The sequence below is a fragment of the Equus caballus genome, chromosome 12, assembly GCF_041296265.1.
Source record: "Equus caballus isolate H_3958 breed thoroughbred chromosome 12, TB-T2T, whole genome shotgun sequence".
NCBI classification, from domain to species: Eukaryota; Metazoa; Chordata; class Mammalia; order Perissodactyla; family Equidae; genus Equus; species Equus caballus.
This window is the reverse complement of record NC_091695.1, coordinates 47733637-47800772: the sequence shown is the minus strand read 5'-3', so window position 1 is coordinate 47800772 and position 67136 is coordinate 47733637. Positions and strand designations below refer to the sequence as shown.

Genomic DNA, 67136 nt, shown 5'->3' with positions numbered 1-67136 from the left:
GGAGAAACTTTGTCAAAGCGCTCACCAGCTAGGCGGCACCCACAGCTGCCCCCAGCAGAGAAGTCTCAGAAGGCCTTTTTGCTGGTATTGCTTACAAGACAGGCCAGTGGTCATGCTGCCGCTGACTGGCACTGGGAGCCACTGAAAGTGCTGGAGGGAAAGTGTGACTGAGGAAACGTACTTTGGTGAAATCACTGAAGCACCAGAGTCAGAGATGTTGGTCAGGGAGGGAGAGAGGCTGGGGCAGCTGGGAGGAGCCAAGAGGCCTCCAGACACATCTCAGGGGTCCTGGCCCACCAAGAGGGGGTCTCATGGATCTTCAGCATGTGCTGCACAGACGTTGGTGTTTGTGACCCCAAATGCAGGTGGGGACCTAGAGAAGGAGAGAGACCCAGGGGCCGAAGGACCGATGCATGGCACCCAGGCAAGGTGGCAGACTGGGTGGGGGACATGAGCCCCAGCCACAGGGATCCTCGCTGTACTCAAGGTGGGCCCAGGGAGGTCACCGTCCGGGCACAGAGGAAGAGCAGACCCAGGCTGGGGGCAGACGGGCCCCCCATGGCCTGGCTGACCGTGGGGCAGGTGTGGGGGGTCCAGGTGTCTGGGGACGAGGAGGCGGGCGGCCCGAGGGGCCGAAACTGAAGGGAAGAGCTCCTCGCAGACTCCCACCAGAACCCCGGCTCCATCCTTAATCCCCCGCTTTCCTGGGTGATTACAAAGGGGGATTGAGTTTCTGTAGCCTGTTCCCTGGGACAAACACCAGCACGGCTCTAATGTCATGGTCGGGGGTGCCGGGAGGGGGGAAGCAGTAATTACTTGGCCTTGAGTCCAAGCCCCCAGACGAGCCCCAGGCAGCTTGAGCTCCGAGAGGCCCTGGTCCTGCGCGGTCAGGGCTCTCAGGTTACCGGGGGCGGGTGCAGGGCTGGCCCCGCAGAGCCTGGGGCACAAGTCCCCCTCCATCTTTGGGGGCTGCCTGGTGTATCTCAACATGTCACCTTGACGGTGTTTCTCTGCCTCTTGTGCCCCCTGACCCTTCTGATAAACATCAAAACCCCAGCATCCCCCCCGGAAGGTCATGCCCCCATGACGCCCCCACCACACTGGGACTCCCCGATGTGCTCACCCCGATCCAGAGATCCTGCCAGGCCTCGCTGCCTGCCGTTTATAAAAGAAAAACTGTGTTCTTATCCAAATGGGAAATCGCGTTGTAACGGTGGGTACGGGGAACAGGCTGGCTTCGGGGAACGTGGCCCCGCGGTGTTGCCGGGGAGGCGCTGCATTTCCCTCGTGGGGATGGGGTCCCCAGATGAGGCCAGACTGCAAGGACAGTGAAAGGAAAGGCTGACCCGCCCGGTTCCGTCGGGGGTCACATCTAAGCCAGGCCCTTTCCAGGACAACATGGTCACAGCCAGGCCGGGACCAGGAAAGGTGGTTCTTGAGAAAAAAGGTTCTTGTCCAGAATGTATAAAGAACTCTTCCATCTGACTGAGGAAAGTACAAACGCCCAAAAGGGAAAATGAGGGGAAAAGGAGAAGGGAACATCCCAGGAAGAAGTAGAAATGGCCAGGAAGCATGAGAAAGATGGCACCCGGGACCCCGAGGGGTGCAGGCTGAAACTCAGGAAGGTTCCATTTCACACCCACGACTTGAGCAAAAGTACCGAAGTCTGATCATACCCAATGTAAGTGAAGACTCGCGGAACAGACACTCTCGGGTAACGGAGGAAGGGCGTCTCCCGGGGCAGCCGCTCTGGAAGGCACGGGGCCTTCCGACCCAAAGCCTGAAGGGCGGGCACCCAAGATTTCACTGCCAGACTTGGAGTGGAATCCTGGAGTGGAAGGGCCAGGCCCACGGGAGGCCTTTTGTTTCTGTGTGTGCATGCGCGTGCATGTGAGCACGTGTGCGTTTGAAGGAGAACCTGCTGCTCGTGTAATTAAAATTAAAAGCGATGATACAGATGTGGAGAAATTGGAATCTTGTACGCTGTTGGTGGAATTTAGAAGGGTGAGCCGTGTGGAGAGCAGGGTGGCGGTCCCACAGAGAGCTAAACGTGGAGGTACCATGTGATCCAGCAATTCCACTTCTGGGTACATATCCCAAAGAACTGAACACAGAGACTCGAAAGGCTATTTGCATGCTCATGTTCACAGCAGCATAACTCACAGCAGCCAAGAGGTGGAAACAACCCAAGTGTCCATTGACTCATGAATGTGGTCCATCCATACGGTGGAATATTACTCAGTCATAAAAAGGAGGGAAATCCTGACACACACTCCCATGTGGATGGACCTTGAGGACATTGGGCTTAGTGAAATAAGCCTATCACAAATGGATAAATATTATGTGATTCTACTCATATGCTGTCCCTAGAGTTGTCAAATTCATAGTGACAGAAAGCAAAATGGTGGGTGCCAGGGGCTGGGGGAGAGAATGGGGAGTGAGTATTTAATGGGGACAGAGTTTCAGTTTGGGAAGATGGAAAAGTTCTGGAAATGGATGGTAGTGATAGTTGCCCAACAATGTGCCATTAAACCATACACATAAAATTGGTTAAGATGGTAAATTTTGTTATGTATATTTTACCACGACTTAAAAAAATAAATCATAGGGGCTGGCCCCGTGGCCGAGTGGTTAAGTTCGCGCGCTCCGCTGCAGGCGGCCCAGTGTTTCGTCGGTTCGAATCCTGGGCGCGGACATGGCACTGCTCGTCAGACCACGCTGAGGCAGCGTCCCACATGCCACAACTAGAGGAACCCACAACGAAGAATACACAACTATGTACCGGGGGGCTTTGGGGAGAAAAAGGAAAAAAATAAAATCTTTAAAAAAAAAAAAATAAATAAATAAATCATTACTTTTTAAAAACCAATAATACAGAGAGTGGTTGGGGTGAAGGATGGTTGGGAGTGGGGGAGGTAGTCGGTGAGCCACGAGGTAGCGAGGCCACATTGGGGTCACTACAGCCCTCCTGAGGGACCCGAGGAGCCTCCTGGCTTGGCAGGTGGGTGTGGGCATGTAGAGAAGGGAGAATGGGCTGTGACAGGTGGGGGTCGGCAGGACAGCACTGGGTACATGCCAGAGGGATCAAGAGTGTGGGTTCAGTGGCCGACACGGCTGTTTTGGGGACCCCAGCACCCCATCTTACCACATTGAGCCTAATTGCCCCCTGGATTTCCCTCTCTGTTCCCTCCTTTAACAGATGCATGGGGCTCACTGCACAGATGCTGGGGAGACAGGGGGGCCCCAGGAAAGCAGCCGGACAGAGAGAAGACAGGCCCAGAGGAACTCCCAGAAACCCTGCGGCGAGGGAAGCGACACCCAAAGTGCCGCCCTTCTCTCTCCCTGCTCCCCCGCACCCCGCTGACCAGCACGCTGACCACTGGCCACTCTCCCCCACCTCCCCCGACGGCCACGCTGGGGTCGGGGCAGGGCCCGCGAGTGTCTCCCGCTGGATTCAGAACTCAGCCTGGGGCTCATCCGGCAGCCTCCCTGCGGGGCCGGAGATGCTGGAGGTTTCTCACGTGTGCTGTGGGGACCCTCCCTGGGTCTCCCCCGACCAACTGTGAGACCCTCAAGGGGTGTGACCCTGTCGTTTTCAAAAGGGCACCCCGGGAAATGCTTGTTGGCTGAAGGAATAAAGAGAACGAATGAACAAAGGAAAGAACGTGCAGGTGAATGAATGTAGCCGGTCTTTCTGACTCTCACTGGGCCCTTTCCTGGGGGGCTGGGTGGGGGGCTGGATCTGCAGCCTTGGCTTTTAGTGGCTCCGTGGGACCAGGCCCTGGTGTGAAAACCGAGGCCACATGCGTCCCCCAGAAAACCTGGGCTTAGTTCTCCATCTGGCGCAGGTGGGAACCGCCACCCATGGCTGGAGGGACGAGTTTATTAAAAACAAGCTTGGGATCAAGGCGGCCAGCTTGTGTCAGCTGAGCTCATCCTGGGCCCCAAAGTCATCAAAAATAAGTAATCGCAAATAAGCCGTGTCTAAATATCACGGCGAGCCGGGTCAGCGGTGCGGAGCCTGGAAATGTCAGCGGGGGCGGGGCTCCTCCGAGCCCGGGATTAGCCGATGGCACCTGAAATGATTGTGCCGCCGTCCCCCTCCTGCCGGAGACCCGGTCGCCACCTGGGCAGAGGCTCAGAGGATTACCGAGCTGCCGGGTCTCCGGGGGGCCAGGGCTCAGCTTTCAGGCCCGCTGGTTCCCAGGGAAGGATGCCAGCTGCGGGGGAGGTCGAGGGGGGAAGCTGAGCTTAGCCTGAGTTGGGGACACATGTGTGGGTCCAGACCAGGAGCCCAGAGTGGGGGTGGCAGGCAGCCGCAGGGAGAAAGCTGCCAAGGACGACCCCAGCTGGGGGAGGCAGCCCGGTTTAGGGGACTAGCAAGGCACCCACAGCCTCCGATCCCAGGCTCCTCTCTCACGGTGTCATTGCTGGTTTCTCTCCGAGCCTCAGTTTCCCCACTTTTACACAAAGACCCTGCCCTGCGTGAGGTGTGACGCTGTTAGCTCTGAGAAACTGAGCGGGGGCATCGGGAGCCAAGCTGGCCCCCAGCAGGTCACTCCTCTGCGCCTGTTTCTCCACCTGTAGGCTGGTACTCGATCCTGGCACTGCGTCCAGCTCTGGGCTTTCAGAGCCAGAGGGAGCGGACCGTGTCCCCTGAGGACAGACGTGGGGACAATGAAGATGTTCACCCCCACGCTGTATCTGATGGTGTCACTGACTCTCCTGCAGAATCAGAGCGCTTCCCAGGACCCCTTGTTCTAGGAGGGGGCGGGAATTGTCACCCCCATCTCGTCCCCAAATTGTCAGTGTGGGGACCAAGTGGGACCTCAGAGCAGCTCCCCAGGCCTCGTTGAAACAAGAGCGCCAAGGAGGGGGTGCTGCTCAGCCCTCCCACCCCAGGGGAAAGGCGGTGAGCCCGTGTGGGAGGGAAGGACAGGATGGGAGTCAGGACGGGGGGGCCTCAGTCCCAGGCAGCTCCCTGGTCCCAGCCCGGCCGCAGGCGGAGGGTGCGGGACGCACTCTGGGCCCACGCAGGGGTGGCTGGGCTCTGCTGGGTGTTTCCAGCGAGCGGGCAGGGCCCAGGAGGCCAGGGAGGCACTGGACTCCTGGAACAACCAGGTGACACAGAGCCTGGGCCTCGAGGAACCCACACTGGCTGCCCAGATGTTCAGCTGAGAGGTGTAGCTGGTGTGGTCTGGCCGGCACCCAGCAGAGCAAGGCTGTCCTCTCCTGGGTTTTAGACACTATACCTCTGTTAATGTAGCTCAGGGCCACTTGAGGGAGATGGGCAGGTGCTGGAAGCCTGGCTTCGCTGTAGGATGGGAAGGGAGTCCTGGGGCAGTTGAGACAGGAGACAAGGAGGACCCTCACCACCAGGAGCCCAACGTGCCCAGAGCAGTGGGACCACGGCCGCTCCTGTCCACCGGGGCAGGTGACTGGGACCCAGCCCCTGACACCAGGGCTGGGGAGGGGCACTGGTCTTGCAATTAGACCTGATTGCTGTCAAAACACAGCTGCCATCGCCTGCCCGTGAGTGACTAATGAGAACTGAATGTCGCTCTTATTGCTTTTCACCCGGCTAATTTGTCAGAGGACAGAAAGAGCCAGCGGGAGGGGGCGGCGGGTGGAGGCCAGCGGTCAGGCTGAGTCACTAGAGTGGGGGCAAGGCAGGGGGGTTCTGGAGAGGGACCCCAAGGAACCAAGAGCACCCGGCAGGAACCTGGGGACTTGGGCATGATGTTGTGTGAGGGTCTGGGGGGACACGGAGCCAGGGGTCCCCATGTGTCACCTACCATGACTGGTCAGGCCTTCTAAGCCCCTACTGCATACTGCGTACACACTACTACATGCACAAGCATGCACGTGCACACACAAAGACACACTTGCACAAGCAGACACGTGCATACATTTTCACACACACTCGTACATGTGCACACGCGTTCACATGCACACAAACACACACACACTCACACATGGACACACAAAGCAACAGGCTGAGCTCCTGAACTGGGCTCCACACACGGCCAGGGCTGCTCCTGGCAATGTCAGCATCTCCACACCCCTGGACCCTCCACATCCCCGTGGGGGCCGCTGGGTGATGTGGGCCAGGCAGGTGCGGGGGAGCCGCTCCAGCCTGAGCCTCAGCTGCCTCAGCCTGATGTGAGCTTGGCACCGTGCGCCTCGCAGGCACGTGAGCAGGAAAGCGGAGGCTCAAGGTGCGGGGTGCTCTGTGGGTCGGGAGATGTCTGCGGCCTCCCCGAGGTGCCCGTCCTCCCAGGCGAACGGCTGGTCATCAGGGCCTATGGATCCCTCTTGCCAACAAGGGCCGTCTGACTCGGGCCTCTGTGACCTGCCCTCCAGCCTCGCCCCTCCTCTGTGTCTCTCCACCCTCCTCCAACTCCTCCCTGCCTTGGTCCCACAGGGCCCTGTGGCCACCTGGTCTCCCTCACTTGGAAGGAGTGGTCCCCTTGGCCTTCGCGCATCCCATGGACACTCCCTCCCTCAAGGGCGGGGTCTGGACCACACGGCCTTGGGTCCCACTCTCCCTTCCATCTTGGCATAGTAGTGCCTGGCCTGGGCTGTCCCATGCCCAGCACTGGACAGACCCCAGCTGAAAGGACCCTAGGATGGGGACCCCCGGGAAGGAGGCACCAGTGAGACCTGGTGCCCCCACTGTGTGGATGGGAAAACTGAGTCTGGGACACCGGGGGCTAAGCTGGGATCCCCCTCCCCACCCTGCCCTGCAAAGGTGGGTCTTCAGCACTGAGCCAGGAGCCCAGGCTTCTGCCAAGGGCAGGCCCCACCCAGAAGGGATGGCTCTGGTGGGAAGGGGGCTCAGCAGGAAGGCCGGAGGGGTGTCTGCCTGGAGGAGGAGGGGTGGCTCTGGGCCTGAGGCACTGGCAGGACTCGGTCAGGGGAAGGGAGAAGGAGGCGCGAGGTGGGGGTGGGGGCAGGCGCCCTTCGAGGGGGCAGGGGAGATGTGGCCAGCTCTGCTCGCCTGCGCGCGGCTCTCTCCTGCGGGTCTGACTTCCAAATGCCCAATTATCCCTAAGTGCCTCCGATCGACCGGTGGGGCGGCGGCCGGGGCCGGCTCGTCGATCTTTTCCGCCCACCTTCTCGCCCCCTGCTCGCTGCTCACTCCATCCGATGGCCTTGTTAGGGCTAATTGCTCTGACATTTCAGCTCTGACAGGCCGCTGTATCAGGGCATCGTGGGGGAAAGGTGGGCGATTCCTTCCCTGTCTGTCCCCAAACACGGGCCCACAGGAGGAGGCCCTGAAGCCCCAGGCTGGGCGAGGCTGGAGGTGGGACCCGGCCTGCGCTCTCTGCAGGGCCTCCGCAGCCGCCCCAGGTGGGAGGGGTGGGATGTAGGCCTCCTTGTTCCCAGCAGCGCCCAGGGACCACGGGGCTCAGGACGTCCCAGGGCTGTGTGATGTTCTGAGTGCGTCCTCGCAGGTGGGCGTGTGTGTCCTTGTCCCTGCAGGCTCCTCTCCCTGTGAGCAGGGACCCGGGCTCCGGCTCTGGAGGGGCCTTCTCAGGAGATGGGGTGCCCTGTGCCCCTGGGCCCCTCCTGGCTTTGGGGAGGGACGCAGGGTGGGGGTCCCTGAGGCCTCGGAACACGCCCTGCGACCGCTGAATGTTCTTGCCCTGCCCCTGCCCCTCGCCACGCGCCACCCCGAGGCCCGGGAGCAGCCACCATGTCATTACAGGCTATTAAGTGCTCTGAGGGCGGCTCTTGAGCAGAAAGGCTCCGGCTCAGCGCCTCCTAATTGCAGGCAGGCGCTGTAATTACCCAGCGGTGCTGTGAGGGGAGGGGGCCGCGCAGGGGACCGTGGCGGGCAGAGAGGGCCCAGGGTGCCGTGCAGGCAGGCGCACAGCCCAGAGCAGGTGAGGGGACAGTGGGGGCTGTCGGAGCCCTGGCCACGTGCCACGTCCTTCATCGTCTCACTTCTGTGCCCGGCCCTCCTCCCCGTGCACCCCAAAAGCCCACCCCTATCATGCTTGGCCCAGCGCCTCTCCTCCTCGGTGGACTGACCTGTGGTCCCAGGGCTCTGGGCAACAGGGACCCCACGCTCTCTCCTGGGGCCTGACCTTCCTCCGGAGAGCCCCTTCCAGCCCTCCCTGCCTCTCAGGTCTCTACCTGCCAATTAGATTTCTCCCCTTGTGGCCTGGGGCCCTGGGCCACCCCTTGCCCCTGGGGACAGACACTCCTGGGTCCTTGAAGAAGCACTGTCTTGTGAGTTGGGAAACATGAGCTTTAAGACTGGCTTTGCGACCAGAGCAGTAACTCCCCATGGGACCTCAGCCTTCCCATCTACAGAACGGTCTGTAAATGCCCCCTGTCTAAAGGCGGACACTGCAGACCACTCTCTCAGGTCTCTCTGAGGGCTCGACCTGGAGGCCCAGGGCGGAGGGGGCCCATGGTGGGAAGGAGGAGACGGAGGTGGCAAACCAGGAAAGAGGATGCTGGCGGGATGAACTTGAGGGTCCTTCTTGGGTCCCCTCTCCATCTGGGGTGGAGGAGGGGTGCAGCACAGAGTAGGGGGGATAGCTCAAGGATCAGGGAGCACTTTTGTGCTCACAGGGGGTCCCAGACCCTGGGCCCTGCATGGTCAGCTGGCCCTGGAAGGGTAGGTGTGTGGGAAAGGCTTCCCAGGATGGACACAAGCATAGACGGACACCTGGTCAGATGTGAAGCTGGAGGCCAGATTGGGCAGCACCCACCTCCAAAGGGTGTCCATTGGCTTCCCGCCCTCAGTGCTGGCCCAAGGGAAGACCCCAGAAAGCTCGGCTCCCCCACGGCTTTTGCGCAGGCACCTGTTGGCTCAGGTAGGCAAAGGAATTAAAAAGCAATACTTGGACCAGTGAAAACATTTGCTAAAAGGTGACATCCACCCCCCAGGGGAGGCTGGCGCTCTCCCGCATGGTACTCAGCGCATATGTCACCTCCCTGCCTGTACCCACCCGGAGCAAGTGGGGGACCTGGACCTGTGTCACTAAGGGGTCCCCAGCAGTGCACCCTAGCAGGGGAGAAGGAGAGTCCTTGGGGCACAGGGCATCCGGGAGCCTGTCCCGAGCTTCGGCAGGCCTGGGTGTCAGACGTGGAGGCCAGGCAGCCCCAGGACCATGGAGACTCAGCCGGGTCAGTGCAGCCTGGGTGGTGGGAGCCGACTGGGGTAGACCCAGCCCCACCCTCACAGCTGCGGTCTTTGAACAAATTCCTTAAGCACCATTGGGGCCCACAGCCCCATGGGAGTCCTCCTTGGGGCCAGGCCTGGAGGCGCAGGCCAATGGGAGATGTTCCCCAGGAGCCCAGCGTCTAGGAGACGAGGGCCCGGGCCAGGCACAAGGAGACAGCGGGGGGCCAAGTCGGTGGGGTTTCTGCCCTCAGGGAGTTTGCAGAGGAGGAGAAACAAGGCTAGAAAAGAGCAGAGGAGGGAGATTAACACCAGGAGAAAGAAAGCATAGGCATCGCAGAGTGAATGGTGACTGGGCTGGGTTTTGTGTGATACATAGGAGCTCGCCAGGAGAAGAAGGGGGTGAGGGATGGTATTTCAAAATGGGTGTCATGGAGCCCCACACCCTCCTGGAGCAGGAAGTAGGAATGGTCGGGGGTGAGAAGGGTTGAAGGGAGGGAAGCGCTTTGCTTTGTACGGAACTGAGCTCTCAGGCTGCTTCCAGAGGGCAATGAGGAGCCATCAAGGGTGGTGGAGTGAGGGAATGACGTGATCAGACCACTTCTGGGGAAGGTTCACGGGAGAGGGGTGTGGCAGCGACTTAGATGAGAAGTGGGCAGTTCCTGGGGGTCTGAGAGGCGCCGGGGAGGCGGACTGGTGTAACACAGTGGCCAGCCAGGGGCGGACCTGCGGAGGTGGGGACAAGGGAGTCCAGGGCTTCTGGCTCCTGCTGTGTCCAGTGTGTCGCCCTGGGCTGCTGGACACCAGAAAGCCCGCCTCCAGTGGCTGCCATGTCGGGCACGCTCCCCTTCTGGAAGGGAGTGACTGGGCCACAGGCCTCCCTCTGTCTCCACTGCCATCCCCTGCGTGGGCTCTGGCCCAGGCCGTCCCTGCTGCCCCCACAGTGCCCAGGGGCACAGGGAGGTGTCCCTTCTGAGAGTGTCCTTTTCTGAACGAAGAAATCTTTCTTCAAAGGGCCCGGGAGTTGCCGGGGGTCTCACAACCAGAGGGTCCGCACACCTTTGCCCAAACCATCAGGGTGGTTCAGGACTGCCGGCCACGCAGTCAGTGAATCCCCTTCCGTCCCCTGGTCTTGGGGCGCTGATGCCAGAGTGAACATCGCGAAACTCTGGGCTGGGATTGTCCTCGGCTCCCTGGGGCCCAGCTGAAGCAGGGGCAGGGGCTCTGTGGGGGGAGGGGGCGCACTCGGGGGAAGGGGAGTGGTCAGAGGGCATTTGGGGCATTGGGGGCTGGTAGTGGGCCACGAGGTGGGTGGGAGGGAGCACTGTGTGGTGGGCTGCCGTCCAGGGGAGCTGGCCATGAAGAAACGAGCAGGACAATTGTCCCCGGCATTTCAGTCTCCTCCACACTGGAGGGATGGGCCCCTCTAGAACGTTCTGGGGTCCCGCTGGATGTGCCTGGGGATCCAGTCTCTGGGGGCTGGGGCAGGGGCATCTGATGGAAACAGGCCACCGGACCCTGTTAGGAAATTTGGTGAAGTGAAGAATCTTCTAGAAAAGCAATTGCCCCCTGATGTCTGAGGTTTGAGTCTGATTTCTCCTCTTGGGAGATTCTGGGCCATCTGCCACCAGGACCCTGGGTTTTGTGTGACATACGCCCGTGGGGTGCCTGGAATAGTACCTCTCTGCGTACCCACCAGTCACCCCTCTTGGGGAGTGGGACCGAGGGGGCTGTCCTCAGCCCTGCAGAGCACGCAAAGGAGCTGATATGACTCAGAGCCAGGGCCGGCCGACCCTGCCTGGGTGCCTGCGACAGTGGATGCAATTAGATTTAATGGGACAGAGCCTTTCTCCCGCATCTGCCTCCTCCTCGCCCAGCCCACCGCCCTCGGGCGGCCGCGGGCGGGAGAAGGATGCGAAGGAGGTGGGAGGTGTGGGACCCAGAGGGGCTTTGACGTCAGCTCAGCCTATAAGAGGCCGCCCGGCGGAGGGCTGGGGAGAGGAGCCCCGACCTCGCCCGCATCATGCCCACTCCCAGCGCCGCCGCGCCGCAGGCCAAGGGCTTCCGGAGGGCCGTCTCTGAGCTGGACGCCAAGCAGGCCGAGGCCATCATGGTAAGGGGGCAGGCTGCTGCCCATGGGCAGAATGGGCCAGAAGCCCAGGGGTGTCCCTCGAAGGCTGGCGGGGAGCCCCAGGCTCAGGGTCCCATGGATGCCTCGGACCCTGGCTTGGCGTGGAGTCCTGGCCTCAAGTATCTCCTCTGCCCAGCCAGCAGGCGACCCCCTGTGCCGGGTGTTTGATCTCCATGAGTGGGTCCTACTGGCCACAGCGTGTCTGTGACAGTGTCCCAGCTCGTAGGGGAGGGTGCTGGGCAAACGGGGGTACAGGCCCCGGTTGTGTTGGGGCATGGCCAGCCAGAGCTGAAGGGCGATCTGAGCTCTGGGGCGACTCCTATCCATCATCTGTTCATCCATCCATCCATCCATCCGTCCATCGGTCCATCCATCATTCACCCACCCACCCGCCATGCATTCCGTGTCCCATGTGTGGTCTCCCGCCTGGAACCCCACCCCCCCGCCCAGCAGCCCTGGGCCTCCCTGACCACCTGGGACGGTCCTCAAGGTGTCGCCCACCACTTGGGAGCCCCTGAGTTCAAGGCGGGGCCTGTACTGGGCAGACCCACTGGGCCGGCCCCTCACGAGACTGGAGAATTGGGGGCTTTTCCGCTGGGAAGAGGGGCCTTCATTCGTCCTCACAGATGCCCGAGAACAATCAGCTCCCCATACATTTAAAATGGGCTTTTATTTTGAGACCCTGATGAAAACGTGAGTTCAGTTCTAGACATTTGATTTGCAGCACCTTCTCAGGGGACCAGCTGGGAGGTGGAGCCTGCCCCGCCAGGTTCCCAGCGAGGCGCCCTCACCTGATGGAGGCCCAGGGCCCGCCCAGCCCACAGGTTTTCCTGACCTCAGGCCGCGGCCTCGGCTTTGTCCACAGACCCCCCCCCGCAAGTTGGGAGAGGCTTCTCCTGCACCCCCTCATGTTCGGAGACCTGAGGGCCCCTCAGAAATTTCTTGGGAGTTCAGCTCCATGGGGTGGGTCCCCGACATGTGACCCCTCCTCCATCCAGGCTAGGGGTGCTCTGGGCGTGGGGTGGGGCAGACATGTTGACCTCTGCTCATGGTCTCAGGGGCAGGCTGGCGACTGGGCACCTGCCTCCAGATGGAGGACGAAGTGTGGCCACGTGTCCCTGTGCTGTGGGGAAGGGCCCGGAGGGGATCATAAGGAGGGGTCATTCAGTGGGGCCGGGCTGGGGGTCATAGGTGCCTGGCGGGTGCTCCCTCCCAGGCAGCCAGACCCATGTTCCCTGGCCCTCTGTAGGGTTCTGGCCACTGTCCATCTTCGGGGCCGTGGGGCAGCAGGTACAGCTCCTGTGTCACTCATTTCTGTCACCTAATCTGGTTAGAGCCGGGCCTGGGGACAGAGGCCACACATCTCAGGCCGTGGGCGCCCCTCCCCCTACCCCAACCCCTTGCTGCGGCTTCCGGTGTCTTCTCGGCCGACCCCCCATCGGGTAGACGCGTGATGCCAGGAGACGTGGTCTTCCGTGCCCCAGCAGGAGCAGGCGAGGCCTGGCCAGCCGGGCCCCGCAGAGTACACAGTAGGCGCTCACGGATGCCAGCTGGGCCGGCGGGTCAGAGCCGAGACTGGGGGGCAGGCCGGCCCGAGGGCCGCGGGGAGCTGGGCGCACCCTGTCCCCCGCAGTCCCCGCGGTTCATCGGGCGGCGGCAGAGCCTCATCGAGGACGCGCGCAAGGAGCGCGAGAAGGCGGAGGCGGCCGCGGCCGCGGCGGCAGCGGAGCCGGGGGAGCCCCTGGAGGCGGCGGCGGTGGTCGAGAGGGACGGGAAGGCTGTGCTGAACCTACTCTTCACCCTGAGGACCGCCAAGCCCTCCTCGCTGTCCCGCGCGGTGAAGGCCTTTGAGGTGAGGGCGGCAGGCGGGAGCGCGCACGCGCATGTGCACCGGTGGGCCTGTGTGGGCCCGGCTGTCTGGGGGGCGAGCTCTAGATAGGACCCCCAGGCCACTGAGGGCCACAAGGGGAGAGGGTTCCCCACCCTCACACGTAGGGGTGAGCAGGTGTGGCTCCCAGCAGGGCAGCCTGGAAAGTAGGGGGTCCCCCACGCCCACCTGCTTCTGATTGGGGTCTGGCTAATGTGACAACTGATGGAGATAGCGGCTCTGGCCACACAGGCCGGCGGGCGGGAGACTGGCCCCGGCCCAGGCATCCAAATGACATTACAGCCAGTCTCCTCTCATGCTCCCGCCACAGCTGTGTGGCCCGAGGGCCCGCTGAGACCCATGCGCCCTGGTTGCTGGGCGACGGGAAGTGGCCATGGAGCTGACCTTCTCACCAGCCCCGAGTACTCAGTGTCTCTCTGTGGGTATCAGAGCATCCTGACACCACAGGGGATCCAGGGCCCACCCCCAGCCCTGGGTGTGGGTGGTGGAGCCAGATGAGGCGGCCAGGGATGGCAGGACGTTCTGACCAGTGGTCGGGGACTCAGGTTCTCTGGGTGTTGCTAAGGGACACCCAGAAAGCCAGTCAAGGAGACCACTGTGACAACTCCTGTTAGACAAACTAGACAACATGATTTCCCAGCCACAAACCCTGCCCAGGTGGCGGGAGCTGACCTGAGTCTGGAAACCTGTCTTACGTGTTGCTGGCTGCAGAAGTCCAGGGCCGGGCAGGGCCGAGGGGGGCAAGCCGACCCACAGTGTTCTTTCTTCTCATCTGCCCCCTCCCTGTCTCCCTCTCCGTCTTTCTCTCTCTCTCTCCATCTCTCCCTCCCTGCTTTTGCTCCCTAAGACATTCGAAGCCCAAATTCACCACCTGGAGACCCGGCCCGCCCAGAGGCCGCAGGCAGGGGGACCCCACCTGGAGTACTTTGTGCGCTGTGAGGTGCCCAGCCCCGACCTGCCCGCCCTGCTCAGCTCCGTGCGCCGGGTGGCAGAGGACGTGCGTGGCGCTGGAGAGAACAAGGGTGAGGCCAGTTCCTCTGTCCTTGAATGCAACCACATGACCTCGGGACATTGGGGAACCTGAAGTAACTTGTGGGCAGCCTGGGGGGCTGCGTCCTTGGTGGCTCGAGCCACTCCTCCCGTTCTCTGTATCTGTATCTGGGCCTGGGGCACCTCCAGGACCACCCCCTTGGCTGTCATAGCCCCCAACCACTTCCCCCCTGGCTGTTGCTTCCGTGTGGACCACGCTCCCCCCACAGGCCTGACACTCACTCGGCTCCTTTTCCTTCTGTCTTCTGGGAAGTCCTCTGGTTCCCAAGGAAAGTTTCCGAGCTGGACAAGTGTCACCACCTGGTCACCAAGTTTGATCCTGACCTGGACTTGGATCATCCGGTGAGCCAGTGCCTCCCCAGGCCTCCTGGCCCCAACTGTGTCCACCTGTACTGCTGGCCAGGGTGATGGGCATGGACCTCCGGCTGACCCTGGACGGGGTGTCCGTCTGCTGCCCGTCCCCCGGCTGAACGGCTGAGGCCTGGTTGGGTGCAGCCACCCCTCCCCCAGTGCCATGTCACAAGCCTGGTGGGGTGGACAGGGGTGGCGGACAGCCTCCTGACCACGCGTCCCCTCCGCCCTCAGGGCTTCTCAGACCAGGCGTACCGCCAGCGCAGGAAGCTGATTGCCGACATAGCCTTCCAGTACAAGCAGTAAGGGCACCCTGGGGCCTCGCCCTCCTGGAGCCAGACCCTGTCCTGCAGCCTCACACTAGGCCTGGGGGGGGCAAAGTGGAGGGACATCTTTGTCACCAACACCATCACCTTCACTGTCACTATGGTCACTGACTTGGGGTCCCCAAGGCACAGAGCAGAATGGTTAATCTTGCCGAGGCCACAGGGCTGGGCAGGCAGTCCGCTCCGAGCCCCTCCTGCCCACTCGCCACACACCCTCCCCGAGGGCCCTGACTGACCGCTGACCCCCCCACAGTGGTGACCCTATTCCCCGCGTGGAGTACACGGCCGAGGAGATTGCCACCTGGTGAGACCCTGGTGATGGCGGCTGGGGAGGGGTGGGGTGGGGACAAGGAGGGCCTGGGGAAGGCCCCCAGAATCCCCATGTGCGAGGGCGCTGGCCTCCAGCAGGACAGACTGAGGCCAGGCAGAGGAAGGACTTCCTAAAGCCCCGAATGTCAGCCTAGAAGGAGAGGTGGCCCGGTCAGGCCGTCCCCAGGGAGCTGAGGGCTGGTCCCCCACGGGCACCTGTCCCTTGGAAGCGCCCAAGGCCACGGGCAAAGGCCCCTCCCCGTGGCCAGGGCCTTCGGGGGTCCGCGGAGCCTGCAAGGGCAGAGCGGAGTGCGCGCCAGGCGGCGCTGCTGCGTGCGGGGAGGGGTCTGGAGCAGGAGGCCTGGATCCGGCACGGCCGCCGGGAGACGAGGGGCACTGCGGCCAGGCCTGAGACCCTCGCCCACAGGAAGGAGGTCTACACCACCCTCAAGGGCCTCTACGCCACGCACGCCTGCCGCGAGCACCTGGAGGCCTTCGAGCTGCTGGAACGCTTCAGCGGCTACCGGGAGGACAACATCCCCCAGCTGGAGGACGTCTCCCGATTCCTGAAGGGTGTGCTGCCTGACGGGAGGGCCCGGAGCAGGGAGGGTGGGGACCCCCCCCCCCCCCCCCCCCACCGCCACTGCGGCCCCCGTCCTGACCGTCAGCGGCCCTCGCAGAGCGCTCTGGCTTCCAGCTGCGGCCCGTGGCCGGCCTGCTGTCCGCCCGGGACTTCCTGGCCAGCCTGGCCTTCCGTGTGTTCCAGTGCACCCAGTACATCCGCCATGCCTCGTCGCCCATGCACTCCCCAGAGCCGTGAGTGCGCCACCCGCTCTGGCGTGGCCCCGTGCACACTGCCCAGCCCCGCGACGCACGGCCAGCAGGGCGCCATTTATGGGCCTGGGTCCCCGGGAGCCGGGCCCTGCTGTCCCCATGTGGAGGTCAGAGGGAGGGTGGCCAGGGCAGGCTGCCTGTCCCCCAGACCCCAGCCCACCCCCTCTCTCCCCACCCCGACCCAGGGACTGCTGCCACGAGCTGCTGGGACATGTGCCCATGCTGGCCGACCGGACCTTTGCCCAATTCTCCCAGGTGCGTCCTCCAGGCCCTGGGCTGGGAGTGGCTGTGGCCCAGGGCTGGGGGCTGAGCGAGAATCCGACATGCGAGCAAGGGACGCTGCTCCTTGAGCTGTCCCATCCCTGGCGCCATCTTGAGCCCCTCCAAGGGGGCTCACCAACCCCCTACCCTGGGCTTGACGGTGCTCACTTGGGTCCATGCTCAGACCCATTTGGGGAAGACACCTTGTAAAAATGATGAGGATGAATCCTCCCACAGTCAGCCCAGGTCTCCGAGCAGAGCAGGCAAGCTGGGGTGGATTCCCTCAGTCTCTGCTGCCATCTGCTGGCTGCCCCAGGAACAGCAGAGAGTGGTCCTGGGCCCTTGCCGATCCCGGGAGGGTCCCTGCATCCCGGGAGGTCCCTGCATCCTGCGTAGTGTCCAGGAGAGAGGCTGCTGACACCCCCAGTGCCCCCACCTCACATGGGTGCCCAAGCAGTGGTGAGCTGGGCCTTTCTCTGCCTCAGCCGCCTCCTCCCTCCACAGGACATCGGCCTCGCATCCCTGGGGGCATCGGACGAGGAGATTGAGAAGCTGTCCACGGTGTGTTCCTTCCCTAGCAGGACCCTGGTCGGGGGGCTCAGGACTCCCAGGTTCCGGCGGGGCCCTCTGGTCCTAGGTGTGGCCCCTGCTTCTGTCCAGGAGTGTGGTCCTCATGCTGTGACCACCCCTGGAGCGTGGCTGGGCTCTGCCTGGATGGGGGGGTGCCCTGAGACCACGGTCACTGGGGGCAGCTGTGCTGGCCGCATCTGTCTCTCGGCCAACCCTGGCGGCTGTCTCGCCAGCTGTACTGGTTCACGGTGGAGTTTGGGCTGTGCAAACAGAACGGCGAGGTGAAGGCCTACGGTGCGGGGCTGCTGTCCTCCTATGGGGAGCTCCTGGTGAGACCCTCCCCATGCCACAGCCCCCAGCAGGAGGGCCAGAGCGGGGGGTCCCAGCAGGGAGGGCAATCTGGGCCATGCGGCCTGGATTCCGGCCTCCCAGGAGGCTGGAGCAAGGGGCTGCGCCTTTAGGGGGTCCAAGAAAGCTTGTCTCTGCCCAGTGCCACCCACAGGGTCCCCAGGTCTCAGGAGGACCCTGAGGGAGGAGGGTCTGAGTCCACACCCAGAGCCCACCACGGAGTCAGGCCTCTGCCCTCCAGTTCCCTTGGGCCCTGGGGTGCTGCGGGGTCCTGTGACCCTGTGGCCTCTGCCAGCACTCCCTGTCGGAGGAGCCTGAGATCCGGGCCTTTGACCCCGACGCTGCGGCCGTGCAGCCCTACCAGGACCAGACCTACCAGTCCGTCTACTTCGTGTCGGAGAGTTTCAGCGACGCCAAAGACAAGCTCAGGTAGGCAGGGGCTCCTGGGGTGGAGACCCCCACCGTGCCCCCAAACGGCAAGCCAGTCAGCAGGGCCGGGCCTGCGGACCCACTCCACAGATGGGAGAACTCTGAACGCCTCGGTTACGACACCCCTCCCTCCCACAGCAGGACCCCCAAAATGTCTGGGGAGGGGGAGACCTGCAGGGCTGGGGGCCAAGTCAAGGCCAGGCTTTTAGGAGACAGAGCTTGACCGTCGTAAGAAAGATGTGTGGGGTCCTTGCCAGCCTCCTACCCTCTGAGTGGCTGGGGCTGTGGGGTGGGACGGAGGAGAGGGGGCCTGGAGGGAGCAGGAAGTCCCAGGACCAGGGGCTGGGGGTACAGTGACCAGCAAGGTATAGGAGAAGGGGGCAGAGCGCCACATGCCTCACCTGCTCATCCTCCGAAAGGGCCTTATTTTCCAGCCAGGCTCCTGCTGTCACAGGGGAAACTGAGGCCCAGGGGCTATATGCCCAGAATAGAGAGGAGGGGAGCTTGAAAATAGGGACGTAACTGGGGCTCTCCAAGGTACACAGTCCCGGGCAGGCTTCCTGGAGGAGGAGGCCTGAGCTGAGCCTCAGGCAGGAGCAGGGAGGAACGGGGCTTTAGGCAGAGACCCTACTCCGCCCCACCCTCAGAGGAGGCCTCAGTTGTCCAGGTGGTTGGACAGAAGGAGCTTTGGGGTCCAGGTGGCTCAGAAAAGTCCTGGGAGCTCTGAGCCGGCTGTGATAGAGGAGACCCGGCCCAGCCCTCCAGCTCTCCTGGAGGCCGCAGACCGAGCTTCAAGGGGTCCCGGTTCCTCCCGATGCCCCGAGAGTCCCCGCCTGTGACTGAAGGTCTGTGCCGGCCTCCCCTCCGCAGGAGCTACGCCTCCCGCATCCAACGCCCCTTCGCCGTGAAGTTTGACCCGTACACGCTGGCCATCGACGTGCTGGACAGTCCCCACGCCATCCGGCGCTCCCTGGAGGGTGTCCAGGACGAGCTGCACGCCCTTGCCAATGCGCTGAGCACCATCGGCTAGGCGCGGCGGGCAGCCCTTCCCCAGCCTCCCCCGGCCCCTGCCGGTGTGTGCGGGGCTGGGTCACAGGGCACCCCAAGAGCCGGCCAGAGGACCTCCCTACCGGAGGGCACCCTGCTGACCCCACCCCGTCGCTTCTCAGCTCCGCCTGCAGGTGTCCTTGTCCCGCTGTGCCACCGCCTGCCTGTGACGCTGTGAGCTGCGTGTTTCCAGCCTCAATAAAAGAAAGCCCCTCTTAGCACCTGCCTCACGTCCACGTCTGTGTGCCTGGCTCAGGGGCCTCAGGGCACGCCCCGCACCCCAGGGCCCTCCCACTGCCCCCGTCTTGCTCAGAGCTTTCCTCTCTGCTTCCCTGCTCCTCCGAGACCCCACTGGTCAGCCCAGGCCAGACGGGAGGCCCCTCTAGGCCTGGATGCCCTGCTCACCCCCCGGGACCAGCCTGAACTGAGCCCCTGGCAGCTCCGGAGGGCGGAGGGCATCCTGGCTGAGCTGCCCCATCTCCGTGGTGTGCAGCACGGAGCTGGGGGCCTGGCTGACGGGAGCCTCCATGGGGCTGGGTGGTGGGGGGAGGGCTCACAGCTGTGCGGGTTTCGGGGTGATCTCGGAGACGGGGCTGCAGGCCAGGCCCTCCCTGACCCTGGTGGTCCCACTAGCAGGAGCCCTTAAGAGCAGGTGGGGGAATGGCCCCAAGCACAGCTGCTTCTGATCCCTGCACCCCCCCAACCCAGAGCAGGACCTGGGAGCGCTCCCTGAAATGTGTGCTGATGGAGCTCAGCTGAGCTGGTTCCCAGGCGACCTCTCTGGGCCTCAGTCTCCGCAGCAAGGTGATAGGGGGCTGGATTCTGGGCTCTGTAAAATGCCTCCTCTTTGTTGAACTGTCTGGACATGGTCCTCCAGGTAGAGCCCCCAGTATTCTCTGGGGCTGGTCAGCCCAAGGTGAACCCCATTTCTCACCCTGCCCCTGCCTTTGCAGAGAGCAGCCTGGGACTTCCTGGGTCCTTACTTCCTGCAGGGTGGGGGCCCGCTCACTCCCTCCAGCCACCCCCTGCCTGGCTATAAGCTCGTAGGATGTCAATCTTGGCAAACTCCTACTCATCTGTCAAAGCCTTCCCGGGCAAAGCCTTCTTCCACAGCCCTCCTTGGCAGTCTGTCCTTCCATCCTCTATACCTTAAGCACCTTGTCTGTGCCCAGACGTCCTGTACCCACATCCCTTCATCCCAGGAGACCCCAACTGGGGCTGTGTCTGATGGCTGTGAGCCCCATTGAGACCCTGCGGAGGGGCTGACCACCTGCCTTGTCTCCCTCCAGCCCTACTGGCCCCTGAGCTCTGCCTTCCCGCCTGGCTCCTCCCCTCATCCAGCCTCCCACCCTGCACGCCCTCTCAAGAGGCCCCCGGGTCTCCCTGGCTGCATGAGGGCCATGGGGCACCGTGTGGTCCTGGGAAAGCAGGGGCAGCCCTCTCCTGGGCAGTGAAGGGGCCACAGACGCTGGTGCCAAGGGAGGGCCAGAGGCTGCAGGGGAGGGGGAGGGCGTAAGGGCCTCCAGTCTGGTGCCTGACCAGGGGGACTAGGAGGCTCCCCAGGGGCTCAGCCATATGACAGCTGAGGGGGCAATGGGGTGGGGCCTCGCCTGTAAGGGGTCAGCATCAGGGAGAAGGGCAGGGGTCCAGGAAGAGGGGTGGGGGCCGAGAGCGTACCTGGGTGGGACGTGGTGGCGCCACCTCACAGAGGGGGTCTCCTGCCCCCAAACTGAAGATGAGAAATGGGGCCAGCCTGAAGGGCCTCAGGGCTGCTGGTCTCCGAGTTGGGCCCTCTCTGTGGCAGCCTAAGTAGCTGGGGGTCTCACAGGCTACTGTGCCGAAGTGGGGATGGGGATGGGCCTGAGCATGGAGGAGACGCCCTGCTCACCACCCCACTGCATGGCCTCGGACCCTCCCTGGGGCCTCAAGGGCAGACAAGGACTGCAGATGGGGAGACTGGGGGTGGGGGGCCAGGCAGGAAGAGCCCCCCTCTGGCCCCCAGCCTCCTGGACTAATGTGGAAAATGCAGCTCAAGCAAGGCCCAGTGGGGCTGTGCTCCCATGCCCACGGCTGCCCCCTGCTGCGAGCGGGCCAGCTCCGGTCATCAGGCCCCTCGTTAAGACTCTAATAACCTGTGGCCCCCAGAGGTGCTGACGACTAAGGAGATGTTCCCGCAGACCCAGCACTGGGGAAATGATCCAGAAATTGCCGCCTCAGCCCCCGGCCATCTGCCACCCCCCTGGAGGCCCTAAGGGGTCAGGTGGCCAAGCCAGGGGCTATAAAGCCAGTGGCGCCCAGGAGCCCCCAGCCCTCGGGGACCAGCTGAATTCCGAGGCTGTCCGCCAGCAGGTCTGTCCCGGTGGGCTCGGTGTCAGCCTTGGTCTGGGGCTGCCCCTGGGGGTCTAGGGCATCCAGGCCCCAGGCCCAAGCTCTGGGCTCCTCTCTTGGAGCATCCTCACTGGGTGGGGGTCCCTGGCAGGGCACATGCCCCTCGCTGGCCTCAACCCTGCCCGTCCCCAGGTCACCGTCCCCTCGCCATGGCCCTGTGGACGCGCCTCCTGCCCCTGCTGGCCCTGCTGGCCCTCTGGTCGCCCAGCCCTGCCCGGGCCTTTGTCAACCAGCACCTATGTGGCTCCCACCTGGTGGAGGCGCTGTACCTGGTGTGCGGGGAGCGCGGTTTCTTCTACACACCCAAGGCCCGCCGGGAGGCCGAGGACCCCCAGGGTGAGCCCCCCACGTGCCCACCCTGGCTTCCTGCTGGCACCCAGAGGGAAGCCAGGCAGGAATTAAAAAGGGAAATGACATTCTCTCGGTCACATCCTAAAATTGACCAGCTCCTTGGTCGGTGTGGGCAACGGGGGCTGAGTACGGACGACACCCCGAGGGTGGGCTCGCTCCCTCCCCTGACCTCCCCTCTCACCCCAGCCCCCTCCTGCTCAAGCAATGCCCCCTCCCCTGACACGTCAGCTTCAGCGAGGAATTTTATCAAGTGGGTCAAGTCCTGGGCCTTTATCATCTTGGGGCGACATGGGGATCCTGGGGGTGCCCCATCCTCCCCGCCCACATGCCCACGGGAAACACCCCCTCACCCTCGGGGACGGGGACACAGCAGCCTAAGGGAGTGGAGGAGGCCTTGTCCTGGGGGCTCGGGGGGCTGTGGGGAGTCAGGAGGTTGGGGGGGGCACCAAGGCCACTTGTTCAGGTTCCCGCTGTGGCACTGACTGGGGGTTTGGGGGACGGTGGCAGGATGTGGGGGCCACACTGGGTGGCATGCTGCCAGGCATGTGCAGCCCCTTCTCCATCTGACCCCAGCTCCATGGGGAGATTGGGGTGCAGAGGGAGCAGTCCCAGGCCCACTGTCCCCTGGGCTGTGCCAGAGTGGGGGGCTGGCAGGAGGACGCCATCTCTCCCTGACTCTCTGTCCCCCCACCTGTGTCTCTCTCCTGGTGCTGCTGCCCCGCAGTGGGGGAGGTGGAGCTGGGGGGCGGCCCCGGCCTGGGTGGCCTGCAGCCCCTGGCCCTGGCGGGGCCCCAGCAGAAGCGCGGCATCGTGGAGCAGTGCTGCACCGGCATCTGCTCGCTCTACCAGCTGGAGAACTATTGCAACTAGCCGCCCTCCAGACTCAGGCGCCAGGGCCTCTGTGTCTGCACCCTGCCGTCCAATAAACCCTGTCAATGAGCCCTGCTGGCGTCCTCTATGTGGCATGGGGCCCAGGTGTTGGCTGGGGGTGGTGGCGAGGCCGGGCACATGCTGGTGCACCTGCCGCAGTGGCTGTGGGGACCTGCCCAGGGATTTCTTCTCTGCCTGGACTGCAGGCGGCCTGGGCTCAGGCACGTGGCTGTGCCCCCAAGGTGGTGAGCCCCTGGCAGCCACTGCTAACACCTGCCCCTGGCAGTGGGAGGCCCCCCTACCCAAGGCTGCATCAGGGCTGGACAGAGAAGGGCTGAGGCAGGTCTCCGGGAGGTGGGGGTCCCGGCTGGGAGCTGACGTCCTTAACTCAAAAGCCCTGAGCTTCAGGGCCCCGGGGAGCTTTTCGAGGAAGGAGGGTGGCATCTCAGGGACTTCTCCCTACCTGGCTCGACTTCTGGGCCGTTTCTGATGGAGGCCCTGTGGAGGGAAGAGGCTGGGCCTAGGGACAGATCAGGGCCTGGGGGCTGCCCATGCTAGGCCTGTCTCAGTGCCCCTCACCGCCTCCGGCTCTTGGCGGGCCCGCGGCCTCCCTAGCACCAGCCCCAGCACCAGCCCGAGGAGCCCGCTAGGGCCTGGAGGCAGCAGGGGGAGGCCAGGCAGCACTCCCGAGCTGGGGAATGGACTCAGGTCGCTGCAGGCCCTCGGCAGGGGCCTCGGACCCAGTGCTCACGGCATCCTGGCTGGGTCCACCCTGAGAGCTGCAGCCCACGGGGCTGGGGACAGGGCCGGGTCCCCTAGCCACCCTGCAGCCCTCTCCTCCCGCTATGTCACCACAATCCTTTAGCTCCAGACCTGGTGGTCAACCCCAGAAGTGCCCTTGGGGCCTGAGAACAAGGTCACTCGGGGTCCAGGTCTTCACAGGTCTACACAGACATTGCCCCTGTGTAGTGTCTGCTGCAGCTCAGAGTGGCTCTGTCGGGCACCCCGCCTAGGCCACTGCCTGGCATGCCTGGGGGCTGCCTGGGCTGGCTGTGGCCTGGGAGGTCAGCGGGTGACCTTGGCCTCACCAAGGTCCGGCCAGCCTGCCAGCTGCCCAGTCCAAACCAATCTGCACCCTTCCTGAAGGCTCCGCCTGGGCTGGGGCTGGGGACAACTGGGCCTGGGGCCGGACACCTGGCTGGGTGGCTGCAGACCACTCAGAGGCTGGTCTTGGAGCCAGGAGCAGACACCACCCCCTGGAGCCTGGCCGTCTGGGCTGCCCGCTCCCTGCAGCCCCGAGGCTCCCTCCTGGGTGGCCCCTTCCCCACAACCACATTGACACCCCCCAGGGGAGATGTTGCAGGCCCCCAACAAGCCCCGCCCCTGGAGTGGACTGCTGGACACTGGACCCGGAAGAGGAGGGGGAGGAGGCAGCCGGGACAAGCGGTGAATTGCCCATGGGAGCGCTCAGGCGGCCCCATCTGCACGGGTAGAGGCAGGGACATCCTGTGGCGGCTGAGGTACGTGGGTGCCCGTGGGCTGCGCCAGGCACCACAGACACCGGGGAGTGGGCCGGGCAGGTCAGGCTGCCCTCGAGGCAGCAGTAGGCCAAGCCCGTGTCCTGGCCAAGACCCTGCCAGCCAACAAGACCTGGGGGGACAATCCAGGCCCTTCCCCACCTCGGGTGCCCACAAACTCTGTGGAGGGGAGCCGAAGTCCTTTGGGGTCCAGGGGTGCGTGCGGCCATCCCAGTCGGGGGCACTCCCAGTGCGGCTGGTCCTGGGTGGTACCAGGGTCTCAGGAGCACCACTCAAGGACCTCCCTCCTGGGATCCCGGGAGAGGGGCTGTGCCCATGGGGTGGGCAAGACTGCCCACTCAAGAGACTCAATCATGGTGGGCGGCATCCTCAGCCCCCTGCTGCGGCTGGGGCCTGTCCCCCCTTTCCCCTCCTGCGACCTGCCCCAGCCCTGAGACCCAGGACCCTCCTCTGAGCCTCTCTCCCAGCCGCTCGGCCTCCGTGACGGAGCTTTGGAAAAGGCAACGTGAGGGCTCTCCATCACCCAGCACCGATGAGGTCACAGAGGCAGGGAGAAGTGGCTGCCCAAGGTCAGCCGGGGTCCAGGAGACCCAGTCTCCTGCTTGGCACCACCTGGCACTGAGCCCTAGATGCCCCAGTTTCCAGGAGCCCCCAGTCACCCCATGGAAGCCAGGCCCACAGCCCTTGGCTCTGGCGTCCCCATCCGGGCCCATGCTCCGCCCCTTCTGGGAAACAGGAGGACAGGCCCTCCCATGTCCTCAGACCCTGCCTGTCCTTGGAAACTGGGCTTCACTTGCCGGTGGGGCTGGCAGTGTCAGTCAGCTGCATCCAGCCCTGGATGTCACCTTGGCATGGGGGGTGGGGGTCCAAGGGCCCCCCAACTGGGGGCAGCAGGAGTTGGAGGAGCAGCTGCTCCCAAAGACCCCCGACCCTGCTGGGTCCCCTCACTGGAGGGCCAGGTCTCCCAGAGGACATCGTGAGTGCAGCCCCACACACGTCCCACTCACTCACCCTGTGTCTGTTCCGCATCCTGCTGTCACGCAATGCCATGTGGGGTGGGGACTGTGGCACATGTGATCCTAATGGGGAGACTGAGTTCGGGGCCAGGATGTCTGTCCCTCTAGTGTCCACCAATGACATTCTGCCAGTGTGGCCGCCTCCAGGCTAGCTCCCTGGATGGCATCTGCTCCTGGCACAGATGAGCTGGCACTTCCGCCTGGCCCCTGGGACAGTATTTACCTTCTGCTGTTGGCAGTAAATATTTACCGTGCTGTCCTCCCGGCCTGAGCAGGCCCTGAGGGGCATGGAGGGGCACGCAGGGCTGCCTGGGAGAGGGAGTAAGACTGGGAACCAGTAGCCTGAGGTCCTGGAAAAGACCCCTTGGCAGAGCCAGCTAGGCTGTCTGGAAGGACACCTGTGTCCCCACCTTGGGAACCCTGCTGTGCACCCACGGAGGGTGGGGTGCCCAGCGCCGGCGGCTTTGCTGGGCGGGCACCTGTCCACGCTGGCAAAGGGGCCAGAGTGACCATTCATAGATGTGACCAGCAGAGGGCGCCAAAGCCCAGTGTTTGACACTTGCACCTGGCTGGCTTTTGGGGGGGTGGGGGGGGGGGGGTGGCCCTGTCTGCAGGTGTCTGCTGTCCCCTGCCATCCACATTCCCACCTGCTGGCACTCACGGGGGCTGCAGGGGCTGCCCAACAGGCTGGCCGCCCTGGACTCTGGTGGCTATGAGGTTTAGGAAGGAGAGAGGGTGTCTGACGTCTCAGCCCCCTGGTCAAGCCCCCACTCAGCCTCTGGGGCCCAGGCTTTCCTGGGGGAGCAGCTGGACACATGTGCTGGGTCCCCAACACTCTGGGGAAGTCTCCAGTGAGAGTGTGAACCCCAGAATCACAGAGACCGGCGGCTACGAGTCCTTAGGGGTGACTTCTTCCAGCTCCCCCCACGTTACGGCCGAGCCAACCAAGGCCACAGGCCTGTGCCCAGCTGGAGACTTTGCTGAGGGTCTCTGGGGCCCAGGGGGATTGAGGCTGGGGGCTGGGGTGGTCGTCTCTCCTCGCCCTACAGGCTCCGCTTGTAGCCACCTCAGCCACTGGAGCCAGAGGCTCATGTGAGGTTGGGGGCTTGGGGGTGAGGACCCCAGGGCCCAGGAGGCCTCAGGCGGGGGTCCAGCTGGGTCAGGGTTAGTTCTTTCCCAGGTCCACCCTCATCTCCCCGCCCGGGGCTGAGAGAAGAGAGGTCAATGCCAGAAAGAATGTTTGGGGGTCTGGGAACTGCCGAGATAACAAACAAGGTGGGGGGCGCCGGCCCCCTTGCTCCCTCCCTCCCTCACTCTGGAGCTGTTGTTTCTGGCCCCAGCTCAGGAACAGTGAGGCAGATTCCTTCGAAAGTGAAGACTGGCGGAGGTGCCTCCCCATCGTCCCCGGCGGCCTGGTCAGGCTGTGCTGGCGCCAAGCACCGCTGGCCCCTGCGGCCCGCTGGTCCTCAGCTCACCTCCCGCTCCCAGGTGGCTTGCCAGCACCAGCCCACCTCGGCTCAGACTACCCGCTTCTGCCCATCTGCCGCTGTCGGGGGTTGGGGCCCTGTCCCTGACCTACAGACCCTTAGGACAGTCTCCAGGGCTCCGTGGAGGGGTCCCTGCAGCTGCCCCCAGAAGCTGGGCTTGAGCAATACCGCAAGGTCACCCCACATCGCCTACCCTCCAAGGCACTGGGCTGAGACATGGGGTCTTGGGTCTGAAGGGCATCCCTGGGCCCACAGTTATGTTGCAGTTGTAGTCCCTCAGGGGAGGGCGGGGATGGAGGTGGGTGCTTCCTCCTGGCTCCCCTCACCCAGAGATGCTCAGAGTGTCTAGATCCAGGTGGTTGACCCTGGTTCAAGGTCACAGGGTCTCTGGGGACAACCCACGCCCAGGGCCTCCTCACCTGTGAACCCATGAGATACTTCCCAGCCCTGCCTGGCTCTGCACCTTGTCAGGGATAAAGGTGGCCCCGAGGCCCCCAGCTGGGGGTCCGCAGCCCTCGGGCTTCCAGGGTGGCCTACCCCTTTCAGCCCCATGTGGACCAGGCTGCTGAGCCATCAGAACCTCAGGGGGTACACATTCCACAGGCCTCACTCTCACCCCCTTCCCAGCCCATCTGTGTTTTTGGAAATCAGAGCCGGCGCCCCCAACAGCCCTGCCAGCTTGGGGCCGCTCACACAGCGACTCAAAGCGAACTCTTTTGTTCTTCAAAGTCCATCCTCACTTCAGAAACTGGGCCTGGTTCCAGCCCAGCCTCCCCCGGGGCCACCTGCCTGCCCCTCCCACACCCGGGGCCTACTTGCCAGGGGACCTCGGAAATCCCCTTCTCTCTCTGGGCCTCAAATTCTGGTCTGTGGGTCAGTCCCATATGGCGGCTCAGTGGGCACAAAGGACAGGACTGGCGGAGCTGACCTCAGGGGGCCCTGGGGTGAACCTGAGGCTCTGAACCCGTGGCTCTGACTTCCCTGGCCCTCCCCGGCCCTCCCTGGATCTCCATGGCCCTCCCTGGCTCTCCAAGGCCTTCCATGGCCTTCCTTGGATTTCCATGGCCCTCCCTGGCTCTCCCTGGCCCTCCCTGGATCTCCCTGGATCTCCGTGGCCCTCCCTGGCCTCCATGGCTCTCCCTGAGCCTCTGTGTCACCCTCCTGAGGTCTGGCATGCTCAGCCTGTCCCAGGAAAGCTCCAAGGGGCAGGGGTAGGGAGAAGGTGGAAGGCAGACTTTCTCCCTCGAGGCCCAGAGGGTGGGTCCGTCCTTGGTCTCCCATTGTGGGTGCTCCTGAGACCCAGGCCCAGCTGTGGGAAAAGAAGGGGCAGAGACACTGAGAAACAGGAGAGGGGAGGGCTGGGTGCCCCCACCCCAGCTTCAGCTGCACAGTCAGCTCAGAGGGCAGCCTGGGAAGCTTCCTGGGGAAGGCGTTCTGTGCCCCCACACAGACACTTCAACGAGCCCGTGCTGGGCTGTCGCCTCCGGGAGTGCAAACCCAGCCCAGAGATTGCTGTGAGTCAAGCACCGCTCATGCCACCCTCCCTGGAGCCGCAGAGGTGGCTGTGTTCACACAGAGCTGGTGTCCTCTGGCCCCTCCCCATGGCTGGGCGTGGGATGGCTCTGGCCAAAACGAAGGGGCAGGCTGAGGACTGGAGGACACAGTAGAGGGAGTCCTGGGGGCGCCTCACCTCTCTGCACACCCTCAGCATGTTGAGGCCAGCTGAGGGTCCACTCTGGGCCAGGGCAGGCACACCAGGGCTTAAGTCCTCGCTCTGCTACTCACGGCTGTGTGACCATGGGAAAGTTACTCAACATCTCTGGGCCTTGGTTTCCTCATCCATCAAAAGGGAACTGAAGGAGACTCTCCCTGCCTTGGCTGCAAGAGGGTCCAGTGCAGCGACGTACGTGAGAGGGGGCCCTCCCAGGGCCTGTTGCGTGATGTTCAGCAGGGCCTGCCCCACTGCACTGTCAGCTCCTTCCCCCATGGGATGAGCCAGGTGGTCCCAAACTTCCTCCATGTCACTGCCGCTGTATTGAGCGTCGTCCTCCATGGGCCAGGCATGCGGGTGTGGTATGGGAGGCGGAGGGAGTGCTGCGGGCCTCAGGCAATCGGTCCCACCTCCACTGCTTCGTGTGTCTGGCCTGTTACTTCCTCTCTCTGGGCCTCAGTGCCACGGGGACGGCACCAGGGGTCTGGCGCTCCTCTGAGCATCACAGGCGAGAGGAAGGTGACGCATCTTCCCTGGGAAAGTGGCGGTCCCTGCAGCTCCCGGATGTGGCCCACGGGTGTGTGCCAGGAGGACCAGCTCCTCAAGGAAGGAGGCCCAGGTCATGAAGGACTCAGATGGACAGAAAAGGGAATGAGGCCCGCAGAGAGCAGGATCAGGGAAGGAGTATGCAAGGCCGAGGCACACTGGGGACATCCCCGTGTGCCCAAGGCCCCTCATAGGGGCAGGGGGCTCTGCAGCATTTTAAACCCAAGCCCACCAGCCAAGGAAGCCTGGCTGGTCTCCCCCTCCCCAAACTCCGGTCCTCTCCCTGGCCACTTCCACCTGTGGGGCCTTCACAGGTGTCGCAGGACCAGTGGGAGCCTGTGGCTGAGCTAACAACCATCTCCGCTGCATTTTCCTATGGCCTCAGGAAAGAATGTTCTAGCACCAATGGTTAGGGGAGCCAGGGGCAAATATGCCTTCACATCAGGAGAATATAATGGTGAATGTTTATTAGCATCTTCCCTGTGCCAGACACTGCTGCACGGGCTTCCGTGCACCAGCACATCGACCCTGCACCGTCAGGGGGGCTTGGAGGACTGGGGGTAACTGGCCTGGGTCCCTCGGCAGAGCCGGGATTGGAACCGGGTCAGCCTCCAGGCTCCTCCTGCCCGCTCCTCCCGCCAGGGCGAGTACACGGCTGGGTGAGCTGTACAGCAGGGGCCCCTGGGCCCTGCCAGGGCCCTCACTCTGGGGTCGTGCCGCCTTTCGGGCAGCCTCACCCCAGCTTGTCAGGCTGCCCGCACAGATGAGGCTGGGCCACACGGTACCCAATGGTGCAAGGCTCTCGGGACAAAAGCTGTCATTCAGGGTGGGGGTTCTGCATTACTTCCTCCTCTGCTCTCAATGTGTGGGTTGGGTAGAGTGGCCCAGGTGTGGTCCATCCTAATGGCAATATGGATGGATTTATAGGAACGCCAGGTGCTCAGGCTGCAGCTGTACTTCCCCAAGGGGCCACAAGGTGTCAGGCTCGGGCCAGATTTGGAAAGCCCTGCTGGGGAGCAGGCGTGGAGAGCAAGATTGGGCCCACCCTGTTCATCTCTGGGACCCTTCCTGAGGATGGGGGGGGGGGGGGGGGGGGGGGGCGAGGGTCCCAAGGTGCTGTCCCAGAGCCTCTCAATGATATATTTGATTTTATTCTGATACAAATATAATACAGTTCCCTCTAGTTCTCTGAACACAACGGACGCTCCAGGAAGGCACCCAGGGTTAACCTGTAGCTTTGGGTACCCACTTTGCCACATCTTCCTGGGGTCCGGGAGTCCCCAAGAGGGAGGAACTTCCTCAGGCCGCCCTCCACAGTTCGTTCTGTAATGCCAGGAGGGAGGCAGGTAAGAGCTTCAGATCCCTGTGCAAAATGCGCAAAGGCCACCTGTCTCCTGACCCTGCAGGGGGCCTCCCCCCACGTAGGGAGATATGTTGTTCCTTTCCCCCCAGCCCTGTCCTCGGGGCGCCCCCAAATCGCAGCACCTAAGACCTTTGTGCCGTGCTGCTGTAATTCCAGAAGACGCCACCAGGTGTCAGCATGAGGCCACTTAAGCAGCCGAGAGGAGGAAACGTGGCGTTGGGATTCCTCCTGCATAAATGAGGGGACCCGACCAGAACTCCTGGATGGGATCATGCTCTCCTAGGCCTAAGAGATAGCGGGGTAACGAGGTTTTTGTTATGAGATGTCCCTCAGCCCTGTACCCCAAATTTGTCCCTTTTGTATTTCTTCACACTACCCTGTACCCCCATAGGCTATAAGTCCCCTGCATGGAAAGTAAATGGAATGCAGTGCCGTGGGTCATAGCCCTCACACCCTCAATGCCTCTAGTCCCCCATGGGCCCTCCCCGCCTGACCCCTATGCCCTGCTTCCCTCCTTTGCTGAAACACTCTGGGGTCCAAGATTCTCATGGGATTAAAAACTCTGCCTTGGAACGAGCCCCTTATGGGCTGCCCGAGGTAAGCATCCAGACTAGAGCAGAGCTCAGGTTCAAGACACAGTTTTGGGAGCGGGAGTCTCCGCGTTTCCAGGAGTTTGATCTGTGGGTTTGAAAAGCTGCTTAGCTGCCCACCTTCTTAATTTGGGGACACCCACCATAGGCCACTTGTGTAACCCTGCCACCTGGCCTGGGGTCAGCCCTTCACCCTCCCTAGCTCTACCTGTGCTTGGGGCGTCCCAACCAAGTAACCCCACGGGGACCTGGCACCCACTCCTGAAACATGCAGGCATCTTGCAGCAGACACCAGGGGGCAGCACAGAGCCCACAGCAGAGCTGGAGCCTGGCTAAGCCTGGCTACTGCACCCCGATAACTGTGGACTGCTTCCCAACGACCCCCTTTAGGTGCCCCAGACCTGACTCAGAACCTTTAGCATCCTTGAATTCCCTCCTCACCCAAGGGCCCAGTGAGGGGCCCCACCCTCCTCTCACAGGCTGGTGTAGCTCTGGGGCATCTGCATGCTGTTTGGGACACCCCCACCAGATTTGAGTCCCCCTTAAGTCTGACTCTCTTCCCCACTGAAAGCCCCGTTCTTCCCACCAGATGCCCTATTCCCCCAGCTAAGGAAGGGAGTTCAGGCAAGGGCTTGAAAGACAAAGGAGAGGGGAGAATCAGACCCCAACGCAGGCTGGTAAGCTGGGTACGGTAAACCCACTGGGGTGTGGGGCACAGGGAGGGTCTTCTGGAAAGCACACTTTTCTGTGCCAATTACTGAGTCCTCTTCTGCCTCGTGCTCTCCTGGCGGGCTCCGGGAAGAGGTTTAAACCCCCCTGTTAGATTTAGTTGAATTGGTGGCACATGCATCTGGGACCTCCCCTAGCTGCGGACAGCTCCGCATCTGTGCCTTAATTGGGGTTTCAGCCAGCCTCAAAGGGCTGTGGACCACTCACCCCACCAGGAGTGGGTGTGAGCAGGAGGCGGCCACTTGCTGACTGCTGCCTGCCACTTGCTGCAGGTTCCTCAGTGCCAGGCACCACATAGTGTACGGGGTCATATCTGATGGGACCGGTGAAGGCAGAGCTCTCAGAAGAGTCCTTTGCCTCTGGAAGAAGGAAGGACACGGCCACATTGTGCTGCAGCTGCATTGGGAGCACTCGAAGAAAGATTTTTTTATGATTGATCTCGAACCCTGATTCTTCCCCCTTATGCCCCCCCCATTTACCCGTGCCACGCCCGCCGACATTCCAGGGTGTCAAGTGACCGCCCAGTGTCAGTCTGGTGAACCCCTGCCCCCTCCACATCCTCCCACCTCCTAGCTAGCAGGGAGTGCTTCTGGCTTATGCCCATGCCCACAAACACCTTTCTTCTGGGTCGGGGTGGGCCACATCTCTGCCCCCTAATGCACTATGCCCTGGCGTGGGAGGGTGCCACAGTCAGCTACCCCAGCACCACCGAGTTGGCGCAAAGCTACCCAAATTTGGAGGCACTCAAGAAAGGGCGTGGAGGGGATGAGGAGGTGAAAGGCAAAACGACCACCTCCGCTGGCATTTGGGCAGGTGCCGTGCCCAGCGCTGGAGGGCTCACCCTCTTCTCAGGGCCCGTTATCATGCACACTCTAAAAGGGCCCCTCATCATCTCTCCAGCCTCAGCCTCGTCCCCCTCCTCCTCCACATCAACCCGGCTGGAGGGTCTGGGCACCACAGCCAGGGCACCCCCTGCTTTGGCAACAACTGTTAATATTGGCCCCACCAGCAGATCATTGGCCTGGCAGTTTCGACAGACAGCCTTGGGCACCAGTGACTCCCTCTTTGTCCACCGCCCAGGAGCTTCAGGGACTGCACAGCGACCAGAGGACAGGTAACCAGGCTTCCCTCCCTCGTGCGGCACCCTCCAGGTGTGTGAGAACCTGTGTTCTGAGGGTTCACCTGTGGGTGAGCTGGGGGCCCGGGGCAGTTAACAGGAGCCTGGTTTCTGCAGGAGGGGAAGGCCCTCTGCCACAGGAGGGCCCAAGCAAGCTTTGTAAGCACAGCCTCAACTCCGGAGGAGACAGGAACGACAGGTGGGGAAGGGACTCTTCACCAGGGATGCACGGAGCCACACAGAGGCTTTTGCAGGGAAAATAGGTTTTGCTTCACTAATCCACCATGCAAAACGGGCGGGGCAGGGACGGAGGGTGGGGCTGCTCTTCTCAGCAGGAGCGCACAGCTGTTTTTGCAAATGTACAAGGCAGGGCTTTTCTGGGGGAGAAGATTCCTCTGGATGCATTTCCCCACCCCCCCACCCAAATCCCAACCAGAGACAAACAGGAGCCTGCAGAGGAGCCAGGAGTCTGAGATTTGGGAAAAAAAATTTTTTTTTTAATATCCTTTAAAAAGTAAAGCTTCCCTCTCTCCCCACGCCGTACGTGCTCCCACCACCACCAAGAGGATCCCACCAAGTACGTGGAAAGGAGAGTGAGGAGAAGGACGTTGGAGGGGCCATGCCCCTCGCCAACCCACAGCGGGATTTACAGAGAAGTGCTTCTATCTTCCTGACAGCGTGCCAGGTTCTCCTCGTGCCCCTCCTAACCTCCCTGCCCACAGAACAGAGCACGAGGCAAGGGCAGTCTCTCCCGGAGTGCATTATTTTGCACATGGTTTCTTTCCCCTCCACCGGGGGCTCCCGGCTCCTTCATCCACCCAGTGTGTGGGGAGGGGGCTCATTTCCCCAGAGAAGCCCAGTCTCCCTCCGTCCTCAGCGGCCTTCCCAGTGCAGAGCTGCGTGGGACCTCTGGTTTGTGGCTGGCTCCTCCTTGCTTCCATCCAAGGTGGGAATGTTGGGGAGCAGAGGGGAAGATTTGTATCTCGTGTGCTGGGACCCCCCAAGGCAGGCCATTTGTGTGCAGCCCAACCCTCCAGGCCCAGGCAGAAGTCCAGCCCAGCCAGCAAGGGAACAGCCAGTCCGACAGAGGTCTCCTGCTTCTCCAGGGGCATCTTTTCAGGCTTGGCTGCTGGGAAGCCCAGCTCCAGGTGAACTGGGGGCCACTTCCTCCTTCCCTGTGCTTTGGAAAAGGAAGAGCTAGGCAGCCAAGGGAACAGAAAGGGGAACTGCCCAAACCCTAACAAGGTGACCCACAGGCTTCCCCACCCAACAGCCAGGGGAGGGAGGGGGGGACCGGGGCTGTGGCTTGGGGAGGGTTGCTTTAAGAGATCATCTTAGGGACATCTTTATGTTCTTCCCCAGGGGCCCAAGAGTCACTGCTGAGCTCGTGGAGAAAGAGGTGGTGGACTCCAGCCCCCAGCCCCAGGGCCTGGCATCTCATCCAGCTCAGCCCCCTGCCCAGCCAGACCTCCAGCGCGAGCCACAGCAGGCCAGAGCTGCCCCAGAGCCCAGCCCCGAGGTGAGCTGCTGCGGCCTGTGGCCCAGCCAATCCCCAAGCACCCCGGCCCCACAGAGGTGAATGTCTCTGGACCCCCAGGGCAGGAACGAGGTGTCCACTGGTACAGCTCTCCGTGTGTCAGGCTCTGTCCAGGGGCATGATTTCCTTCTGTGCTGGGAGCTCCCCAGACAGTTGTAGTTCCAGTCTGCTCTTTCACACGGAGCAGAGGCTCAGAGAGGCTGGGGGTGTATTCAGCGTCACACAGCTGGTATCTGGGATTCAGGTGGTCAAGTCCAGGTGCCTCTCTCCCCGGGGGGCTCAGGTGTGGGCAGAGCAGGTCCCCTGCAGTCTGGGCGGTGGCCATGGTCCTCTGGAGGGGAGCTCCTGGTAGAAGGCCAGAGAGGGGGAGGGCAGCAACCCGGGGGAAGAGGCAGGGGGTCAAGGGGCAGAGGAGAAACGAGAAAGAAAGAGGAGGGGGAAGAGAGAAAAGTGCTGAGTTGGGGAGGAACTGGGAGAGCCCAGGAAAGCTGTGAGGCCCTGCCCTCCCTGCCCTGGGCTGCTGGCTGTGGGGCCTCACATCAGTGGCTTGACCTCTCTGTGTCCCCATTTGACAAAGTGGGTGACAATCGCAGCCCTCCTGCCTGTTCGGAATTGTGAAGAGCAAGTGAGCTAATGACCACAGGACGGGGAGGCCTTCTGCGCAGGGCCTTACAAGTGTCTGTCACGATTCCATTGTGTTCGGAGGCCGGGGAGGGGGGGGGGGGGCTTCCTGTGTGTGAGTCGGGGGTGGACTAGAAAGGCCCCGGGGCCAGAGCGGCCTCGGACACTTCTGTGGGACACTTCTGGAGCCAACTCCCGTGGTTGTGGCCGCAGGGTTCACGGATCAGGTACCGGGGTGGGGCATGTGCGGCGGCCCTGGAGGACGCCCGGCCCCAGGGGCTGGGGGCTTTGGAGGTGGGGATGAATGGCGGGAGTCTATGTCCTTGCCCCTGATCCCAAAGCAGCATAGGTTACCCTTCAGGGCCTGCAGGGAGGGACCCAGCAGGTGACCCCTTCCAGGCCAGTTTGCCCATCCTAGAGGGAAGCCAAAAATGTTCTTTTAAAAATGTCTTTAGTTCAGACACTACATAAAATACTAGTACAACAGTGGTGTCCCCTCGTCCTTCCGTCCTTCCCGTGTGCAGGCTCAGACCCCTCCCCTGGTCCCCCAACGTACTTTTGGCTTTTGGGTTTATCGGTCAGGGGCTTGTGGTGCCCTGTGCCTAGGGCGGCTTGTGCTCAGGTCCTGGTGGTTCCGGCTGGGGCCTCGGTCCCCTGCCTTTAGCCAGGGCTGACACGCGGGTGCGTCCCTCCCAGAGCTGAGCCTCCGCGGCAGGCGCCCTGCGGGGGGTGCAGGAGGGGCGCTCAGGGGACCCTCGGAGAACGGAGAGGGTTTGTAAAATGCTGGGCTTGGTCCCAGGGAGGGGGGAGCAGCCAGCTCGGAGCCAGAGCCGGGGGAGGAAACCGGGGAATGAGAAAGGCTGACTGCAGGGCGGGCGGGAGCGAGGGGAAACGGGTGAGGCAGGAGCGAGCAGACCGCAGGCCCGGGGCGCGGGGGCCAGGCTCGCTGGGGTGAGTCCGAATCTTTGGGAGAATGATTATTCTCTTTGGAATACGGGTTTGCAATGCAGAGGGGAGGCCAAGCAGGCAGCCGCGCCGCCGTGCTGGGGCAGGGCAGGGGGGAGGGTGGTGCTTGGGGCTGAAGTTCCTGCCAGCCAAGCTCTGGGCAGGAGGAGACCCCAGCCCCACAATGTGCTTATGCTGTTGCAAGTCCCTTCCTACCTGGGGGGACTGAAAGTTGGGGAAAACCTGGGCTGCTGGTCCTGGCTAGGGTTGGCCAGCGCCCTTTTTGAACCCCGGGGTGACCCCGGATCTGCTCTCCCCCCAGCCAAGCCCGCCCCTTTAACCACACTTTTGACTAAATAAGGCGCGAGGGTTCAGCGGGAGCCCCCCCCCCCCCCCCCCCCGCACCCTGGGGGTGGGAGGAGTGAGCACGTGCGTCCCCCTCCCCTCCCCCTTCCCCTCCCCCTCGCCCTGATGGCTCAGCCTGGCACCCCAAGGTGGCCTCAGCCTTCCTACCTCCAGGGTCCAGGCGCACATCACCAAGCACGGACAGAGGTTCCTCCAGAACTGGCGCCTGTGCAGGGAAGACAGCAGGAGAGGCCCCCCTCCCACAGTGGACCACTGGTGGGATTGCCCCTGGGCACCCCCAGGAGGCGGAAAGCGCACACTCTGAAATGGGGCCCTCACCCCAGCACCCACCCACCCCCAGCCTGGGAAGCAGGCCTCGAGGAAAGTGGAGGCCCCAGAGCAGGGCCAAAGGCAGCCCGGCAGGCATCTGTTTGTCTGTCCTTGAGCACAGTCTCCATGGAGGATTTGAAATCTGCTCTGGGTTCCCAGGGACCCGGGTTAGCAGACAGGCCCTTTTTAATGCTCCCCACCCCACCATCTACAAGTCGCGTTGGAGAAGTGGGGAGCAAGGGCAGGACACTGGGGGGCTTCTCTGCCGAGGGTCCCTCCTGGCCCTCCCTCCCTCGGGCACACCCACAGGGGCCTGGAAGCCAGGCACTGACACTGCAGAAGGCTGGTGGAGAGGGGAAGGGGCAGCGATGGGGGGAGCCAGGCCAGATGTTCTTGGAATGGGACATGGGGTGATTGATGCGGACTGGAATTTGAAGGGGGAACATTCCCCACGTGCCTTCAGCTCTGGGTGGAAACGGGCTGTTTTTCATGGGGGGGGGGGGAGCGGTCGCCCTGTCTTGCCAAGCTAATGTGAAAGGGCTGCGTCAGCCCTGCCAGGGTCCCCACACCTGTCCAATGGCATTAACCCCTGCTTCCCCAGAGCGGCAGGCTTTGAGCTGCTCCTCTTCTAGCCAGGGTCCCTCTGTGGGGTGACAGTGGGGACCAGCAATGCCGACCATACTGGTCCCAGGACCCCCACCATTCCGCTGCTCCCCAGCAGCACCTCCTCTCTGGCAGCCCCCACCCCACAGATCCCCCAGGTGGCTAGCCCCCACCCCCAACATTGCCCAATTCCGATGGGCTGATCCTGTTCCAGCCAGCAGCGCCTTGCTCTGCCTGGTCCAATATTTGCCTTTAAGGAACTGGACTTTCCCAGCCGGATAGGGCGGCTTTGCGTGAAAATTCTCTTAAGAGAAAACGAAAGGTGACCCCAGGCACCCCGCCACCGTGCAGTTCTGCCCCCCTAAAACTCTCCCCCATTTTTCTCGTCTTCTCCCTCAGCTGTTCTTCTCTCACATTACCATAACAAAATTGGTTTCCGCGTTGTTTGGGGACTGGCTAAGGCCAGAACGGCGCTCGCGGAGTCCCGGGGCGCGCGGGGGTGGCTGCCGGGGGTGCTCCCGGGGCCCCCCAGCCGAGCCGGGGACGAGCCTGCCCGCGGCGGCGGCCCGGTCGCGGCTTCGCCTAGGCTCGCAGCGCGGGAGCGCGTGGGGCGCGGCGGCGGCGGGGAGCCCGCGGGCCTCCTCGGAGGCGGCCGAGCGGGGACCCGGGAGCCCGAGGAGCGCCCGGTGAGCAGCGCCCTGTGGCTCCCTCGCTGCTCTCGGGTTTCTCCCTTCCACCCCGACGCCCGCTCGCCCGGGCTTCCGCCAGAGAAGCGCCCTCGGTGGCGAGAAGGCAAGAGAAAGATATTCCATTCCGCCGGGGCGCGCGCCCCAGGGAGCCCCGCGCTACCTGCCCGCGCCCTCGCCCCGGAGCCGCCGCCGCCGCGCGGCCCGCGCTCGGGTCCCCCGGGGAGGGCGCCACTGCACCGCTCGAGTCCCCAGACGCAGTGGATCTCCAGCGGCGCGTTGCTTCCCTGGTCCGCCCGGGGAGTTTGGCCTCTCAACGTAGCCCTCCATCTCCAGGGTCCCAACCCACGGAGACACTTCGCTGCTCCCCACAAATGCGGACATTATTTTTTCTGGGATCCTTCCAATTTAAGCCTTGCTCTCAGGTCCTCCAAATATATTCAGCGTTTCTCCAGGTCATGAGAGTTTTCTTGGACGTTAATTTCCGGGGACCTCCAAACACATCAAGCCGCCACCGGCTCCCTCAGATTTCCACTAGTGGTCTGGGTCCCCAAACTCAGCGAGCGTTTTCTCCAGGCTCTTAAGAGTTTTACATATCCCTCTCCAGGTTCTAACACCTTTACTCACTGCCAACCGGGATCCCCTAAAATTTAAACACGAGCCCCGGGTCCGGGTCACGCTGACCAGTTTGCCTGGCTCCCCAAATGTGGGCAGTGTTTTTCTGGCACTTAAGGCATTGTTCCCCAAACAAGTGCACGTAAACGATTATATCCCCATAATTTTGCACATTAACTACAGGGTCTCCCAAGCTTACTGTCCCTGCTCTGGGTCCTCCGCACTGCAGCCCTGTTCCCTGATACACCACAATTGGTGACATTATCCGCTGAGTTCCACGTGTTTATTAGCTTCTAACCTGGGTTCCCGAAATTTTACGCAAAGAATCCCAGGTTCCCCCAACACACTAAGGAATTCCCCCCCTCCGCCCCGAACCCTCAGAGTCTGGGGGCTGCTTCCTGTGCCTCCACCAAAATTCAGACTTTACACCCAAAGCGCACCAAACCCTTTTCCGGATCACTAACAATGTGCGCTCTGATTTCCTGAGTTCCACAAAATTCAGAGGATGACTCCTGATGCCCAGAACTCACTAAGCAATTTTTTTTTTTTTTGTGGACCATGAAGACTTGGGGCACGCATTTCTGGGGCTCTCCAAGCTCCCCGGGCACTAATCAGGTTCCTTAACGTTTTGACAGTTACCCAGGCCCCCGAAGGCACACTGAGCAATACCCTGAGATGCGCTCCATTGTGGCCCGGGCTTCTGCAGGGTCCCCCAAACCACACAGGGTCTCACAGGTCCCCCTGGGTCACACCACGCACGAAACAAACCCTTGCTCAGAGCCTACAGCTTGTGATCCCAGGCTCTGTGGACTGTCCCCAGTCCGCAAACATCCGAAACATTTTCTCTGCATTATAACATTTTGAACATTAAAAAATTCTCTGGGTCCCACTGGCTTACTGACAAGAATCTGTTTTCTAAAATTCGGACACTGCTCCCAAGTCCCAGGAGGACACTGGACTCTATGCCTGATCCTCTGTGATTTGGACATGCGGGGCTCTCTCAAATATTAGGCATAGTCCTGCAGGCCCCTCAAACACATTCAGTATTACCCCCCTATCACAGAAAGGCACTGATTTCCCATGTTCCAAAGGGTCCCACGCACCCACTGAGTGACTCCAAATTTCAGCAACGTTTCCTGGGTCTCCCGCACCCTGCACGCGCCCTGCAGATCACAAATTTTGGACATCGATTCTCCAGGCCCCACAATCTAGGAACTCTTATTAATCTTTTTTCCCCTAAAACTTAGCTATTGACCCCCCAGTTCTCCTGAGGACTCTGAGCACCTTCTCTGGATCCCCAGATTCAAAAATTATTTTCCTGGGGTCTCCAAATTGACAGGCTGTCTTCCAGCCCTTCAAAACAAACTGAGATTTTTTTTTTTTCTTCCACAAAACAATTGAGCTTTTTTTGGACACTGATTTATGTGTTGCCTGAATTTACGACCCTTGCCCAGAGTGCCTCTAAATTTAGGCAATTTTCCCTGGGCCCCCCAAAATTAAAATGTCCAGGGACCAAAAAATATCCCGGGGTCCTAGAACTCCTGGGCATCATAGGCCTGTGTTCTAGAAGCTTCCTCAATCCTAACCAGGGTTCTTGAAATTTAGATATCCATCTCTATTGAACATTTTCATGGATCCCTAAAACGTGGGTCATGCTTTGCTAGAGTTCCCCAAATGCAAACAGTGCCCAGAAAAACAGGATATTTTTTTCCTGTTCACCAAAAACAAACTAACGGAAATCAATAGAAAATTAAAATTAAAAAGGACATTGATTTTCTGCATTCCCGGAATGTATTGAACACACCTCAGGTTCCCCCAAACTTAGACGTGTTTTTTGACCCTCTCAAGGACAGAGAACTTTTGCTGAAGTCATGACAATGTGGAGGTCACTTTCCTGGGGGCAAGCATCCACCCACTCCTGGATTTCTAAATCGTGAAAATCAATGTCTACTTTCCCCCACCGCCCTGGAGAATTTGCCTAGATCCCCAAAATGTGTCTGTTGTTTTTTTCCCCAATTTTAGACAACATGCCTCTTGGGTCCCCCCAAGTTTCATGTTGAGAATTTTCCTTGACTCACCCCCAAACCCACCTCCCCCACAAGTTGGTCTGGGGTTCCTCCCAGGCTTGCTGACCAATATGCTGGGTTCCCCACTTTTTAGACTCGGATCTTTTGTCCCCCAGTTGCACGGAGCAATTTCCCCTGATGCTCCAGACGTGGACTCTCTTTCTGGAATCTCGAATTTAGTCAGTAAGCACAGTTCCCCGCATCAGCGGAGCCTCTCCTGGGCGCCCGACTTCGGCACGCTCATTTTCTCGGCCCGCAAATCGCACGGAGCTCTGACTTGCGTCCCCCGGTATCTGCGCGTCGTTCCCGGCCCCAACCCCGCGCACAGCACCACTAGTTTCGGGCCTCTCCGAGTTTCCTACGGAGTCCCCCGAGCTCCTCAGATTTGGGAAATTTATCTCTGTACTCCCCAAACACACTTGGTTCGGCAGTGCGTCCGCCAGGACGTGGGCAGTCTTCTCTCGAGTCTAGGAAAACGACTGGGCATTGCCCCCAGTTTCCCCCAAATTTGGGCATTGTCCCTGGGTCTTCTAACGGACTGGGCGTTGCCCCGGGACATTGGGGACTGCCCCCGGGGTCTTGCTCACCTTCAGCAGCGTCCACCACCCTCTGCAGAGCGCTCGCTCGCTGCTTCGGCTCCTGGCGCGCCCGCAGACGCAGCCTCCCAGCCTCCAGCCTCGCGGTGAGCTCCCCGCAGCTCCGCGGTCCCGGCCCGGGTCCCCGCCTGCACCCGCCGCCGTCCCGCCGGGGCTGGCGCTCGCCTCGGGCGGGCGCCGGGGCGACCGGCGCGGGACACAGGAGCCCGCTGAGGGCTGGCCGCTCGGCGGCCGCGCTCGCTGGGGCCGGGCGCCCCGAAACCGGCGCCGCTTTCGTTAGCTCTTTGCAAGATCACAATCGTGGGTAAAGCGCTCCGGCGGCCCCGAAGCGGGGCGGGCAGGGCGCTGGGTCGGAGGGAGAGGCCGAGGAGAGGCGCGCCCCGTTCGGGCCGCGCAGCGCAGCGCGGCGCCACCAGCCCGCCGGGCAGAGGACTCGGGGAGGCGCGCGTGGAGCGCGGGCGCAGTGATTGATGGCGGAACGAGGGGGCGAGCTGGGCGCCGGCTTCCGCCGGCGGCGGCCCCTTCCCCTTGGAGAGGTTCCGTGGGAAGGGCGGGGCGCAGGGGTTCGTGCTTGGTTTTGACTTGGTAAAAATCACTTCTTACATCGTCCAAACTCTCCAGGAGATGGTCTCCCCAGACCCCCAAATTATTGTGGTGGCCCCCGGGGCTGAACCCGAGTCTACGCAAGTCCAACGCACTGAGGACGGTGGAACCATTAGCCGGATATTTTGGGTGGGCCCCAAGGGCGAACTGCTTAGACGCACCCTGGTGAGCTTTGTCATGCAGGTAGGATTTGAGCGATGTTTCCCGCCCTGCTCCTCTCTCCCCCGGCAGGCGCCGCCTAGGCAGGCCCCGTGCCTGGCCCAGATTCGGGCCTGGCCCGGCCGGTCCTCCCCACATATCACACCTGGCGGCCGCGGCGGCTACTCCTCGCCTGCCGCGCGGCACCGGGGGGCGCTCGGGCTCCGGCTGCCGCTCGAGGCGCTATGCCTGCTCGGGCAGGTGGCGGCTGCACGACCTGCCCGCGCCCAGCGACTTCCCACTCCCCTGCAGCTCCCAGTGGGACTAGGGAACGAACCCTCGACCCAGCGCGCCGAGCCACCTGCGCCCTCACTCCGACGGGGCACCCCCGCCGCTTAGCCCGATGGCGGGAAGCGGGGACCCCTGCCACCCCTAGGGTCTGGGACGCTGCCCACCCAGGTCGCCCCGCGCCCCCGCGCACGGGCACAGGGATCCCTGGCACCCCGGAACCCAAGAGGGGCCCCCAAACACTTTAGAAAAGCTATTTGGGATTTTTTTCGCATTCCGCCGTTCCCTGCCCCCAATCCAAACTCGCCCCCGCGCACCCCACGGCCCCTCCCTGACAGCCGCCCCCCGGGGCCCCCAAGCCTGCGCCCCCGCTTCGGCTCGAGTTGCGGGGGCGGTCCGGGGGCGGAGCGAGGGCCCCGCGGGCGCCCATTGGCGCGGGCGCATGGCCAGGGGGGCCCGAGCGGGCGCCGCGCCGCGGGGTGGCTGGGCTATAAGAGCCGGGCGTTGGCGCCCGCAGATCGCCTGCTCTCCGGCGGAGCTGCGTGAGGCCAGGCAGGCCCCCGGCCCCCCCTTCCGGCCGCTCCCGCCTCTTGGCCCACGCCCGCCCGCACTCGGCCCACCAGCGCCTCCACCGGGCTGGCGGCCCCGCGTCGACGCCGTCCGCCAAGCTGCTGACTCCCCGTCTCGGGCGCCGTCGGCGGGGTCGCGCTCCGCCGGCCTGCGGATTCCCCGCCGCCTCCTCGTCTATCTACCTCAACGCCCGTCCCGCTTCGCCCGAGGAGGCGGTTCCCCCCGCAGGCAGTCCGGCTCGCAGGCCGCCGGCGTTGTCATCCCCCGCGCTTTCTCCCGGCCCTCCCCGGCGGCGCTCGGCCTGGCCGCTCCACTCCTCGCTGCATCCCGAGCGGCCGGGCGACGCCACCGCTGCCCCCCCCGAGGCCCGGGCTCGCGACGGCCGAGGGTCCCGTCGGCCCAAACCGAGCTGGGCGCCCGCGGCCCGGGTGACGCCTCCACTCCGCCCCCCTCAACACCTTCCTCGGCCCCCGACGTTGCGCCCTTTCCTCGCTTCTCTTTGCGCCCCTCTCCCCTCTCCGGCCTCTAGTCCCGGCCCCCACTCTTTCTTCCGCAGCCTACCCTTTGCTCCCTCCCGCCCCCCCCCAGCTCCTTGCCTCAGACTCCCTCCCCCTCCACGCCCGCCCTCTCGCCTTCGCCGTCCCAAAGTGGATTAATTATACGCTTTCTGTTTCTCTCTTCGCTGTTCTCTCCCGCTGTGAGCCTGCCCGCCTCTCGCTGTCCTCTCTCCCTCTCGCCCTCTCTTTGGCCCCCCCCTTTTCACGTTCACTCTGTCTCTCTCACTATCTCTGCCCCCCTCTATCCTTGACACAACAGCTGACCTCATTTCCCGATACCCTTTCCCCCCCTAAAAGTACAACATCTGGCCCGCCCCAGCCCGCAGACAGCCCGTCCTCCCCAAACAATCAGATGCGATTCCCCCCCAAAAAAAGCCATCCCCCCGTTCTGCCCCGTCGCACATTCGGCCCCGGCGACCCGGCCAGAGCGGCGCTGGCAGAGGAGTGTCCGGCAGGAGGGCCAACGCCCGCTGTTCGGTTTGCGATACGCAGCAGGGAGGTGCGCGGCAGCCGCGCCGGCTTCCAGGTAAGCTGCGTGCGGGCGGCGGCGGGGGCGGCCGCGCTGGGCCGGGCGGAGGGAGACGAGGGGCTGTGGGTCCGGCTCCCCCTGGCGAACCCCGCGGTCTCCCCTGCGCCACGGAGGGCGGGTGGGGGCTTCGGAAATGCCGAGGGAGGTGCGAGCTGTCTGTAAAGGCGACTTCCTGGTCGGTTTGTGGGTGCAGGGGGGTGTTGCTGAGAGTTTGCGATTTGTGCCGTGCGGGGAAGGGGTGGCGGCTGTTCCCCCCACCCCCCCACCCGGGAGATGGGTAATGAGAAGGGCAGCTACTCTCGGAAACCCACCCTGGTATGTTGACTCCGCGCCAGCAAGACTGGGAGAGGAAAACTGGGTGGGCGGGGCCAGGATGGAGCGAGGGGGGCCCAGTTGGCAAGAGAGTCGTGCCAGACGCCACATTTGCAATGCACCCCCCCACCCAAGGCCCCGTTTCCCGTCCCCAACATTCCCAACTAGGAGTCTGGGGAGAGGGGCTGGTCCGCGGCTCAGAAGGGCACGAGCGTGCAGCCCAGAGAGAACAACCGCCCCTGCCCAGTGGGCAGATTGAAGCGTCCATACAGGGAGCTGGAAAGCAGCCCCCCCCCCCGCGTCCTCCCCCTCAAGGCCATGTGTCGCGATGGGCTGGGGGTGCAGGATGAGCCCCCCTCGTGATACTTTGTTAAGGGATGGTCCAGGCTTAGCGCTTGGGGGTGCAGGAGAGAAGAGACTGGCTGGAAGGAGGGAGGGGGCGGGGGCAAAGGGGGCGGGGGGAGTGGTCAGTGGGGAGAGGGGTGGGGGTTAGGGTGGAGCCGGGGATGGGCGGAGCCGGCTCTGACATAAAAGCGGAGGCACTGACCAGGCTGCAAACTGGACATTAGCTTCTCCCGTGAGGCAACTTCCCAGCTTTCTCCTCCAGCCACAGCGAGACGCCTGTCCAGCTGCAGGTAACCTGGGCTGTTGAGCGAGGACCCCCTGCCCTCCTGCTCCAGCCTGCCCAGCTGCAGTCGCTTCTGACCTCAGCTCCTCGGCCCCTCTCCTCCCTGCCCCTGCCTTCCTCTCCCCTGCCCTCCCTCCTTGGCAGGCTGGGTCACCTGCCCCGCACCTCTGCGTGCCTGTCGTCCAGTCTTCTGCTCTCTGCTGGTGCTCTGGACTGGACCCCGCACTGGAGTGGCCGGGCTTGCAGAACGATGGAGCTGCCGCTTGCACGGCGCCGAGCGGCTAGCTGGCCAGATTTGTTCTTAGAATTGGAAGTGGGTGGCAGTGGGGGCAGCAGGGAGGTGGCTGGGGTCCAGTGCAGGGCAGGAGGAGGTGAGCGAGCGAGGTGGCCCTTTAGATTCTCTTGAGGAGCTGGCCCTGCTCTTTAGTGAGCTAAAGCAAGGTTGTGCTTCCTTCTCATCGGTCCTTGTCTCCTGCACGAATTCTTGCATCAAAAATACCCTGGGCCAAGCAGGCGGCAGCCTTGGTCTAGGCTGGGAAGCGGCATGCTGCTTGGTGCCCCCGTGCCCACCAGGTGCAGAGCCTGGGAGGGACGCATCTGGGCAGCCTGCCCAGCCCCTTGCTCGGGTAGCATCAGGGTGCCAATGGGCTCAGAGGCACTGGGCCGTGACGGTCCCCCCAGGAGGAGCGTGTGCCTGGCGGGCTGGGGCTGCCCGCCTTGGGGGCCTCTGCCCTCTGGAGGAGGCAGGGGCTATATCTAAAGAGAAGTTGAGGCTTCTTCCAAGCCCCTCAGCTCTTAAGAGACCTGGTCAACTCTGCCCCGGGCCTGCAGCCACACAGCCTGTGCAGGGGGTGTGTCCTGAGATGTGCCCGTCTTTCCAAATTGGGCTCTGGACTCTATGGGGTCTGGTGTCCGGCCTCCAGATGGCCTGACCTGTGCTCTCCAACTCCCAAGGTGGGATTGGTACTCCAAACGGGGACAGGGGCTGATGGTCCCAGAGGGACTTTGAGGTCCCTGGCCCTGGATGGTGTGATGCAAGGCCTGGAAAGGAGGCTTGTTTTGGGGTGCCCAGGGCAGACTGGGGTTGGGGGACTGGGTAATTGAGGAGAACAAGGCCCTTGGGAGCGTGGCTGGCATTGCCGCACTGACCATTGGATCCTTGACCTGAGCTTTGCTTAGCCACAGACTGGGAGCATGGAAAAGGCAGTGGGGGAGCGGGAGTGGGTGGGACTGGCCCAGCAGGACCCTCCTACTGCTTTGGGAGGGGGGCTGGTCCTCCTGGACCCCCCTGCTCAGCTGGTCCTCAGGGATGCACATGCTCTGTGGTGGGGTGGGGCTGTCTACCATCTTGGCTGGCGCTGGGAGACCCGAGGAGTGGCCACTGCCCTGTGCTGGCCCCGCCTCATGACATCATAGGACGGAGGCCAGGTCCAGTGTCCAGCACCGGCCCCTGCAGCTCTGGGTGTGGCTGAGCCCCTGAAATACTGATGGTGGGGCCAGTCCCCCCCCCCCCACCACCACATGAAATTCCTGCCCTGCACTTGGTGCCAAAGTCGGGTTTCACACACATCCCTTCCTTCTCAGACGGGCGACCCTGCGCCCCACCTTGGCTGTGAAAGCGTGTGTCATTTTTGTAGTTCAAATGATGCCTTTAAGGAGAAAGCCGTGCTTGAAAACTACAACTTAAAACTTTAAACCGGGAGATGGCTGGGCTGAGTGTCTCCAAAGAGAGCTGGTCCTCGTCCCTTTTGCTGGGCTGGCGTCTGGGGGACACCCTGGCTGGGTGGGCAGCGAGAGGGGCCTCTGGACCAGGACTTGGCCTGCGGGGGCAGGGCGGGATGGGCGGGGCTCACAGCCTCCTCTCTCTCTCCCCCCAGCAGATACCAATGGGGATCCCGGTGGGGAAGTCGCTGCTGATGCTGTTCACTTTCTTGGCTTTTGCCTCGTGCTGCATTGCTGCTTACCGCCCCAGTGAGACTCTGTGTGGCGGGGAGCTGGTGGATACCCTCCAGTTTGTCTGTGGGGACCGCGGCTTTTACTTCAGTAAGTAGCTCGGGGCGGGGCTGGGCGGGGAGGGGGAACACAGCAGGTGTTCAATAAATAGTGGGGGCCTCCGCCTCCTTCCTCAGACACCTATGCAGAGCCTCCAGGACACCTGGCGTGGGGGCCGTGGGGTGGGGGAGGCAGGATGCTCCAAGGTGAAGGACCGTGGGCTCTTGCCCGTGAGCCCTGGAGAGTGCAGCCGGGACCTGCAGCCACGTTCCTGGGGGCGCCTGCCCTGTACCTGGGCCGTGCTGGCACCCCTGACTTTCGTGCAACGTGACTCAGAGTGGGAGGGAGAACGCTTGCCTCCTAGGAGAGGTGGTATCTCTGGTGGGGGGGGCAGTGGGCGGGGGGCAGGCCAGACCGTAGCAGGCACTGGTGGGGTGCAGGGTGGGAGGAGGCATGGCTTCCAGACAAGGTGACCCAGGCCCCTAGCAGAGGCAGCCAGTGTCCTCTCTGCACTCCCTGCACTGCCTGCAGGCAGGGCTGCAGGCACGGAAGCTTACCACGCATTTCGGTGGTCCTGATGTCTTGACCGTGGATTATAGGATTTAAAGTTGGGTAAAACGGATTGAAAACCAATAAAAATAAAGGTCAATGTCGCTGGTGGGTGCGAGTGTGCCCACCCCACGTGCCCCTGGGGGCACAGGAGAAGAGACGAGCTCTATCATCGCAGTGCCACTGCCGGGGGAGTTGTGGGCCCCATGGCTGGGTGGGGTCTGCCCATGGGGGGGGTGGGCCACCGTGTGGGGTGCTGGCCCCAGCGTGCTTTGGCTGGTCCTCACGCTTGTCTTATTTCCACCCTGAGCTGGCCGGCTGAGCGCACTGTCAGATTTTTCCTGAGACCCCTGTGGGCCCCCCGCCCCTGTGCCTTGTGTCACAGGGCGGGACCCCCAGTGGGAGGTGAATTCTCCTTCAGGGGCACAGGCCCTTGCCCTACCTCCCAGCAAGCTGGGCCTCAGTTTCCCTATCTGTAGGATGTGGCTGGGGCAAGACAGTGAGGACCATGAAGGTCGCACATGGCCCCGCACTCCCCACGTGGCATCCTCCTTTGCAGCCTTTACTTGCCCACCCTGTGAAATGGCCTGCAGGCGCCAGTCTTGGCATTGCAGAGCTCTTGGAAAAGCATCCCTGCTTCTCGACGCTTCCGCAGCCCCGCCTGCCCTGGCCTCGCCTGTGCCCCCTCTCTCGCCTGCCTCGTTTGGGGGCAGGAAGTGGCCCTGTAGGGTGTGGTGCCGACCCTTCCCTGAGAGCAGGGCTGGGCCGGACCCCCACTGTGGGACCCCGTGAGGGAACCCCTTACCAGGGGCTCCTCTCCCCGCCCGTCCAGGCGCGTGCCCTCGGCCCCCAGGTGAAGCCCGGGAGGGACCCTGCAGCTGAGCCTTGGAGCCTGTGGTGGGGGAGCGGGGGAGGACGGGAGGGGAGGAGGGCGTGGTTTTATGCAGCTCCTCACTCCTCTCCTCCCGTCTTCTTCTTCTTCCTCCCATTCCTGCCTGTCTCGGCGGCTCTAGGACTGTGGTTAGTTCAGGGACAGCACTTGTGTCCCTGACCGGCCTTCAGGGCAGGACCCTATGGTCCTGTAACATGGGGGCCGGACCCCTCGCTGGGCTGCGTGGGACCGGGTGGCCGTGCCCATTTTAGATCCGAGGAGAGAGGCACCAGGAGGCCAGGGGGCTGTCCCGGAGCATGCTCACCCCCATTGTCACTTCTGTCCTTCCTGGACCACCCCTGCCTGCCCGGCTCTTGCTTCCCTCCTGCGCTCCTCACCCCACGGCTGGCTGTCCCTGTGGGGTGCCCCAGTGTCCCGTGGGGCCTGCCTGAGGGCAGGGTGGCCTTCTGCCCTCTCTGGGGCCTGCCCGGTGCTGACGGCCACTCTTGCTTCCTCCTGTGGGACTTCCAGGCAGGCCCGCAAGCCGCATCAACCGCCGCAGCCGTGGCATCGTGGAAGAGTGCTGTTTCCGCAGCTGCGACCTGGCCCTCCTGGAGACCTACTGTGCCACCCCCGCCAAGTCCGAGAGGGACGTGTCGACCCCTCCGACCGTGCTTCCGGTAAGACTCGGCCCCACCTCTGGGCCCAGCGGGGCAGCCACTGCCAGGGAAACTGAGGTCTCGCCCCTCGGGGCTGTCACGTCTGAGCCAGGGGACCAGGGTGCAGCCGTAGGGTGATTGACAGGTTGGCCGCGTGCCCCGACTGTGGACGTTGGGCAGAGGCTGTGAAAGGTTTAGGGAGAGGGCCATGCAGCAGGGGAGCAGGAGCTGGGGAGCTGGGCACGCCCTGACTGGCCCTTCCCCTCTCAGGACGACTCCCCCAGATACCCCGTGGTCAAGCTCTTCCAGTACAACGCCTGGAAGCAATCCACCCAGCGCCTGCGCAGGGGCCTGCCTGCCCTCCTGCGTACCCGCCGGGGTCGCATGCTCGTCAAGGAGCTCGAAGCGTTCAGGGAGGCCCAACGTCACCGTCCCCTGATCGCCCTGCCCACCGAGGACCCCACTCCCCACGGGGCCGCCTTTGTCGAGGTGTCCAGCGATCTGCAGTGAGCCAAATTGTCGTATTTCTGCAAAATGGCACTTTCCACCTTGTGCCCTCCTCTTGACCAGGGCCCCTTCCACCGGGTCCACCTCTGAAATCTCTCTGTACCGTCCCCCAGGGCGGGCCTCCCCCCCCAGCCCCCTTGCCCCAACCTCCTCATGTCAGGCACTTCGGCCCCGTCCATCGGGCTGAAGGAATCATAGTAACATCATCAAAAAAAAAAAAAAAAAAAAAAAAAACCAAACCAATTGGCTTTAAATATCCCTCCCCCCAAATTATCCCCCCAAATTACCCCCAAATTACACAACAAAGAATTGGAACCATGAACCCCCCCCAAATCACACACACTCCAGCCCCCTTAAAACTAATTGGCTTAAAAAAAAAACTAAAAAAAAAATCAATTGGCTGAAAAAATACTAAAAACAATTGGCAAAATAAAAGAATTCGGCGCCCCCCCCCCTTCCTTCTCTTCCCTTTCCGACCTCGAGTCAAATTGGCCGTGGCTCGAGTCCCCACCATCCAAGAGAAGGGAAGGGACCCCAAAATCAACAGGAAGGCATGTCTTGTTTCTCGGTCATCTCCTTTCTCGTGCAAAACTCTCAATTGGGCACCTATAATTGGCCATGGTAACAGCAGAGACCCAAACCTGTTCTTCGCTCTATTTCTTGTCACCAAAAATCACCCTAGAGCGAGTTAGAGGGACCCAATGAGACCAAAGGAGGGGACTACGGAACATGAAAACCAAAATTCGTGCAAATAAAATTTAATTGGCACAAACCCCCGCACACCCTAACATCCATCCTCCAAAGACCCACACACTCCAAAATCTTACATCTCAACTCACACCCTAAAAAGCACACACACACACACACACACACATCCCTACACACACACCCCTACACAACACACACCCACACCCCCACACACACATCCCTACACAACACACACCCACACACACATCCCAACACACACACACATCCCTACACACACACACCCACACCCACACCCACACACATCCCTACACACACATCCCTACACACACACCCACACCCACACACACACACATCCCTACACACACACACACATCCCTACCCACACACACACACATCCCTACCCACACACACATCCCTACACGCACAAACACACACACACACACACACAGATGGATGACAATAAGAGAAACTAAACTCCCTGAGATCAGACTGTGTTCCATCCTAAATTCTGTCAGCTGTTCCGCGTGAGGTTTTCATGTTCTGTGCTCCCCTCCCATTCCCTGGGATGCGCCCTAGAGTGGGAGGAGTGCGTCCCAGGCCTAGGCAGGTGGTTCCATCTTTCCGAGATGAGAGAGGTGCCCACTCCTTCTCGGCGCCTGTCCCCACGGTCCCCCGCGGTTGAGCCCGATGCCCCCAGACCCCACCAACGTCAGGGCAGCCTATTGTCATCGTGTGGAGCTAGGAACAGGTTTGGCCAGACTGGAGATGACTGCAGCTGAGCAAGACGTGCCCTCCCAGAAAGCCTGACGCCCTGGGTGTGCTCTTTAAGAAAGATCCGGGACCCCCAGGCACACCCAGGGAGCATCTCTGCCAGCCTCCTGGGGGCCTCTCCGAAATGGAGGCCCCCAGGAGGCTGGCAGAGATGATGAGGAGAGTGGGAAGTCTGGCGGTTGGAGGGGCGGGTGGGGGGCAGTGGGGGCTGGGTGGGGGGCCACTCTGGGGAACGGATCCAGTGAGGTGTTAGAAGAGTCAAGAGGAGAGAAACTTGCAGAATTACGGATCGAAATTAGGAACCCAAATTGATGTCAATTGATCTATTACCCCCCTTTAATTGGCTTCTCCTGGGGCTATTTTTCCTTTTTTGTTTTGTTTTTTTTTTTTTTTTTGATCCCTCCTTCGCTTTTCATGCGCTCACACAAATTAATCAACTCCCACCCCACAACGGGGAGCAGCGACGACGCACGCAACAACCATCTGCCACCCTTGCGGTGGGCCCCGTGCAACCTGCTCTCTGCCATTTATCGCCCTCAATTTGATTTTGGTTTTTATTTCTGTCCCTGTCGCTTGGGTTGAGTTGGGAGTGGAGCCTCTGTGGGGATGCCGGCCACTGCGCCCCACAGAGAAGTCAGAGGGGAATGGAGACGGCCGCTACCCGGCCTGGCTTCTGAGGACGGTGGCTGGTCCTCGGAGGTCCTGAGGGGCGGAGGAGGGGTGGGGTGGCAACTCCCCAGGTGTCAGGAAGGTGCTCGGTGGCCATCAGGATGGGGCCCCCGGCTGGCCCGAGGCCGGCTGGGGGGGAAGGGAATGCAGATGTGCGTAGAGGGGTTTCATCAGGCTGGAGCAGGTGGCCGCCTTCCGCGCACTTGGGGAGCCCTCCCCCACCACTCGGTGACATCTTGCCCGCCTCCTCAGCACCCCGTCTTGTCCCCAGGAGGCTTGGAGCTCTGAGGGGCCTCCTGGGGGCCAGGCGGGGTGAGGTCGGGGAGTAGGGGAGGTCAGAAGGGTGTGGGCTGCCCAGAGCCAAAAAGCTGCATGTTGGTCCATCTACTGGGATTGCTTGGGCCCCCAGGCCAGTGGGTCTGGCGATACCAACCCAGCCACATCTTGGTGCCTAGGGCTGCGGCAGGGACCCGGGCGGCTGGGAGGTTTACCTCACCCCCACTTCTGCCCCCAGCGCAGCCCCCCTGCACGGCAGCCCGACTAGCAGTCTAGAGGCCCAAGGCTTGTGGGCCCTGGCAACGGGGCTGGCATGACCCAGGGGGCGGTCCATGCCAGTCCACCCGTGGCACAGAGGGTCCTTCGGCGAGTGCCCGGAGAATGGGCCATTCGGAACATTGGACAGAAGCTCAAAGAGTCAAATTGTCATAATTGGCGAACCACAGATTGGCCTGAGATCCAAAAAGACTTCGAGGCATCCCAAAGTGTCTGCCCATTCGGCCGGATGCCCATCCCACTCAGTGTTACATTCTGCCTCGCTCGGGATGGGTACTCCGGGGGCATCCGCCGACGCTCCTCTGTGCCCCCAGTGAGCAGTTCTGTGCGGGTCATCAACCATCCTGACCCAGGCCCCCATCTGACCTCCTGAGCCCTTGATTGTGGCTGTCCATCTTGTCTCTTCCCCGAGTCCCCCCCCCACAAACTGTCTTCAGCGGGACCCCCTCTTGGGTCCCTCCCTGTGCCATCACCTGAAGACCCCCCACGCGCTGAACACCGAATGTCACCTTGCCTGCTGTCCCAGACCATCTTGCAGCGGCCCGTGTTCGCCCCAACTCTACCCCTTTAACATGCTGGTATTTCTGGCAAAATCCATTGCTTGGGTTTTGTCTTTAACTTTTAATGCTCGCAATCCCAATAAAGCATTCAAATTTATTTTGTTCTGAGTCTTCTGCCCTTTTACTTGGGTGCTGGGTCGAAGGAGGGAGGGAGGGAACGGCTGAAGCCTGGGGAAGGGGCAGGGCAGGTGGGAGGGCAGGGAGGGAAGACCCTGGGGGTGTGGATGCCCCCTCTGCCCCTCACAGCACACATAATGAAATGAGAAGAGTCCACGTACCTCCACGCTCTCAGCCCTGACGATGGCCACTTGCGTGGAGTCAGGGACCCTGGGACAATCTCAGGCACCACATCCACAAAGACAGGGCGCCGTGGGGCGGGAGGGGCCCCGTGGGGGGCTTTTGTAGGAGTCTGCTGATGAGAAGTAAAACGCCCTCGCTGCTAACCCCAGGGAACTCTCCCGGCCTCGGGGGGCTCGGCGTCCCAGATTCTGAAAGGCTGTGGAAACTGTAGCTGTTGCTGGAGATGGGGACTGAGGGCCGTGCACACTGGGGCCTGCTTACCTGCGTGCCCACCTTGCACGCCCAGACACCATCTCCCATCCCCCAAGGCTGAGGCCGCAGCAGACATTGCTGGAAGCCCCCCTCTCCTGCTGAGCCCCAAAGCACCCACCCGACTGCTCTGGCCTCTGACTTTTAGGGTCCCCGAGCTCATCAGAAGGTGGCTAAGGCTGCCATGCAAGATGCTTGAGGCCTGTCCTGGCCTTCTCCCCCCGCCACAAGCCCTCGGTCAGCAGGGGTACCCAGTACGGGGAGGGGCAAGGGTGGAGGGCCTGAGGAAGCAGGGGCTGTGCACTCCATGGGGACCCCACAGTGCTGAAGCCACTCTCAGGGTTGGGGGGAAGGCCTTATACCCAAAATCCACGCATTCTTTCCATCTTTAGTATTTCTCGCTGGCCTGGCTTGGGCCGTGACTGTCTCAGAGCCAGTCCTCTGGGGGCGGGAGGCGTGTCCACACAAGTGGCCACACTGCCCATGCTCACTGAGAACTATTCCAAGCAGGGAGACTGGGGGGCTGCTTGAAGGAGGTGGGGTCAGCCAGCAAGGATGAGGAGTGCTGGGAGGGTGAGGAAGAGACAGATGGGTGGAGGGCACTGTGCCCGTCTTGCGGCAGCCAGGAACCTGACAGAAGTGAGGCTGGGGGCAGAGGGCCCAGGCCCTAGCAGTCGTGGCCCCCCTGAAGTGAGCTGCTCTGACACATTTCCAGGGGGTGAGGTGCGGGCCCAGCTCGGGGCCCTCTGCCCAGCCCTAACCACCTGAGACCAGGTGGGCGCTTGTCTCCCACCAGCCCCATGCAGGACCTGTTCCCAAAGGTCCACCGCAGCCCTGCCCGGTGCCCCCTCCCCAGCCCTTAGGGACACCAGGCTCAGGGTCTGCCTCCCAGCTCCCAACCCATGCTCTCTCCAGCATCCCCCATCCCACCTCGCTCTGCCCAGGGCCTCCCCTCACAGCCTCCTCACCCACTCCCCTGCCTACACCCTGCTTTTTTCAAGATCCCCACGACCTCCCCTGACCTCCCAGCAGCCCAGGGCACAGCCAGCACCCCCAGCTCTCCTGGGGTGAGCCCCGAACCCTCCTCACCACACACTGCCTGACCCAGGAGCTCTGGGACTGCCCAGCCCCTTTTTCCTACCCCTCCCCCTGCCCTGCAAACTCTCAGCTCATCCTTGTGGATCCATCATTCATTCATTCACTCATTCATTCGTGCATGTGGATGAACTCACATGTGCTCAGGGTCATGGAGGGAAATGCTGGGGTGCTTTTTTAAGGAGATGGGTTTCACGGAGAAAGTGGGGTTTGGGTGCAGGACTGAAGGAGATGAAAGAGGTGTGGGTCTCTCCTAGAAGGAGGGAAGAAGCAGGTCCCTGGAGTTGGGGTTGGGGATGAGGGAGGGGCTGTAGTGGTGGGGGGCCCGTGTGGGAGATGAGGTGAGAGGTAATGGGGGCTGCACAGATCATTGTCGTTCATTCAACAAACATTGCCGGAGTCCTATGGTAGTGGGCTGAATGGAGGCCCCAGAAAGACGTGTCCACATCCTAACCCCCGGGCCCTGTGCCCTTATTTGGAAAACGGGTCTTTGCAGATGTGATTATGTGAAGCATCTCAACATGAGGTCATCCTGGATTTAGGGTGGGCCTAAATCCAATGACAAGTGTCCCCATAAGGGAAGAGAAGGAGAAAGGACACACGGAGAGAGGGCCGTGTGAAGACGGAGGCAAAGATTGGGGGAATGTGGCCCCAGGCCCAGGAATGAATGCCTGCAGCCCCGGAAGCTGCGAGAGGCAGACAGGACCCACCCCGGGAGCCTGCGAGGAAGTGCGGCCCTGAGACACCCGGATGTCAGTCCAGTGAAACTGACTTCAGCCTTCCAGCCTCCTGGACTGGGAGAGAATGAATTTCTGTCATTTTCACCCCCCCAGTTCATGGTCATTTAGGAAACTAATTACATGAGGCTGCACCTGCTCTGCCCCGGTCCGTGTTCCAAGGGCAGAGGCTACTGCAGTGAGCCGAGCGGTGGCCACGTCCATCCTTGAGGGGCTGCCAGTCCACATTCCAGCGGCCCCCAGCGCCTCTCATCCCACACTTCCTGCCTGTCTCCACTCCTGACCTCCACACAGGCCCAGGTAGTCTTTTAAGCCGTGAGACCAGGTCCTATCTCTGCTCTTTACCTCCCTGGAGACAAGCAAAGTCCTTGCCATGACTTGTGAGGCGGCCCTGGTCCGCCTTGCCTCTGGGCCTGGAAAACACGCAAGCGTGTTCTGGCCTCAGGGCCTTTGAACAGGCTGTCCCTGCCTGGACCACTTTCCCTGCAGACATCTGGGTCGTGCCCTTAAATTCTGCTGACTTGCACCTTCTTCGGTGAAGCCTACCCTGTGCCCCCTCTCACAAGAGCAATCTGTGTCCCCCAACTATTCACCGAACAAGGAGGACGAGGGGAGAGCAGAGGGTGACCCTGAGGCTTGGCCGTGAGTGAGCGGAAGGAGAGGTGCTGTTTGTTAAGCTGGAGACACTGGACTGACTGACTGCGGTGGCCTGTTCAGCTCCATCGGTGTCCTGCAGACCCCTGACCCAGCAGGCTCATGCCACCCCCGACACCTGCCCCAGAGTCTCCCGCCGTCCCCTGCTCCGTGTTCACTTGGTCGACAGGGCCCCCAGCTCTGCCAGCCACTGGACACTGCTGCTGCCTGGCCTCCAGTCTCCTCTCCAGCCTCCCAGCCATGGCCTGCCACTCTCCCCTTAGGGCCTTCCTGGCTCCTGGGGAGAGCCTGAACCCCGGGCCAGGCTTTCCCGGGCTCTTCAGCACCTGGCACCCCCTGTTCTTGGTCATATTCCAATCCTGACACCTCACTGCCCCGGCTCCCCCAACATACCCCTCTACCCCCAGGCTTCACACTCACTCTCTCCTGGGCTTTCGGGCACCTGTTCTTTCCCTGGTCACCCCCACACGCCCTCCATCACTCTGTGCAGTGCTGACACCCCCAGCCTGTCTCTGGTCTCGGGAGTGCTCCTCCCCTGTAGGCAGCGGCTGCATCAGCCCCTGCCTCTGCCCCCAGACCTGCCGGTCACACAGGTGCATGGGCACACCCACCCTCAGGTCCTGGCAAGCTCTCCCATGCTCTCTGCAGACCCCAGCGCAGATCTGGCCAAAGAGGAGGCCCTGGGGATGCTGCGAGGCACCCCATCACGCCCACCCTGGGGAACGCTCCCTGCCCAGCCCAGTCCACGCGCCCTCCCCTTCCAGGCAGAACCCCTGCCTTCGCAGAGGCCTCCTCACCTTGGAGCCCCCACCTGATCCTGTCCCTGGGCCTCATCCCCAACAACCTGTGTCCACCTGCCCAGCTGATCCTGGCTCCCAGGGTCTCCAGTCCTCCCAGCTGTCTGGGCCTGGCACCCAGCTGGCGCTCCTGCATGGGGGTGGGGGGGCACAGACAGACAGGCCACCCGGGGAGGCCGGGCCTCTACCTGCCCAGCCCCCTCTGGCCTGGCGGCGGCGGCGGCCTCAGGCCTCATTAGCGCAGCCTCCAGCCTCTCTCCCCGCTCCCAGCCCCAGCCAGCCCAGGCCTCGGCCGGCCAGAAACCAAAGAGAAAATGCCTGTTTATGCCAGTTATGCCGAAAGCAAAACAGTTTGTGGTTTGTGACCCAAATTTTTTGCCTTTTTTTCAGAACATAACAAAGCTCAAGACAACTCCCCCCCACCCCACCCCCCCAGGCAGACAGAAACGATCTGTTTACACTGGCCGCAGAACATTCCCGGCCCGCCAGCCCGGCCCTCTCCCCAGGCCGTGCCCTCCGCAGGGCGGCCGGAGGAGGGGGTGCCGGGCCTGGCCGGGGGAAGGGGGGCGGCAGGCCCAGCGAGGAGAGGCTGCTTCCCGGTGGGGGGGAGGTGGGGGGTGGCTGGGAGTACTGGGGGGCCTCTCTGTCTAGTCGAATGAGGGTTCCATACAGTCCAGGGGAGGAGGTGGGGAGACATCACCCTGGCTGCTCCCGTCATCTCCCAGCACCCCTTCACACACTCGGGGGACAGGGCCTGGGCCTCTTGGCGTCGCCTGCCTGCCAGCCTTCCTGCCCCTGCACTGTGCCCCCTTCTCCACACTCCTCTCTGTCCGAACACCCAAGGCCGCGTCCCCTTGCCCAGCTCAGCTGCAGAGCCCATGAGGGTGGGCACGTGCCTTACCCTGTGGGCTGGTGCACCCAGAGCCATGGGTGTCGTGGAGTGGCGGGCGTCGAGCTCGGTGGTCCCAGCCCAGACTGGGGGGGAGCAGGGCGGGGCATCTCTCCCCGGGACCCAGCGGGGCCAGGCAGTGGTGGGGGACAGGTGGGACCTCGAGGTGCCCTGGCCAGGAGGAGAGACTGGGCCCCTTTCCCATTCAGACCGTCCCCAGGCCTTGGCCCACATTGTCCCATGCGGTGCCCCACGCTGCGCTCCGGGGCCCCCTCCCTCCCGGCAGCCTCCCTCTCCTTGCCCCGTCCTCTGCCTCCTCCTGCTCTTCTTCCTCCCCACATGGCCTCCTATCACCTCTTTTTCTGTCTTCGCTCCTTTCTTCATCCCTGTGCTGGCCTGTGCCCCAGGCTCGGTGCCGAGGAGCCAGGGCCTAAGAAGACGGAATTCCTGGGCCGTGGGCTCTGGTGTTGTGGGGAGCAGATCCGCAGACTCACCAGTTGGGGAGGGGACGCAGAGGCGCCCTGGAAACCCCTGTACCCGAGAAACACCACCCAGATGGGCAGACTCCATCTGCACTGGCAAGGCGCAGATGAGTTAGCCGGACGCGGGTGGCTGGAAGGGTGTTCTAGGCAGAGGGAACAGCATGGGTGGTTTGGGAATGCCCTGCCATTCTGCATGAGCTCATGTGTGGGTAGGTGGAGAGGGTCACAGGGGCTCAAGGCGGGCAGTGCAGAAAGGCCCTGAGTGCTGAGCCCAGAAGCTAGATTTGACCTTGAGAGAGCTCCAGGCAGCAGAAAAGGATTTTCAAGGGGAGCGTGAGCTGCTCAGAGGCAAGTCCTAGAAAGACAGTCTAAGCGTGGGGTGAGGTGGAGGCCAAGGGTTAGGAGGTATGTTAGGGGTGCAGGGGCAGAGCAGAGTGGGAAGGCACCCAGCTGGGAAGAGCTCAGTGTGGCCCAGGGTCCCCGCATGTGTGCACCCCTCCCCCAACCCTGCGGGCAGGTCCCGGCTCCGCAGGGTGTGTGTGTGGGTGTGTGTGTGTGTGTGTGTGTGTGGTGGGGGGTCAGGGGTTCGTCCTGCCCCAGGCCCTGGAGACACTTTGGTTCTGCTCCTGCCAGGCTGGCAGCCTCTGCCCCTCGCCTGGCTGGAGCATCATTTTGGGAAGGTCTGGTCTTGTACCTCTGCTTTCCCCTCCCCTCCTTGTCATCCCCGGCCTCCCCTCGATCAGGAACAGATGTGCCTCTGAGCAGGAATTCTAGCTATTTGGTTAACCAGTCACTCAAGGGAGTTTCTGATAAGGCGATTTCCTTCTCGGGCCAGGCCAGCCGGTAGAGAGGGAGGAGCAATGACAACAAGCCCCACCCCCACCTTCCTCATGCCCAGGGGCCTCGGATGCTCCCCAGCCAGGGGCTCGCCCCAGCTGGGCAGCTCTGGGGAAGAAAGGTTTCCCAGGCCTCTTGTGGTGCTGGAGCATCCCAGCAGGTGGGGGCAGGCTGAGGCGGCGAGCAGGAAGGTCTCCCACCCCCTGGACCTGGGCACAGAGCTTGGTGGGAGGGGAGGCTGGAGAGGAAGAAACCCAGACTGATGATGAAGTGGCGCCCTCCCCTGCACTTGCACATCCAGTGTGTCCAGGTTCAGTGCAGGAAGCCTCTATGACAACTGCCTCCCAGCCATCGGTCTTTCCTTCCCTCATCATTTATCCAGTAAACATTTGTGCCAGACCCTGGAGCCATGAAGAGGAATAAGTTTCCATTCCTGCCCTCAGGACGATCAAAGTGAAGGAGGAGAGTGGCGCATCCACTCAAGAGTAACCAAGACAGCAGGACTAAGGAGGTGCCCAGGTGGCACCTCTTCAAAGTCCTTCCTGACCTGGGTTGGGGGAGTTACCACCTTCGGACTTCTTGCCTGGGGCCCTGGTCCTCTCCTCCTCCTGGCTGCCCTCTTCCAGGCGGCAGCTGAGCCTCACTCCCTGCTCAGGCAGGCTGTATGGTGGACCGGCCTGCTGGGAGCCTGGGGGTGGCACACCCCGGAATTAGTGACGCAAATCTGCCACTCTGGATCCCTGGTTCCCCAGAACCAAGCAGAGCATCTTGTCCTGTTCTGTTTATAGTTGTAGTTGGCTATTTTGATCCTTTATTTGGTCTTTTAGCACTTGAGCACCTGGCTTATATCTCCCAGCCACGGACCCCAATACCTAGACCAGTACCTGGTACAGAGTAGAAACTCCATGTGGGCTCCATGAATGGACAGATAGACGAGAGGATGGATGGGTAGATGTATGTATGAGTATATATACGTACATATGCGTGTATGGATAGATGGGTAGATGTACATATGCACAGATGAGTGGATGAGGGGATGAATGGTTAGTTGGATGGATGGATAGGTAGATGTATGTATGGGTGTACGTATGTATAGATGAGTGGATGGGTGGACGGATGGATGGATGGATGGATGGATGGGTGGATGGATAGGTAGATATACGGATGGATATGTGGATGGGTACAAGGCAACTGCAGGTCAACACATATCTACTTATGTTGTCATAGTCCTAGTGGGGAATGAGGGAAGAGAGCAAAGGGACTGAAATTTATTTAATGTCTTTTCACACAGAAAATCTATGTGCTGATTCAGATTATAACATACCCTGATTTCAGAGTCTGGAACATAATTGGGGTTGAAAGATATTTGTTGATTAAATGGAATTTAAAGGTCTTGTTTAAGTGAACACAATATCTGGAAATTGTCCCAAAAGGACCTAGAGAATCTGAGCATGTTGATAAATATGTTGCTGACTGAAAGTGATAAAATCCTACCATAGAAAAAGGCACAGGGCCTAGAGAGTTTTATGGGCAAGGTTTTTTTTGAATGCTCAAGATCACTCCTGAACTATACAAAATGTTTCAAGCATAGAAGCTGGACAAAACTCCAATTCATTTTCTGTGTTTGCGTAAGCTGGTACCAAAGCCCAATCACGATAGCAAAAAAGAAGGGAAAACCACAGACCAAGCTCACATGTGAAGATAGATGCAAAAATGGTAAATAAAAGAATTAACAAATTAAATCCAGCAGTGCATTGAATTAAAGTAATAATACACCATGACAAAGTAGAGTTTACTTCCAAGAATGCAAGGATGACTCAACATTAAGAAATCCATTAATATCATCATGTCGGTAGGCCAAAAGAAGGAAAACCATATGATAATATTGACAGACGCCAACACATATTTAATAAAATCTAACATGCATTCCAGCTATAAAACATGTTTAAAAGGCTAGGAATAAAAAGAAACTTCCTTAACACACGAGAAGATACTTACTGTTTGCCTCGCCACTCTCCATCCCACCCTGCTGTCTTGTCACCCTCTGAGATGATGCTCTTCAACACCACCAACATTCTTGTAGCAAAATTCAGTGGACACGTTTGTCTTTATCAGACGTGGTCTCTCAGGGGCATGTGCTGCCACCGACCCCCACCCCCTGCCTACATCCCGAAACATCTCCTGGTTCCACTTCCTGTATGGAGTAGTAAGTTTCTAACAAATCAGCCCTCCTGCAGATAACAACCATAAACCCTGGACAACAAGCAAAGAAACAAAAAGCTACGCAAAGGCTCTAGAGAGTCAGCAAAAGCAGGTCATTTTGGAAAGGCTGTCATATTATGGTGCAGGCATCTAAAATCCCAATGGAAACCCTCCCATCTTTCTGGCCAGAGAAACCAGGAGAAGGAGCCTGGGGCAATCAAGGTCACTGGAGAGTGAGATGGGAATCCCAAAAAGAGCCAGAGGAGGGGACATCCCAAATCTTATGTATAAACTCTGTCCAAGTTCCGGGCACAGGGCAACCTCAAAGCAGTCTGAGCTGAGATCTGAGCCACCTGTCACCACAGGCGAGAAAGAGTTTGCAGCTGGGGCCTAATCAATTTAACTTCCTGTTTAAACAAATACATCAGTGCCCTTCAGAGAAAGACAGCACATCCAGGGCCTCCAACACACAGCATTCACGAAGTCTGTGATACAGCCCAAAATTACAAGATGGACGTGAGGGCCAAGAAGGTGCGTTTCTCTCTCAAAGGGAAAGACAATTAACTGAGGCCAGCTCTGAGGTGGCTCAGATGCTGGAATTATCAGACAAGGACATTAAAAGAACGATGATAACTATGCCCATGAAGATAAAGGAAAACACATTTGCAACGAATGAAAAGAGAGGAGATTTCAGCAGACAAATAGAAAATATTTAAAATATTTAAATGTTTAGAACTGAGAAATTCAATCTCTGATATTAAAAATTACTGGATGGTACTAGAATCCTAATGGAGATGACAAAAGAAAGAGTCTGTGAACTTAAAGAGAGATCAGTAGAATTTTATCCAATGTGAAGAAGAGAGGGAGAAAAGATTTAAAAAATAAAGCAACAGAGACTCAGGCTGTATGGATGGTGTTAAAAGATCCAACATATGGGTAATTGGGGTTCCAGCAGGGGAGAAGCAAGAGAATGGGGGGGGGGAATTATTAAAGAGATGATGACCAAAAAATCCCAAATTGATTAAAAATATAAACTTACACACTTAAGAATAATAGCAAAACTCAAGAAGTTCAGCAAGACCCAAATAAGATCACTTTGAAGAAAATCATGCCCAGGCTCATCAAAGTCAAATTGATGAAAATGATAATTAAAAAAGAAAAACTCAAAAAGAGAAAACAACACATTTTTTAACAGGAAACGAGAAACTGAATTTCCAAAGACTTGTCCCCAGGAACCATGGAGGCCAGCAGACAATGGAACATTTTCAAGGCCCCAGACATGTTTTCCACTTGGCTGCCGTGGCCACTGGGTCCAGCTTCCCTGTCTGTTTTGGGGGGTTTTTTAAAGTTTTTGGTCTCTCTTTCCTTAAGTGTTGGTGTGCCTTGCCCTGACCTGGGCATCTTCTCTCCTCCCCTTCCTCTGACTTCTCCCCTAGGTGAGGCCTCCGCTTCCACACCTTCACGGGTCACGTACATCCTGAAGACCCCAAACGTGAACCCCTGGTTCCACTTGCCCAAGGTTGGGAGCGTGGATCCAATTTCTGCTGAATTTACCCCACAGCACTAGAAACTCTTGACATGTCACACATGGCCTTCCTCCAGGGTTCCCCATCTCAAGGAATGACAGTCCCAGCCATTCAGACGCCAAGCCAGAATTCTGGGTGTTGGAAGCCCCCATCTCTCTTACCTCGCACGTCCGAGGTACCTGCTGTCTGCCGTGTCTCACGATTTATAAGGAAGCCTTCATCCAGAAGTTCCCACTGGTTGGGGCCACTCTGCTCCTTGTGTACATCTGTGCCATCATTTAATCCTCAAAGGTAGAGCCTGTCCCCCCCATTTTACAGACGGTCAACTGAGAAAGACCGAGACTCGTCAACGGTCGTCAGTTGCTCCCGAGGGCCGCACGTCAGCCCTGGGCTGGGCATCACCGCGTAGACTGGCAGGCTGCCCGCCCCTCGGATCTCACTGTCTGGAGGGAGAGACTAACAGCTAACAAGGGGTTTAATGAGCTGATTACATAATTACAGGTGTGGAGAGTGACAGGGCTCACGGCCCGCTGACTCGACCCTCCCCGGCTCCTGAGGCTGAGGGCGGGCCCGGTTCTCTCACCCCGCAAGGCCGAGGAAGACGTGTGTGCGGGCCGGTCTCTCCCAGGCAGTCTCACTCAGCTCACAGACACCGCCCTCCTCCGGAGGGCAGGTGGGGGGCCAGCCTCACTCTCCTCCTGCACCCTGGCTGGGCAGCCTCAGAGGCACCACTCAGGATTGGCAAGAGCCCCCCGTGCTGACTGAGGCCGGGAGGGCTCTTCCCGGGTGGGGGGCTTCGGCGCCAGCTCTGGACCCCTCCAGGTCTCCCTGCACCCCCAGGCAGGCCTGCGGGATGGCATAGTGGGGAGGAGTCAGATCTCTAGCCCCCACTGGGCCCAGCCTCACTTCCAACTTTGAGCGACGTCCCTGCCGTGGATACAAAGGTGAACAGAATGTGTTGCCGCCTTGCCGGGGCCCTCGGACCCCTCACGTGAAGCGTGAGGATTGCCATCCCGTTTCCCAGGCTCTCGGGAGAGAGGGCCAGGGCCGCTCCACGAGCCGCCTTTGCACGCCCTCGCACGCCCTCCCGAGGGGCTCCCGACACCCTGGGAGACACCTCGGTGGTCACCGCTATCCGAGCAGGAAGACCGAGATTAACAAGTGGGGAGGCTCAAGGTCACTCAAGGTCCGCACCCGGAGCCTGCTCTGGCCCCCTCCTCTCCTTCCCTCCAGGCCTCCCCCAGATCCAGGGCCCAGGAAATATTGCCAGGGACTTAGAGGAGTGGGCGCGGAGGGAGGGGGAGTGTGTCCCCGTGTCCAGGCAGGTCTCCTCCACTGGGCCTGCTGCTTGGGGCAGAAGGATGGAAGGCGTGGGACAATGAAGGAGTGATGCTGTGCCAGGCGGGTTCCAGGTGCCGGCGGGTCAGGGCCGAGCCTGTCCTCTCAGCTGGACCAAGGCCCTCCCGCTGGGGCCCAGGGCCCTCACCTGGGTTGGGTACAGGTCAGGTCTTGTGTGCCGGGGGTGTCTGGGAGACGCCTCGCAACTCAGCGGCGGGGGGCAGGCTCTCCGCACGCGCTCGTCCTGCGAGTGAAGGGGCGAGAGGGGGAAGGTTGGAGGGCACTGCCCTGGCAAGGGTCACTTCCGGGCACGGCTGGACACCAGCACCCCGTACGGGGAAGGAGGCTGCTTTGGGGTGGGACCTGCCCTGGAGCATGCGACTGCCTTCCTGGGCTGCGGACTCCCTTGAGGAGAGCACCATCCTGGGGCCTCCCAGGAGAGGAAGCCCGAGGGGGCGCGGGCCCCTTAATCCTGGCAACTCCTGCCCACTGTGAGTTCCATGGCAACTCCTCACGCCGGCGCTGGGGTTTCAGGTCTAATTCTCCGAGACATCCTAGGAAATCTATTCCCGAGTGCTGTGCACGGGGAGAAACTCGGGGGGAGTGCTTGCTCCCACCGCACTCTGCTTGCAATTAGCGGAGGGGCGAGTGTTCCTCTCATTCACAGCGGGTCACCAGGGGGTCAGGAGAATTCCCAGAACCAGAGGAGGCCCGTGGCAGCCAGGTCTGAAGTAAAGGGTCTTAAGGGGCAGTGACGGGCCCAGGGAGAGACCTCAGGAGGCACTTCCAGCCCCAAAGATGAGATCAACAGCTGCCAGATATGAGATTGTACCATGGGGGTGCGGGGGGCTCTGCCCCCAAGAAGTTCGCATTCTAGTCGGGGGGAATGGGGAATGTACGGCGTGGTGAAGGATGGGCCGTGGGCGCTCCAGGAAGTGGGTTCCTCTAGGTGGGGCTGGTCAGGGAGGGCTCCCTGGAAGAGGAGAGACTCCGAGAAGGCCTTGAGGACCCAGGAGAATTGAATCGGGAGGAGGGAGAGGAGGGGAGGGTGGGTGGGACAGAGAAGAGGCAGGTGGGACAGCTCTCTCACCGGGACTCTTTACAAAAGGGGGTCTGGCTGGGTTTTGGTGCCAAGGGCGAGGCTGGAGCAAGGCTGTCCCAGCACGTGGGTTTCCTCTCTGAGAAGCAGCCACTGAGCAGAGACCTAGGCTGCTGGCCGGTTTCACTTAAGAACGTCCTTGACGAAGCAATCAGCTTTATTCCATGAGCTCTCGATCCTGGAGTGTGTCTGTCACGTCCCGTGTGGGGAGCGGTGCCACGCACAGAAGGACTACCGTGTCTCCGGGAGAAGCCCTGGGGTTTGAGTTACAAGCTCAAGGCCATGAGCACGAGTGGCTGACGGACACGTGCTGGTCGTCACTGCGGGAAAGAGTGAACCCATCCTGTTACACAAGGAGAACGGGCTGTGGATCCTGCTGTCGGTGGCCACATTTGAGCTTTCAGCAAAAAGCAGGACTTTGGGAAGCTTGCACCTGCCCCCTGAATGGGACAGCCGTCCAGTCCTTAGAGACCTTCCGGAGGAGCCGGGCAGGGATGCGAACGAACATGAGTTTTCCGTCACGATGATGAAGAGCGCTGAGCGTTGGAAGAGCTGCCCGTGGACAGCTCGACGTTTTCCAAATGGTCAGGGCAGGGCGTTAGCAAGTCACGCAGCGGGAAGCGTCCTCGGAAAGTGCCGACAGACCCGCGGGTTTCTCCCTCCAGCAAACCTCTTATTTTGGAGTAATTTTAGGTTTATAGAAAAATTGCAAAGATAGGAGTGCCTGAATCTCCTCGCTCAGTTGCCCTCGTTGTTCAGATCTCGCGTCGCTGTGATGCATTTGTGACACTTTGGAGACTGACGTGCCCCAAGCCTTCACTCTCTAGGCTTCCTTCGGATTTCACCAATGTTTCCTTTCACGTCCTCTTCTGGTTCCTGATCCAGGGCACCTCGCTGCGTCTCTTTGTCCTGTCTCTTTCGCCTCCGAGACGGATGGATTTTAATTTGCGTCTGAGAAGTTCATCGATGTGGCTTCAGATCCCGCATCGCATCTCACTTCGAAGAAACTACCACCTGTCGCGTTTTGGTGGAATATCCGAAAGAAAATCCACACGTGTCTGAGATGTCGGTTAAAACACTCCTGCTCTTGCCAACCACAGGTATTCTTCCCATATGTCACCCAAATGACATGAGGCGCTCCCGTGAGACTCCTGTCTTCCAGCAAGCCACCGGGAGCTGCGTCGTGTAAAGCAGGGCCACTCTTCTCGCTAAATGTGTTTTGTTTTGAAAAGCGTACTGTTTTCTGTAAAAAAAAAAAAAATAGTTTATGAAAATAAGCAGTGAGTATTTTATTGTTGTGACTTTTCCTTCATTTAAAATTTTTTAAAATTTCTCAAAATTGAAACATTTAAAAAGATTTTAATGTCTCAGTTTTAATGTCTAATATGGTAAATCTCAGCAGGTGTGGCCCTAGGTCAACAAAAGCTCTTCAGGATCCTCCACGGTGCTCCGGAATGACAAGGGCTCCTGAGGCAAGAACAGTGGAGAACAGAGGCCCCGGAGCCCAGGCTTGGGAGCAGCTAGCTCTGGGCTCAAACCTGGCATGGTGCTCAGCCTTTGTGAGCCTCAGTTTCCCAGTGTGTCAGACAGAGACCGTAGGAGCACGGGGCTCACACAGGGTGGGTTGTGTGAACAGTCTGTGCTCCATAAAGTGGGCTGGTGGCAGTGCCATCAAATCACAGCAGCAGACAGCCCTTGGACCAGGACAAAACCGGTCCAGAAAAATCGCAAAGAACATACAGAGAGTCCCCTTGTACCTCCTCCCCAACACACACACACACACACACACACACACAGAGGCACACAGAGTACACTATTACTAGCATCTCGCTCTAGTGTGGTGCATCTGTCAAAATTAATGAACCAATATCGATATGTGATGATGCTCTGAAGTCCACAGTTGACATCAGGGTTCACTCTTGGTGTTGTACAGCCCGTGGGTTTGGACACCTGTATAAGGACACATATCCACCATCACAGTGTCACGCAGAGCAGTTTCGCTGCCCTAAAGATCCCCTGTGCTCCACCTCTTCATCCTCCCCGCCCCCATCCCTGGCAACCGCTGATCTTGTTACTGTCCCCATAGTTTTGCCTTTCCCAGAATGTCACACGGTTGGAATCACATAGTCTGTAGCCTTTTCACATTGGCGTCTTCCACTTAGTCCTGTGCATTTAATTTTCCTTCCGTTCTTTTCAAGGCTTGAGAGTTCGTTTCTCTTTATCACTAAGGAGTCTTCCACTGTCTGGATGGACCCCAGTTCATTTATTTATCCACCTCCAGAAAGACATCTCGGTTGTTTCTCAGTTTTGGCAATTATCGATAAAGCTGCTGTGAAATCCACGCGTAGGGTTTTATGTGGACACAGGTTTTCTCTTTAATCTAATTGCATTTCAAATTTGGAACGAGTGATCCCAAGACGATTTTAAGGTAGTTCCTCTTTGTCCTTTTGTTGGTAGGCTCTTGGGTTCTATGTCGTCATTTTAAATTTGTGATGTTCTTTTTCTCTGTAGCGTTCACGCTCTTTGCACTTTTTTTGCACACTCTTTGGTTCTATTCCCAGGGGTCCTTTGTCCCCTGGTGATCTCTAGCTCCGTCTTTGCATCTGTGCCGTGCGGTTTCCTCTAGGACGTGTTTGCACACCTCCATCCTTCTATTGGAGAACATTCTTGTAAGACTCACCTCTTTCAGTTAACACCGGTTTTAAAGACACTTGTCTCTCAAACCTGGCTCAGAG

General features: G+C 61.1%; 3 protein-coding genes, 1 long non-coding RNA gene and 1 other non-coding gene across 57 annotated transcripts; 4 read left to right on the top strand and 1 right to left on the bottom strand.

Moving 5' to 3' along the window:
- Positions 1-10965: 10965 nt before the first annotated feature.
- On the top strand, positions 10966-18912 carry TH (tyrosine hydroxylase). 2 transcript variants are annotated; one of them, XM_023654707.2, is made up of 13 exons: positions 10966-11252; positions 12904-13122; positions 14006-14180; positions 14462-14550; positions 14794-14861; positions 15139-15189; positions 15622-15767; positions 15875-16010; positions 16214-16283; positions 16794-16850; positions 17093-17188; positions 17503-17636; positions 18507-18912. In XM_023654707.2, the coding sequence occupies exons 1-13, from the start codon at positions 11163-11165 to the stop codon at positions 18664-18666; spliced, it is 1491 nt and encodes a 496-aa protein (XP_023510475.1). In that variant the 5' UTR covers positions 10966-11162; the 3' UTR covers positions 18667-18912. The 2 variants fall into 2 exon arrangements, with proteins under 2 accessions (XP_023510475.1, XP_070086347.1); XM_070230246.1 differs by lacking the exon at positions 10966-11252 and having other exon boundaries at positions 12525-13122; positions 18507-18911.
- Positions 18913-20993: 2081 nt separating this feature from the next.
- INS (insulin) lies at positions 20994-22363 on the top strand. Its single transcript, NM_001434734.1, has 3 exons — positions 20994-21032; positions 21204-21407; positions 22147-22363. The coding sequence occupies exons 2-3, from the start codon at positions 21221-21223 to the stop codon at positions 22290-22292; spliced, it is 333 nt and encodes a 110-aa protein (NP_001421663.1). The 5' UTR covers positions 20994-21032; positions 21204-21220; the 3' UTR covers positions 22293-22363.
- Positions 22364-23437: 1074 nt separating this feature from the next.
- IGF2 (insulin like growth factor 2) lies at positions 23438-52293 on the top strand. 51 transcript variants are annotated; one of them, XM_070228408.1, is made up of 8 exons: positions 23705-23812; positions 32282-32386; positions 32507-32588; positions 33414-33537; positions 33752-33908; positions 46236-46401; positions 48302-48450; positions 48700-52293. In XM_070228408.1, the coding sequence occupies exons 6-8, from the start codon at positions 46245-46247 to the stop codon at positions 48937-48939; spliced, it is 546 nt and encodes a 181-aa protein (XP_070084509.1). In that variant the 5' UTR covers positions 23705-23812; positions 32282-32386; positions 32507-32588; positions 33414-33537; positions 33752-33908; positions 46236-46244; the 3' UTR covers positions 48940-52293.
- Positions 32865-40880, bottom strand: LOC111776001 (uncharacterized). 2 transcript variants are annotated; one of them, XR_002812033.2, is made up of 4 exons: positions 40725-40880; positions 36006-36063; positions 35104-35267; positions 32865-34271 (listed from the first exon to the last, which is right to left on the bottom strand). It is a non-coding gene; the product is annotated as an uncharacterized lncRNA (long non-coding RNA). The 2 variants fall into 2 exon arrangements; XR_002812032.2 differs by lacking the exon at positions 40725-40880 and having other exon boundaries at positions 36006-36732.
- Positions 47777-47909, top strand: MIR483 (microRNA mir-483). Its single transcript, NR_128151.1, has one exon. It is a non-coding gene; the product is annotated as a microRNA mir-483 (primary transcript).
- Positions 52294-67136: the final 14843 nt, after the last annotated feature.

Coding starts and splice junctions, on each gene's coding strand:
- TH (XM_070230246.1), top strand. CDS start 12,724: ATGCCAGGAGACGTGGTCTTCCGTGCCCCAGCAGGAGCAGGCGAGGCC. Junction 15,190..15,621: donor GCCGAGGAGATTGCCACCTG/GTGAGACCCTGG, acceptor CCTCGCCCACAG/GAAGGAGGTCTACACCACCC. Junction 16,011..16,213: donor CCCATGCACTCCCCAGAGCC/GTGAGTGCGCCA, acceptor ACCCCGACCCAG/GGACTGCTGCCACGAGCTGC.
- INS (NM_001434734.1), top strand. CDS start 21,221: ATGGCCCTGTGGACGCGCCTCCTGCCCCTGCTGGCCCTGCTGGCCCTC. Junction 21,408..22,146: donor GGAGGCCGAGGACCCCCAGG/GTGAGCCCCCCA, acceptor GCTGCCCCGCAG/TGGGGGAGGTGGAGCTGGGG.
- IGF2 (XM_070228389.1), top strand. CDS start 43,242: ATGCGATTCCCCCCCAAAAAAAGCCATCCCCCCGTTCTGCCCCGTCGC. Junction 46,403..48,293: donor GACCGCGGCTTTTACTTCAG/TAAGTAGCTCGG, acceptor TCCTCCTGTGGG/ACTTCCAGGCAGGCCCGCAA. Junction 48,451..48,699: donor CCCCTCCGACCGTGCTTCCG/GTAAGACTCGGC, acceptor TTCCCCTCTCAG/GACGACTCCCCCAGATACCC.